General features: G+C 38.4%; 2 long non-coding RNA genes across 2 annotated transcripts; both read left to right on the top strand.

Annotated features, from left to right (window-relative positions):
- The first annotated feature begins 17,360 nt into the window (after positions 1–17,360).
- LOC135425276 (uncharacterized) lies at positions 17,361–30,144 on the top strand. The gene is made up of 3 exons (XR_010435539.1): positions 17,361–17,416; positions 24,119–24,183; positions 29,961–30,144. It is a non-coding gene; the product is annotated as an uncharacterized LOC135425276 (long non-coding RNA).
- Positions 30,145–33,310: 3,166 nt separating this feature from the next.
- Positions 33,311–43,839, top strand: LOC135420721 (uncharacterized). The gene is made up of 2 exons (XR_010433696.1): positions 33,311–33,494; positions 43,444–43,839. It is a non-coding gene; the product is annotated as an uncharacterized LOC135420721 (long non-coding RNA).
- The last annotated feature ends 28,250 nt before the right edge of the window (positions 43,840–72,089 follow it).

The following is a 72,089-nucleotide window of genomic DNA, read 5'->3' as shown; positions in this document are numbered from 1 at the left end:
TCTCCATAATGTCAAAGACTCCAGGAATCTGGAAATACCTGAGGAGAAAAGAACTAAGTAGGGATTAGTTAGGTGAAAATGTGGTCTGGAGCTGCACATTTGAGATGCATGTGGCTTGTGTATCCCATAAGCTGGATACAGCATTTACTAGGATTGAACGGGACAGAACTAAGCACAAGGGACTGAACATGCTCTATCCCCTGGGGTCCTAATGCTAATACTAAACTTTCATATAGCTCTTTGCTTTTGCACAACCTCATATCATATGCTTTACAAATGAGGTTTGGAGAAGTATCTCACTTTTATTTGGCGTTTTGATCCCAGTTTGTGATTAAGAGCTTAGAAAATGCGGCTACGGAAGAGAGAAGCTGCTAAAATGGCCCAGATTTTCTGTATATGAGCAGAAATTATGAATCTAACAGAGAATTCTCCATTTCTTCTGTGGAATGCTAGAAGATTCTTGAGAGCATGCTTACAGCTTATTTTTTTGAGGCTACTAAGTCTCACACCTCAGCTATTTTTCTCTCCATGTGCATTTATACTTGCTTCTTTGAGCGTACACATCAGGGCTCTGCTTGGGCTGATGTCTCCATGGGCTGATGGCCTCCCTGAGCCTCTCCACCATGTCCAGGGGCCTTTCCCCAGGTCATGGAAAAACAGGGATGCCAAGCGCAGGGGATACTTTCGGGGTCCTAACAGCACAGTGCCAAAAAGTTCCTTACCACAAGCTCACTTCAGGCTCCACGTAACAATTTCATAACAAATCTGAGGCAGGGCTGAAACATTTCAGGGCAGCAGTAGCCTGCCAGCAAAGGCAGAGCTAGCCAGGTCCATGGGTCTCTCCTGCAGAGAAAAACCTCATCGACCTTGGAAATACATTTTAAAACTGCAAATTAAAACTGATAAAAATACAGCTCAGGGCACTAGTTTTATAGGTGTTCCGCCCTCAGTCACACTGAAGTTATAAGAGTGTGGTGACAGTAAAACCTGTGTATGAATAACTCAAGAAGAGCTTCCTCACAGGAACATTTGGTTAAGTGTTTGCAATATATCATGGTCCCTACCATAGGGGACAGTTCAAAATATGACATTGATTTGTGTGAATTTTCACTGAACGTAGTAAAAAACCCACAAAATTACTTATCTTACAGATTTGTGTTGTGCCTTGGGGAGAGTGTAGGCAATTTTATACAAATTAAAGTGGGGCTCTCTGTGCATGATAAAAGATTGATGTTTATAATTTCAGATACTTCAAAATGTTGTACTCATGGGTTAAAAGTGTGTACATATTCAATAAAATCTGTTCATGCATAACTACAGGTTAATAGCCAGGGACCAGTCACTGCCTGAAAGGAGAAAACTCACATGAAGGCCATGGAATAATTCGTGTTTCCTGCACAAGTTTCATCCTGAGTTTTTTCCAGGATCCTATGGAACTGTGGGTGTTATCATTGCAAGGGACAGGATTTGTACCCACATACACACAGAGGAAGAAACAGTCTGTTTTCTTCATATCCTACAATCCTGCCAAGGCACCCAAGGAGCCTGGTAAATAAAAAGCTAGTGAAAGAAAGACCTGCTCCTTGCTTTGGCTCAGAGGTACCCTGCCATCCCCTTCTGTTTCCTGACAGCATGTTTCCAATAAAGATCTGCTGCCAGAATTGACTTAGGTATGTGATTCCTGGTGTCCTTCCTCAGCTAGCTCCTGCAGTGCATGTGGACTTTTAAAATTAACATAATCTGAAAATGAGACCTTTGTTAGAGATATGCTTTATGGTTCATAAAGAAGAGGTTCATGAGGACAGAAAAAGAGTAAGAACCTTAACTCCAGTTAGAGCACTAGGCCAAGAAAAGAGAGGCTTAGATTTTTATCTTTTTTTTTAGGATACTTCTGAATTTTGTCCAAAGATTTTTAAAACTGGAATCAGTGGTTTTGTAAGTCTTAAAAATTTATACAACTGGTAGTTCACAAGGACCATTTTGCCTTCAGAATGCAGGTCACTGATAATATCCAGGTAATATTAACATGGTCAATTTATTATTATAAAACTGCAATCCTTTAAGTAAACTACATCAATAAGCAAAAGGAAGCAGTTCATTACATGTGCTTATGTTGCAGCATTTGGAAAATTCTTCTCCCTTTCCAAGTAGAAAGTTAAGTGTAGACATGCATCCATTGCCATACATGTAAACTACTCACTTCTTGCTCTCAGAGATATTTTGGGACTTAGTTAAATATTTTTGTTCTTGTTTTTGCAGACTGTTTAAGTATAAACCACTACTTTTAAAATATGATTAATCATGATGCCCCATGGATACATGAACATAAGGGGAAAAGATTTTTAGTATCTACCATAAACACAATGTGTGGTCTTGGATATCTTTTTTTCTCTTTAGCACAGGGAAAATACTTATCTCTTCACAAGAATGTAATTTAGCAAAAACTAATTAATTTTGAAATGTTTATGTGATGTTAGGCTTGCTTTCAGACATTATTACTTGATAATGTTCTTGTTCTATCAAAAGTGCCTTTAAGCCATTGCATGAAAAAACAGTTTATTTTGGTTTTGTGGTGGGATATCTGGTAGTAAATAATGTAAGATAAAGTAATTCTGGAAAAACACTTTAAAAGAGATGAAAATTTATATAGAAATTATTTAATTTTATAATTTCAGAAGTACAGGGAGGGTTTTCCTTTATAAAGATCTATGGCTACAACAACAAAGACGGTAGTGCTTTTGCTAAGAATGTTACTGTGGTTATGAACAAAAGCTGTTGTGTTGTTTAAAGATAAGAGGGGAAAAGAGGCACAGAAACCAAATCTCCTAGTTGAACAACAGAAGTAGAACATACCAAAAGAAATAAATAAGACTTCCAACAAAGCCAAGAAGGCCATATGGTGCAGTAATTTTAAACAAAAGGGCAAAAAAATTTTTTCGATAGGTGTTTATAAAGGCAGAAAGAATCCATTGGCAGGACAACCATGGAAATACTGCTGGAAGGTTTTGGCTGTAGGAGAGCAGAGGGGAGATTAGCTGCTCCTGGTTTGGTCAAGTCTCTGCTCAGTATAATCAGTGGGCTAATTGCAACTGTAATTCCTGCTTTAAATGAGCCTTTCTAAGCCTTCTGACAGAAAAGTGATAATGGGATTCATGAGATAAACACAGCAGGAATCAACAAGAGAACTGGCAGTAAAAACAAAAAAAAAGAATTTTTTGTTCAGTGTCCCATAAATAACCACTATCTCTGTATATCTTTGCCCATTTTGTAGGTAGAGAATGTTTGACTATTCCACAAAGAACTTTTCTTACTTCTTGTAAGTAATATGTGACAAGGTCTGCAGATCCCAATAACAATATCAGAAGTTGCCGAACATTTTAGATGATTGACTTAATATACCTTTAAGACCATCAGATCAACCAGTTAGTCTTGGTCCTGCAATTTAGGTGTCAACTGTAACTGAATGATTCATTAATCATTAGAACAATCAGTTGGCATATTCTCAAAATATCAACACCTCTTGCATTATAAATTTTAAATTTATCAACATAAACTGCATCCTAAATTAGAATAAAATGATGCAGCTTAGCTCTCAAGACTAAGTAATTTTCTGACTTTAGAGCTATCTAAAGTAAAGCTTCCTCTTTGAAGCTAAATTTCAAAATGGAGACTTTTAAAATGATTTCCCATCAAAGCATCTGTTTACATGTCTGTCTGGAACTGTGTGAATGGTAAGGGGCTGCAGCAGAGATATCTCATTACAAAGAGATTCTCCAGGTAAGGATACTATGTCAGACCAGCTAGCTGCTTCTACCATGTGAGTCTCTGCTAAGACACATATCTTCAGCACAGTCCTGCCTGTAGACAAATGTCTCCTGTGCTCCATGTAATAATCTTCCTTTGGGTCACAACAAAACAATTAAACACATTTCTTAGAGCCATTTCATAGATGCTTTTACCAAATCACATTAGTTAGCATGCTCTAAAAATAAAGTTGAGCAGTATTCCGTTCAGTGCAATGGTTTCCTCAATGACACATTCTTTGGATGTAATGAGATTGACCAAAACAGGACTCATCTCTCTGTTGTTGCTGTTATTTCTTCCTGTTTTGGTGAGAGTTACCTTGAAATAATCTAGAAGGGTAATTTCCTCTAGATGGTTTGTTGAACACTTCTTACTCCATATACGCTAGGTTGATATAGGGTTTGTAGGCAGTTTTGCTGTGTAGTTTTTCCTTACAAAGTCTTGAGTGAAACCAAAGTCTTTCTGAAGGCAATCACCGTGATCTCTGTTCATGGTTAAGGGTGCAAGTAAAAATTTGGGAAATCTGCATTTAAATAGAACAAAATAAGCCCCTCAAACTTAATAAAGTTTATGCATTTTTGAAGTTTATAAATAAATTTAATAATGTTTTAAATTTTTCAGTGGTTTAGGTACTGCAGAGGCTATGGTATATCAGTCCCAGATATTCCATATACACCCAATCTGAACATATGAAAAAAGATCTGAAACTCTTAAGTTGACATCGTTCTATGGCTGTGGAAAGTTCAAAGTAAAACCACTGTAGATATTTGGGGAACTGTTAAAACTAAAGATTAGTTTTTCAGCACCTCTAGACACCTAGCCTTCTAGGAAATGACCTTTCCACTTGGGAGCTGTGTCAGAGAATTTATCTTCCAAACCTTTGTCTTGATTAAAGGCAGAGAGCAACATCCTGGGAACACTTTTCCCTCGGGTTATGCTATATTCAAAACTGTTGCCTGAGAGCTCAGCTGGTGGAGGCTTATCCAGGAGTATCCCAGGGAAGGAACATTTGGAGGCACCTGACATACAGATGCAGGAGGCTGAGGCCACAGAGACCTATGCAGTGGTGGAGGGGAGCTATAGCTGACAAAGGTGCTTTCCATCACTGCATGAAAAATGACAAACAGGAAAATTTCTTCAGATAAGGAGTTTGGATGTGGAACAGAAGATCCGAATGAGGTTGTTTAGACATAAAATTTGAGAACAAATTCAGAGTTCAGTAAAACATCCGAGAGCTGACGTGCCATCTGCTCTCTGTAGCTACTCTCCTCAGAGAGAGAAAGAATTTGCAGGCCAGAAGGGGAGGGATCCATGTTCCTTGAGGGTTGACTCTGAGCACTTGGTTATCCATCGCACCGGTGTGTTTTGTTTGTGTCACACTACAACCCCCTTCCCTAATCTTTGCTCTTCGTAGGGGCTGTGAGTGCACTTGGCTATCTGTAAACTTGGTGTTATTTTCAGAGATTAGGTTAATTTTATGCCAGGGTATGAGTGACTGAAAGGATGTTTTCATGGATCATGTCAAGTTAATTATGATCTAGAAACCCTCTCAAAGGTCTGCAAACTGGTGCCTTCCAGATGGTTCAAATTGTTTGTATAGCCAAACAGATGGCTGAAAAGATCTTTTAGACAGGATATCATAGAAAGAATAATATTTGGGACTCTATTTCTTGATAGTTTAACACAGTTTCAGTCAGTAAGACTGAGGATCCAAATTCAGAAGTTTTCATTTAAAAAAGGAACTCCTGGTGCAGACACAGATGTGTAGATTCACATGGACATATTAATTTAGCAGCTTTAGTCTTCACTGTTCAAAGTCATAGGTATTCTAAAGGTATTAATTCTGGTAAAGTTATTTAACATTTTGGGGGCCCTTTTTCATAGTTTTGTTCTTAAGGTATGAAAATAACTGTCAGAAAATTATTCGGTTTATAGCAGATGAAGTTATAAAGTATAGAGAATTCCATTAAAAATTGATAAACTATAGTGTAAATAAGTGTATTTTCATAAAACAGTTCTGTTCTTATGACATTAGGGATCATGAATAATTTTATTAGATTGTTTTAGGAATTTATTATTTTTAAAATTAGAAAATTACAAAAGAACAGCATCAATGCTAGTTTAAGCCAAAAGAATAAGATATTTGAAGGATTTTTTTTTTTACCTAAAATCTTAGACTTGGATAGTAACTTGTTAGACAACAGTATCAAATGCTTCATAATAGAACCAGTTTCTACCATGAAGACTGTATCCTTTTTGATACCATATTGCTCATTCAGGGGACCCATGACCATTGCAGATCCATTATGGTCTCTTCATAATTCAAACACAGAAAAGCATTTTGAAATGTAAATTTTATTAAACTTTCTGAGAAAGATAATTTATACTAGGAATCACATACAAACTATCCCTGTATCATAGAGGTGAGGCAAAAAAATTGCAAAGAAACTTAAAAAAAATTGTTTTCATTATATTTGTTATATGGTTGCTCATATTCAGTGTTTGCCCATTACTAAGATGTTTACATTTAGATTTAACTGATATATTTAAAAAGGCATTAACACTGATGGATTTTAATTGCTTAGAAATATTTGCTAAAGAAAATACATTATTTTGAATGTTCTGGTGTGCTTGCTGCAGAAAAACAGCATCTCAGCATTGCTTTAACATTTCTTCAAAACTCTAATTAGATTCGTTTCCTGCAGGCTCCTCAGCATGCCGAGCTTTCCTTGTACCAAATTAGGCACAGAGGTTTTTAGGGTGTATAAATTGGAAATCAATGGAAGCTCCTGACCTAATTATCTTTTGAGATACGGACCTGAGAGTTTTCTGGTGGGTTCATGACAGGATGTTCATTCTCAGTTCTCTCTGAGGGGATGCCAGCTTTAAAGGCAACAACTTCCCTTTACAAACTGTGTTTCAGAATGGTGATCTTTTACCCTTGTTTCACTCTTTATCAGATTTTCCTCCATTACCTTGTCTATCTTCCTGAATGTTTTCCTAACTTTTTTGCTGCACTATTGAGGTATTTCCAACCTCAAAAAGTCACAACTATAAGTAACTTTTCTACCTACCTAAGTAGGCTAGAGATGAGTTTTATGAAAAATGTGTAAAGCAAAAATATTGAATAATTTTTAAAGTATCATCTGGTTCTTCTGCATTTTTTACCTTGAAAATTGTTATTTCTGTTTAAAATATGTATTTTGGACAGGGTACCTGATTCTCCTGTTTAATGCTTGCTGTGACCCTTTTGAAAAGTCTTCTAGGCTGCATAAGTGGAGCTAAGCCAGCCTCTACTATTTGCTCCTACAGTCCAGGGTAGTTGGGAAACGAGAGATGAGTGGAGACCATTGCAGGAACACTAGGTAGGCTTCCATGATAGCTCTGGGATTGCAAAAGCACTACCCGTGTGGCAGAATGCCATGGCCCATGTTTTGGAGATCTTGGACCTTGTTAGAAGCTATTGCTAAAATCCTGGAGACAAAACAGGAGTGGTGTAATGGTAGGGCACACAGAGGAGTTGAAGGCTGAGCATGCTGCAAAGCCGTGATGCTCATATGAGGGGAAGAATGGGGGAATGCAGGTTAGAATGCGACAAATTGAAATTTTAACCTCAAATAAACCCAAGTCATGGTGTGCATGTCTCTTCGGCTCTTCTTTGTAAAACAATTCCCAAGGAACAACTGTCCACTTTGTCAGGCATTACCCATGACTTTACCTAAATTGAGTTCCCTTTATTCCTTTTTCTGTCCTTTCTGTCCACAAATTATAAAGGAAGTACTAACAATGAATTAAAAACCAAACAGAGGAGGAAAGAGTGAAAAAAATGCTGAAAGGTTACCCCATGGTACTCTTTTCCCAAATAAAAGATTTCTCTATCAAAAGTAAGTAGATTTTTGTGACGAGAAATTTAATTGTTCTCCAGTGAGGCTTTAGAGCAGTTTTACTTCATGACTACACATGGATCTTAATAGATCCCAATTCATCAGGCTATGGAACTGAAAGCAACTACATAAAAATAAAGAGACTTTTAAATATAGCAAAACCATTTTATTATATCAAATTAATAAATTCTTCAGGTTTCATTATCCTGGACAGTTTATTCGTCTTTCTGTCAGTTGACTCCTAAAGCTCTTTTGCCTTGAAAAGTTTAAGAGTGGTTGCATGCTTTCTATCTATGGCTATGCACAGTACAATCTGGCATTTGGTCCTACAAAATTAAAAACGTGATTCCTGAAATTTATTGCATCAAAAATAAATGACAGCACGTAAACTAATGACAAGTTGTTAGTGATTAGATCACCTATAGAATAAATTGTTTGGACATGGAAATGGTTTCTGTGCTGTTCCCTTAACAAGAGATGTCAAACAGAAAATGTGACATATAAATATATTTGGAGCACTGATAAAAATTATGGATTTGACAAGGCTAATTGGTAGTTTGCCTTGGGTTTTAACTTCACACACCTATTAATGAGAAATTATCTGGATAGATGTTACCATCTACAGGATGACAACAGAAGTTCAAAACTATCAAGGGGTGAGAGTCTAACTGCTTTTCTGAATCTGATTTGTTTTGTCTCAGTTGCTACAACTCTGGACATCAAGGAAAACTTCATCAAGGAAAACATCAATTACTCACTGAAAAATGTTTCAATAAGTTTGCTTTTTTTTGTCGTCATATATATTTTTTTACTTCCTTGAGTGTTTGACAGCTTGTAAACAAAGGGTTGCAATGTCACAAACCTGAAATGCCAATACCTCTTGCAAAGCTGTCACTCCTCTTTCAGATGTGGTGTTTCCATGGTGAATGACAACTGAAGAGGTCCAATGACAACAACTGAAGGGGAAAATATAATTGGATGTGATTTTAATTAAAGAATATTTGTATACAAAATGTAAGTGAATGATGGCAAAACTAGGTCCTTACATGCTAACTCAGGCTACGTTACATTACTGTATCTGTGCAGTGCAAGCCTCTCCGCACACAGACGTTATGTCTACAATAAAACATGGAAAGCAGAAATACCTGAGCTGACAGACCCGAGCTGATTTCTGATGTACTAGAAATGGTATCTCCATGCTTTTGCATATTGCAGATATACCATGGCACAAACACTTGTTTCCTAAGGCTGGAACACTAGGACCAGTTGTGAGGGCAACCACCTAATTCAATCTAAAGACACCAACAAGGTGAAATTAGCGCACAGATACAAGGGAATATTTTCCTTGAGTTTGCATTTCACTTCATGTTCTGAAGTAGACAGTGGTGATCGCTGCACACAGAAAGGCACAGGAAGCAGGAAATACTTTGGTAGATTGTTAAGTAGTTTCTGAGAGACCTTTGGCAAGGGATATTTTAATCAAGTATTGTCATTTTCCGCAATCATGGTAGTTCAGTGGCACTTGGAACTCTGTGTGTAGTTATGTACAGACCATAAACCTTTGCTTCTTCAGAAACTATACATTTATATTCCCAAGTACACCTCACCAGGTGTGTTTTGAGGAGCCTTTTTATTTTCCATTCTCTTTTCCTACCTGTACTAATGTTCCTCTTCCTGCAGAGAGCTTTCAGATGAGCTACTGCTCTGAATGCACTACTCTAATCTTCTTCCTGGACAAATGCTGACCAGGTTTTCTCAGTGACTATGAAGACCCTATGACATTGTTGCTGGGAAAGTTTACAGATGGTACAGATGGATAGAGTGGTAAATAATACTGTGCATCACCATGTAAACAGAGCACTGTCAAGTGTGTTTATGCCACTAAAACAAAATCATATAGATTGCACTTGCAGAGAGAAGTGATTGTGAAAACAGCACTGTGGTCATGGTGTACAAATGTATTCAGCGTAAGCACTGCCACTACAAGAGCTAATAGTCACCAGGATGCAGCACAAACAGTTTAAATTATAGAAGTCGTAAGACTGAAAAGAGCCTGCAAAGTGTCATCTCTGTGAAATATAGCATACCCAGAGCATGGTTATTATCAGAAACTGCCAAAAATATTTTTTTGTGGAATCCCGTTCTCTAGCAGCTGGATATTTGCAGAAGATTTTACTATTTTGACTGCAGAATAGTGAAGACCATTATGCAGTGTCATTGACTAAATGCTCAGCCTCTGTAAGGCCCATAACAGCAGCAGTTCAGGATTATACATGATGTTAAAGAGGCTATCGTTTATATCACACCTGAAATGGAGGTTAAGGCTAACACAAGATAATAGCCATCCGTAAAATGAGCTCGTGATTTTGTTTAACTTTAAAGATGAACTTCTTGCTACCTGACATATTGTCAATTTGAACAGAGAGACTAGTGACTGTTTGGTCATGACTGACTTTCAGAAGCTGTTGAAGCATCTTGTTCTACCGATTCCAAACTAAATTAATTATATAAAATTGAATAGTGCAGCAGAGATTGAAATTAATTGAAAAATATTTCTAGAGTTTTGGCCTCATATGTGATATCAATTACTTACAAACAGTCTCATTATGTGCATTAAATTTCCTACAGCATTTCGTAGAAAATACCAAGTGTAGTGTTTGCAAAACCAGTAAATTTATTGACTATTTTTGCTTGTCAATGGATGAAATCAAATGCTTAGATAAAGTCTTTTAATTTACAATGATTAAATACAAAGTATACAAGAAGAATATTCTTGGGGGAGCCAGGAGCAAAGGCCGGTGACACATGTAAAATATTTTCTCATCTAAGTGGGCTTTCAGTGTGTGTGTGTGTAGCCACAACACGACACTTCATCTGGCAGACCTCCTGCTGGCCTTAGTGAGAGCTTCCTTGAAGAAAAATGGATGTGTTTGCCTCTTGCTGTTTTGCCATGGAGGTATAATCACTAATCAATCAGAAATTACCTGGCTCATTTCAGTGATATGGTTGTATGACCTCTGCTCTATAAATCATAACCATACTGTATAAAGAAATTTGTTACCAGTTCAAGTAATTACCTTTTTTTCTGTAGGCAAATGGGTTTGAATCTGACTTTAAATCTACTATAACATTTCTAGTTCAGATCTGAAATAGAATTTTTCATGCGTTTGCACAAAGAACAATCATCCTTCTTTTAATACCGTTACAAAGTAGCTTTTTAATATTAAATTCCAGCAGAGCCATCTGAAATTATCGAAGTCAAATTTACCCAGTCTTCTTGTAACAATAATGGTGGTGTGTTTGGTTTGAATATAGTCAGTAGCATAATTTATGTGTAAATATCTTTTACATTTTACAATGCATTGAATATAGTAAACAGAAATAGTCCATAAAGACCATAAAGTGAAGAGCAAGTGATTATACTACTGTAAAATCTTGTTCCAATTAGGAAAAAGGTGATTTAATTCTCCCCTTTTCAGAAAGACCCGTATTCTTTTTCATACATAATAGCTTCAAATATTTGTAGCATTTATTAGATGATGTGTTCAGAAAACTATGTCCGACACTCATTGTCTGAGACTCTTGAAGCAAGAAGAAAACAGAGATAAAGAAATTAAGGGAGGAACAGTGTGAGCAAACCCTACACTCACTGGGAATGCTGCTGCATCCTCACTGAGTGCAGACTGGGCTGGTGCAGAGCTCATCTGACAGCTATGCTCAGTGCTAGGTGCTCCAAAGGAAAAGTGTGAAGAGAACCTACTGGGAGAATGGTCAAAAGTCAGTGTCACAGCCCACTTCACTCACCAGTCTGGGAGGGGATGGGAACTCCAGAGTAAATAAGGATCTGAGGTCTCACTGGGCAGTTCTGTGTTCAAGGTCTGTCCCCACACAGGTAAATACGGACAGGAACAATTTGTCTCTCCTTTTATATGGTCTATTCAGTGCACTGGAAGGCAGTAAAATTACACAGATGCATTAGGGGAAAAAAGTGAAAAAATAAATCACAAACCCATTTATTTCATGGGTAAAATATTCCTTTCAGAATTTTCTTAGGGTTTAGTAATCCCACTGTCTATTTCGTGTGGGCTTCATGGTTCCATGCTCTGGAGCTATGGATTATTGCTGAGAAGAAATGCATTGAGGGACCAGGGAGAGGAACACAATACCCTTCTGCAACTTGTCCTATGGGAAGGAAGGATGAAACCTAGCCAAGAAATATCCAAACTTTCCAGTTCTGGCAGTTAACATGAAAATGGAGGAACCACTGAGTGCTTACAAACTCATTAATTTCTCAACCCATTTTGTCCAGCAGAGACTTTTATTAATGATTGCTTTAAAGAACTCCATTTTTCTTCATGTATCCAAATGATTTATTATGAGCTTTTCTTTAACCGTGGAGTCTTGGATAAAAGTTGAACAGACAAATTCCGAAGCACATATGAATTTCAGAAGAAGCTAGTAGAAGAAAATATTTTCTGAATAATCAGGTGTTTAATTAGTGCTTCATAGTGAACTTTTGTACATAAAGTTACAGCAGAAAAAGCAGAGAGATAGTGTAGACAAACTAGATGAGATTTTTTTTAAATGAGTGCATTAAGAGGCCCCGTAGGAGAGACTCAGAGTTCTCAGTGGCCTTGGCAGCACCATTGGAAAAGTGAGTTTGTGAGGTTGGCTGCTTCCTGCAGTTCTTGTCCAGTTCCTAATACTAAAATATGCTTTTAATAAACAGTTCATTTTCCCTTTTTTTTGTTGTTGTTGTTGTCATTGTTGTTTGGTTGGTTGTTTTCTTCACACGCAACTTTTGTGGTTATTAGACAGCAAACACCACCAAGTTATTTAAATCCAAAGTCACTAAATGCAAAGTCATAGTCTTCCCTTGCAACAGTCCTTTTGGTTCTGGATATGGCTATTTAAGTATTAAGGCCTCAAGAAAAAAAATCACACATATGGCTGTACAAATATGGTACAGGGAGAACATAATTTTTTATGTCATTGCAGGATGTCATATTGAGGATAACTACAAACAACTTATATGAAGGGAGAGAAATACAAAGAAATTTACAATAATAGAAATTAACATATTTACAACAGAATATTTACAGCAGTATATCCCAGTTATTGTTCATCGCTGGCATAATTATGAAGACGTGGTAATGCAGACCTACATGGTAATTAGCATGTCAGATCAGTCTAGAGAAGATTCACATTTATCACAGCACATCTCACAAACTCTGCTAGAAGTGTATGAGTGCTCTGAACACCTACTTAACAAAATGATTGAGGTTAATAGTGGTCTGTGGTAGTTACAGTCTGTGCATGCTTATTGCATTTATAAAGTAAGTTTAAGGTACAAATTTAAAGTGAAAAGGAAAGAAAAACTGGCAAATTGGAAAAAAGAAAATATGACTGTACAGCTAGATTCTTGTAAAAATCCTGCTAATATCTAAGCCAAATAGTTAACAAGGTGCTTCTTATTTACCTTGGGTTCATAATCCTGCTGATTTCTGCATGCTGAACCACTGTTCTTCCATTCCATTGCAGAGGAAAGACAGAAGGTAAAAGACATTTCACTTTACTATTATAATTGACTGCCCTTTCTCATTATCACTCCCTTTCATTTTTCTGAGTCGAAACAATGGAAGAGTTATGTAATGGAGAAATTTAGCAAGTATCAGATTAAAGATCAAATTAGCAATTATTTTCTGACATTTCTGAAGCAGGGAACAGCTCCCAAGACATCTGAATTAGATCAATAGAGAACTATTAAATTGAATCAACAGATTAGTACATACTTATTAGCATGTTCTGAAGGACTAACTGAATGGTTGATTGTAGCTGGTAATGTACAGTGATTTCAGAATAAAAAATACTTTAAAAATTGCTTAATGAACCTTTGTAAAAGAAGTAATTTGCTTCATAAAAATTATAAATACTGTTAAGGCTAGTCTGCAGGTAAGTATTTGCAGTTAACTTGTCTACAGGTTTTCTGCAGACTTTGGCATCAGAGAATAATTTGTGTGCTAATTTACAATTTTATTTGCACATTTGTCACCTTATAATATTAAGGTAGCCTTGACTAATCCATAAAGAATTAAATCAATGTTATCCTGAAAAACTAATAATGTCTCAAATACATCACAAGGAAAAGTCTGACTAGCTACTCACCAGGAAAATTAGGTAGAATATGTAACAAATTAACAGATATGCAAATGGAAATGAAAAACTCAATTATTATCAACAATTTGATTTGACCTTTTGAACCTTTACAGTTGAGATTTTCCCTTGGAAAAAGGTTCCCAAGTGCAATATTTAGTCGTACTGATCAGAACCTGTGCTAAATACGTGAAATATGTCATATTTTAAAATGAAACTTAATAAAAAAAGTAATTTACTGTAGACCAATAAGTGCAGCACATGTCTGGGCACTGGAGAATCTAATGCCATTTGTGCTTTTAAATCTAATCTAATGTTTGTTTATCAAAGGCTTGTCAAAACTCAGAACATTAACATCTGCACCAAGCTCGTGTTACTCTTTCGGTTCAAGGAAGGAGGAATGGCTTAATACATCAACATTTTACTTTTAAAATGCTGAATTTCCCTGCCTCACACAAAGTACAACCTCAGTCTTTTTTTTTTTTACTGTGTCTAAAGGTAGGTTTTTAAAATATTTGTTATCATTGTAGTCAGACTCTCGCAAATTGTTAAGAAATTTTTTTAGAAAGAGACAACTGTCTTTAAGTCTAAGAAATACTAGATTGCTTCATTCTGCTCATTAATCAGAGAATCATAGAATCATTTATGCTGGGAAAGACCTCTAAGATCATTGAGTCCAGCTGTTCATCGAGCACTGCTGAGTCAATCTGCCAATACAGATAAAAGAATAACACTGGCACAACCATTTTGTACTCAGTAATTTACTGGGACTTCTTTGTGCTCAACATCTCCATAAGAATGCCTCTTAGGCACCAAAAATAGTAGACACCTGGCTCTGGAATGCAATTTTAAAATGCAAACCTATGGCTATGACATTATCAGGCCCCTAAAGGAAACATGGTTATTTTCTAATTTGCTACCTATTAGAGAAATGGAAGAGCCAGTTTTAAAACCTGGAAGCTTTTGATGTTTTTAGGTGGAGGCAGTGCTGTGCCCTCTGCCTAGCTGGGCATGTCTCTCTGCAGGAGTATGTAATGTTCCCTTATTGATGCAGCAGGGCTGGAGGAGCTCAGCCTGTCACGACTCAGCAACAATCTGTCCTTGTAAAAATGTCAGTGAGAAACCCATGCTGGGAAGGAAAGCTACAGCAACTTTACCCACCTACATATTAATACCACCACATGTGGCATGTGCTTTAGTCACCCTACAAGAAGAGGCTGTCCAGTCACCCCAGTCAATGCAGAACATCCATATGTCTCTCTAGGCAACCATTTCCATTATCCCATATATCGCTTCTGTTGGACTTTCTAAAACTATCCAGGAACATCTTAGAATTAGCTGGGATACGTAGTTCGTGAAGGCTCTACAAATGAGCGGATTAATAAATGCCTTAAATATTTGTGCTGCAAATGAATGCATGTATATTAAGAGAAATACTGTTTTCTTTAACTCAAAATAAGTAATTGTATCTAGAATATGTAATTAGTCTTATCTGTAAGCTATAGAGTTGCTAAGTGCATGGGTGTTTTCTTTGTCTCTTTGGTAAAAAAATCAAACAGGAATTAGTTGTTGTATGTAACAAAACTGTTCAAGTGTTAAAAGTAACAGACAGGACTTGAGGCTCCTGAGCTCTGAAGAGGTAAGTGACTGTGATGGATGATGATGATCAAAATAAGGTTCAGGAAGGGCCTTACTTGACATTTCAATAAGTTTTCATCCACTGAGGGAGCTGCTCAGTGACGGCCAGTGAATCATTCTCTTCTATCTTTAGTGTTCTGTGGCTTGTTTAGGCAAATTTGTGTGAATTTACAGATTTTCTTTTGATTGCATACAATTTTCCAAAAACGGTGCTGAATTAAATTAAATTTAGTTAACATTAAATTATATTTAATATTATTGTAAAAGTTTCTTATCATTGATTTCTGACTGACTTGAATCTGTGTGTACCCAACTTTATTGACAGAATATTCACTAGCATTAGGAGCAGCAAAAATGAACACAGTTCTTTGGTTATGTGTGTAGGATGAGGGGGGAAACTGTGGAAACACATGTACTATTAAAATGCCTCCCACTGGTGTTTCATCATGTGTGACATGCATGACATCTCTAAACAGCTCCCACATGCAATATTCTGTTTTAATGGGCATTCAGTGAAAGTCACATATGGTTCATCTAAGGATAATTAACAAAGGCAGCAAAATTGGGATCTTTTACTATTACTATTGTTATGTCAATGACTTAATACATTTTTTACAACCTGTACAGCAAAGGCTAATGTTTTTGGAGAGCACTTGGCTCATGACACTGAAAAGCAAGCACCCCTGTGACCAGCTCACAAATTCAAGATAGGCACTGTGCTAATTACCAGTGGTATTATACAAACACTCCTCTTGTTTTCTCGTTGATGAAAATTTATCAGATTTCTGTTTATGTCATGTCAATGGATATTATTTCTTCAGAGGAATGCTGTGATATACATATCTCGATTTTCTGAGTAAAACCTATTTGCAGTTAAGGTAAAATTGTGCTCAATGCATTTTCCACTATCGCTAGATACATAACATGAAACCTTTCAAAGGATTTTTTTTCTGATTTCATGCAATTCAAATCATCAAGCAACATATTGAAATGGAGACTGGAAAAGAGTTCACAATACTTAGGAAGGTATTTTAACAGTACAATTTAAAAAGACATGTCGGTTTTGTGTAGGTATTAGCAAGAGCATAGCAATATTCCTTCAGTTTAAATCCAACTACATATTATAAAAACTCTATGTAAAATAGCAGTCAGTGTGCTGTGTTTATACTGACAGAAATCGTAGGTGTTTTTTCTTTAGGAAATAAACCAATGCTTGACCTTTGAAGTCAAGGATTCTTTTTTTCAGTTTGAGAGTAATGGAAGTTGTAATTCTGGGTAATTCTCAAATTCTTAAACCTCATGGAAAAAAATAGCTGTAAAAATATGAGTTCTAAATAAAAGTGAGTGAATATTTGATTGATAAAATATGTCCTTGCTTTCTTTTCCTCTTTAATCATTAAATTTCAAAGTTATTCTTAGGGTAATTCATGCTTTCAGGGGAGTTAGATAAAATTCTGACAAACTCAGAAATATTCAAGAGTGAAAAATGAGGTTATACTTAAGTAGGAAACTTGGATTGTCTCATTCTTTTTCAGCCAAATTAGTCATCATATTCAAAAGTATTGTTACTCTGGGTCAAGCCTATCTACTTGCTTCAATAACAACCATGATAATTGCCTTCTGGCAATTTGTCCTATTATGCCCAGTAGTATTTTAACAAATCCCTTTCTTCTTTGTTATCTGGTTTTGTTTGTCAGTTTTTCTCACTAATGTTACTTCCCTGACTTTGTGAGAATTGTATGTTTTACATAAAAAGAACAGAAGCCAGTCCTTTATATCTAAATTTAATTTACTCACTAGAGGTAGGTAAATTACCAAAAGTGATTTATATCTAAATTTAATTCACTTGCTGAAGGTGTGCTATTTCACCTGCAGTATGGAATAGCCAGTCAAGTTCCATGTACCATCATGCAGAAAGAAACAGCTGAATACAGCAGGTAAGGCTTATGTTTTTATACTCTCTTATCAAAGTGCTCTGTGTTATCCCAGAGACCAGTGTGCCACCAGTGTCCGTCAATAACAAAAGATAAAAATATAGTTTGCAGACTTTGTCATGCATCCTTCCCTCTGAAACATACAGAGAGCAATGGGAACCTTGCCCAGTGCCTAGAGCAACATTTTGCTTTTATGCTCTGATATTTACCACAGCCAATCCTTCTGGTATTTTCTTTTCTTACACAAGAAGGTGCCAAATATTTTGTTAGGAAGAAATCCTGTGTCCTTTACACTTACAGGAAAAAGACTGACTTACAGTCATTGGCCAGCTTGTAAGTGCTGAGTCACACCAGAAGTAAGTCACGTCTCGCTTTAAGTTCTTCGAACAACCTGGGCTTTGGTGATCTTGATTTAGCTCTGAGAAATCAAGGAATTTCACTGATACAGTCTTCTAGTATCTAGGGATTCTAAAGTAGAAATTATACAGTTGAATTTAATAGTCCTTGATAGATTGTTCCCCCATTAATACGTTTTGGTTTTTATTCAGTCAATGTCTGTGTAAGGATAGTTGAAATTTCATAAGAATTTGTAACAGAAAGTTTGAACTCATTTTGCTTAGGAAGACTGCAAAAAGCCTCCTCAAAAGACTTAGATTTTTTTTTTCTTGTCTGCAGTCAGAGACAGTTGCAGACAGGGAGCTATGCTGTCTCTCTCTGCTATGCCGGAGAGAGATAACCCTCACAAATGCATACAGGGCCCCAGCAGCCAAGAGAAGGTGGGAAGGACAGGGAAGAGAAGACAAAAAGCCCTGGAGAGGGCTTTTTTTCTCCCTAGGGTCTGGTGCTTCTATAACATTGTGAAGTATTTGTAAGTTTTTCGTGTTCTGGCCTTCCACATAAACTTCTTGAATTCTTTCCACCACCTTGGCATTTCTGGGGATACCTGCATATCTTACTTTACAGTCTATAATTTACAAAGTGATCCAAATTAGAGTAGTGCATATTAGGTGCATCTCAGCTACTGAGAATGAACCGCTAGTTTTCAGATGGGCAATTATTGTCGTGTAGCTCTCACCAGTGTGGTTGTTGTATCTTTCTCACAACAAGAGAAGGTCAAAATATCCTTCTCTAAATATCCTTCCTTGCACAGTAAAGGCAAAATGTTCTCTGAATCACATTCCTTCCTCCAAGGGGGTTCATCAAAGTCTATATGTATAAGATTGCAGAAAACACAACCGCCCTAATCCTTCTAAGTAAGTCTTAAGGCTTTTGTGTCTGATCTCTGAGATGTGATTGCACCAAGCTAATGAGGGCATCCTGGGAAAAGACTTCCAGTGCGCCAGTACCATGTCTCCAATTTTACCTTAAATATACCTGTCATCTAATCTAAAAGTCATCTAACACCCAAGGTATTCCAAAAGTAAAATTGCTGTTTACTGTCTTCAATATAAATTTAATGGGATACAGTTACAGTAAAACAGACATGATAGTTGTTTGACAGTGCACAGAAAATAAGTTCAGAAATGGTCACAGTAGTTTTTGGTAGGAATCGGAGCATTGTGGTTTCCCATTCAATGCTCAGTATTTTTATTTGGAAGAATACTGTGAAATATCTGTACGTGCCATCTGAAGGTCACATCTTTCCACTGCTAATAACTGGTAGTATTTCTGGCATCTTCCTATTAAGAGACTTTATTATTGCAAAGTAGCTGGAATAAGGTTTCCGGGAAGGAGGTAGAAATATTTATATACTATCATTTCTACTCAATAAGTTGGCAATATATTGTAATATATGATCATTAATAAGAAAAATAAACAAACAACTATAAAAGCCCAAAACCAAGCTGTCATGTTTTAGCCTTGATGATTACTGAAAAAACAAGGAAACTCTCTGACCAAGAGAACAAAGGAAGGAATACATAAGTTACTTCGTGAAGACATGCAAAATCTTATGTAAACTGGATGAAGCATGAGGATTCAAGGAGACATTTAAACAGCAAAATACATGGTGCAGAAGGTTGATATAAGCAATTATGATTTTGGCTGCTTTGGCTCCTTGGCAGGTTGTGTATTGGAAAGAAATCCATTAGGACCATTCAAAGCTGGAAGTGATTATGTAGGAGAAATATGTATAAAGAAAAATATTACCCTCATTTATTTCTCAAATATGTGATATACTTTTCAACACATTTCTTGGCTATTTGCAGCGTTGGTATCTTGGTTCAGACACCTTATCTAGAAAAATTCAAGTTTTTTGTGATTTTGTCTGACTAAGCTTCTTTATTCTCCCATGTTGTGGTGGCACAATTGACACTTGCCACTGGGGCAAGGATGCAGCTTGCTTTTGCTGGAAGATGGAGAGATGCAGATTTATCTGATCCCAGCATAAACTTGCAAGCAATCTGTCTGTCATTTTCAGGAGACATTTTAACCACTTTGGGCAAAATGGAGAAAAATAGTAGTATTTGTTCTATCTTAATCTCTTTTGATTGTAAACTCTTCATATCAGGGGACTACCATTCTGTATCAGCATTTTGAGTACTCAGAAAAGCTGGGTCATCACTTCCAGAATGGCTTGGTGGTACTGTCTTGAGTTAAGCTCAGCTGGCAACTAAGACCCACAGGGCTCGTGCTTCCCTCTCTTTCTTCTCCTTCCTATCTTTATATGTTGAGAATGACACCATATGGCCTGGGATATCTCTTGGGTCAATAGAGGTCACCTGTCTCAGCTGTGTCCCCTCCCAGCTCCAGCCCACTTGCTGGTGGGGCAGTGTGAGAAGCAGAAAAAACTTTGTTACTGTGCAGGTGTTGCTCAGCCATACCTAAAACATCCCTGAACTATCAACACTGTTTCCAGCACAAAAGAACACAACCCCATACTGGCTGTGCTACGGAGAAGATTATCCCCACCAAAACCAGCACAGCTATAATTGCAGGACATAAGCTAACAATTATAGGGCTGACTTGTTTAACAGTTGTAAGGCTGACCTGTTTATTATTATCTCTAACTTATCTGTGGTGCAGTTCTCACCCTAATTTTTTTAGGAGTTTGCCAGTTCCTGGCACAGTAGAAAGGATAAGTGAGGAAAGAGTCCATTCGCATTACCAAGTTATGATACAGATGATGCTGGGTATGATTTCTCCTGAAAGAATTAATACTTTTCTGGCAATCAAAGTCAGCTAAAGGAGTTTGATAGTGTTGCACACGTGGGCTGTTTCATTTCTCAGCTAAGCTGAACCCTGGCAAGATCACACCCCAGAAGAGCAACCTGCACAGTGTCTTGTGCTTCCTTCTTGCTGAGCAGAGAAATTGAAATAGAAAAGGTTTTAGTCCTGTTTTGCATTCAAAGAAAGAGAATTGGTGGAAGGTTAGGAAAAGTGATTACTGACAAAAGCCACAAGAGCATTCAGCAGCAAGGCATCATTTTTATTCTGTTCTTAATGCTCTAATGCTTCATTTATGGATATAATCCTTATTTCCCAGGACTGTCCTCTGTCTACCCATCCAAATTCAGTCTTGCGTCCAAAGGAATTATTTTTCTCTAGAAAAAGAAATTGCCTCTATATAGCAAAAGACTTTTGAGACTTATTTTGAAATAAAAATGTAGTAAATACTAATAATACAACTTGCCACTATTTGGAACTTCCTGACATCAGCATCTTGGGGAAATTTGTTGATGAACACTACATAATACATGAAATCAAACTCATTACTGGCCAAATCATAAACGTGTTTTTAGCTTCTGTGAAGTTGCAATGTTTGTACAGAAACTGGGCTTTGCCACTTTAGAGAACAAAAGTTGACTGAGGACTCCCAGTCCTAGCTGAAGTGGTACAGAGGACGGGCTTTGGGCCCTTTCAGATGGGAAAACATGGCTGGGCTACCTGTCTATGTTCCCTGAGAGAATATTATTTTTTTAATCTCTGCCACCTAAAAGAACCTTGTATTTTCAAAAGATAAGCCATTCACTCCTTAAAATATGCATTTTAAATGATAATATTTTAAAATAATATTACTTTATTTTTTAACTTAATTTTAATAATTAATAATTAATTTTATTATGTTGATTTACTAATTAAATTTAATAATTATTTAAATGATATTCATTTTAAAGTAGCCATTCACTCCTTAAAAATACTGTGAAAGCCTCACAGATGAACTTTCTCAGAGGAATGCTCCCAACCCTTTGGAAGAGGAACCATCCATAACTTCTCAGTGCACAGAGCTCTGATTTTAGAAATCAAGGGCTGGCATTTCCAGTATTCAGCATGTGCATGTTACTGCTGTGAGTTTACGGCACTGATATCAACATCCTTATTCTGTTTCACTGATTCTTTCTCACGAAAGCCACAAGACTTCAGACTGGGATGCTGTTCTTTGGGATTCCTGCCAAAGGACTTTGGGTGAATCTGGCAAGTCTTTCAGCTACCCAAACTAGAAGAGTAAAATGTTGGTAATATTTCACTTATTCTTTTAAAATTGATGACAATTTTTCATATTGCCCTTCTGAATTTTTTAAAGATTCAGAGTGTGCTTGGAGAAATCTTGTCTTATACAAGTGTTGTATAAATGGAAGAAGTTTTTACGAGCACATGAAAAAACAGTGAAATCAGGTGAGATTTGAATGGTCTTGGGCACAGCAACACTAAGAAGAAAGTGACAAGTGGGGCTAAGGAAGAGGAGAACAAAACTTTATCAGGACAGAAAAGTGAAAACCTGAGCAGAACAATGTAGTTGACCCAACAGAGTGAGAAGAGTAAAATGGAAGGGACTGAACAAAGGAATTCAGATGAGCTCTTCCCTGTGCATGGGAATGGGCAGGCTTATTGAGAATTTTGCACACAACTTTTACTTCGTGAGAAATTAAGTAGGCTAAGGATAACTAAATTCACATTTCTAACAGTTAACATTTCTTGCACAGCTCTCCATCTGAACTGAAACTCAACTGATTCTTCCCCTAGGACATATTTCAAAACGTAGTGGACGAATTGAATTTTTTCAAGTTACGTATTTCTACCTGTCTCACAGTCTGACTATGGGAATGATCTGATTTTTCAACACTATATTTATTCTATTACTGTTTGATCTGGAAAGACAAAATGAATCAGTCATGTCATAGTGACTGTAGCTAAGCAAATCTTTTAAACACTAGTATTGTTAATATGGGTTTGTCTCTAAGCAATCTGTATTTAATTACCAAATAGATCTAAAGAACTATGGCAAACAAAATAAAACTAGAATTCTATAAATGAAGACAAATTAAAGTCTTCTCATATGAATGCCTTCTCTTTTTAAAATCTGTTCAATAAGCATTGTTTATATAGATTGAGATACGGACAAGGAAGATGCCATGAGATCACTACCTGCATCACCTGAAGCCTTCTAATCAGGCCTTGTTAATGGGATGCTTTCACCCTAGTCTACCAGGAAACAAGCCAAAAAGTAAGGTCTGACTAATTGCGGTTCTTTTTATCTAAGCACGTAAAAACAGCACAGTGTGACACGAATAGTGTGCAGCTTATTGTCAGAAGCGATGTTTTTTTCTCTGTGATGTTAGTATTCATTTAAAATAAAAATAAAAGACAATGCAAAAACAAAAAAGAAAGAGAACAACTGCCAAACAAGTGGTGAATACAGATACCTTCTCAATCACCTCAGCAACAGCAATGTTTTAACATGTTCCCAGGTCTGAAAACTGAGTATCTTTCAAGTGGGGCTTCTTACACCCAACACCTAGATGGAAATACTGAACAGTGTTTTGACCTGTCCTCCATCATTTGACAAGGATGATGTTCCACAGCAGCAGCGGCAGTAGACTGATGGCTTTCTTTAGTGTTTTCCTACACAAATGGAATGTGACATTTGTTGGTGGTTTCCTCCTTGGAAGTTTAGGCTATCCTTGAGCCAGCCAATACCCTTGTTGAAGGAAATGAGAGTTCCAGTTGCAGATAACAAAGAGGGGAAAATAAAAAGGATTGATGCCACATGACTCAGAACATTACCATTTGTGCTTCTGGTTCAACACATAAGCTACACAACTGCACCCATTGGAAAACACCTAGTAACAAACATCAGTGCTGAAAAAGTTTAATTTGTTTAGAGAGTTTGGGTTCTACCACCCTTCTACTGTTCTCTGTCATGAGATATGAGAAAAAAAATTTCATCATGAGAGCATTTAGCATTGGAAGAGATTGCCCAGAGAAGTGGTGGAATGTCCCTCACTAAAAATATAAATACTTGGATTGACAGGGCTCCAGATAACATGGTCTAAGTGTTCCAAGTGACCTCCTGAAGTAGTGGGCAGAAAGTGTGATTGGATAATGCTGATGAGGCTGGTCAAGGTCATAAAGGCCAATGATGGCCTTGGGATCCTGACAGATTCTGTGGTGTGTGACATTCCTAATAAAAATCCATATTTTCAACTGTGCATAATATATCATTAAAGATGCTGTTCTTAAACTGGTTATTGGTTTTAGCCTGAAAATTAGACAAAAGTTATGCAGACATGTATGAACACTTAAAGTTTTGGTGGTGTTTGAGACTGAGTTATGACTATGTTCTCTAAGACTATATCCCTGTGCAGTAGTGCCAGTGAATCCTTTCCATATTAAAAGGGAAGACTACCTAGATTCTGCCCTAATTCAGCCTTTACAAGTTTATGTTTGTAGTCAAGATACTTAAGGATAACACTTCCACTTCTATAGTTCATGGAGAGAAACATACATCTCTAAAGGAGATTCCAGCCCACCCAAGCTTTGGATGTTCCGAGGTAAGTGTTCCATGTGTTCTGCGTGGATTTGTTTGTGTTTTGTGTATGACCCTTAGCTGTCTTTTGTGTATGACATCTTAGCTTTCAAACAGAGTAATTCAAGCAGTTAGCAAAAAAACTCCTGTTGCCGATGTATCAATCAATATATCTGATAAATAAGTCAGGATGGAAACCAGCTGCGTCATCTAGGTATTCTTTCTGTTGCTGAGATGATTCCTGAATTAGAGGGCTACAGGCTAAACTGATTATATTATATTCTGATTATATTATATTCTGATTATATCACCAGTTGCAGCAAGGAATCGCAACTAGTGAGCAATCCCTTCTTGATGTTCCTTAGTGTTTTACCCTTTATATAACCTTAAGGGAACATCTGGTTACTTATTTACATCTTCTTGCTTCTGTAGTCATTTAACAATTTCTAAAGTGTACTGATGATATTCTGTACTGAATATTGCCCAAGGGAAATTGTGTTTAGAATAGAATCATAGAACAGTTTTGGTTGGAAGGGACCTTTAAAGGTCATCTAGTCCAACCCCTCTGCAATGAGCAGGAATATCAGCTAGATCAGGTTGCTCAAAGCCCCATCCAATCTGACCTGTTTCCAGTGTTTAGTAGAGGATCAGGGAAAGATCATAGCAAAAGCAGCCCAGAATGTGGCAGAAACAACCTTTAGGTAGAGTAAAGTTGACCATTCTTATATTAATGCAGTTGTTTTGTATAAAGTAGCTAAACTCAAACTATATTGACTCAGTGTCTATCCCAGGGTCAATCTACAGTCAAGCAAAGGGCCTCACATTTAAGGCTTGTTGGCTTAAGTGCAAGTTGCTTTAGAAGTCAAACCCTAACTTTTGTCCGCTGTATAACACGTGTGTGTGAAAGTGACTTACAACCTCATGGTCTGATTCTTGGGGTGGTCCTTTCCAGGGCCAGGACATGGACTTCAATGGCCCTTGTGGATTGCCTTCAGCTCAGAACATTCTATGATTCCACAATTCTATGATGTTAAAAAAAGGATGGGGTTCCACCGTTCCTCAGTTAGATGGAATAAGTCTTGACCCATACTAGCAGAAGTCAAGTACTAATGTCTGGGACTACTTTTTCAATGACAACCAGAAGTCTAAAAGCATCTTTGATACTTCATCTAAATCTTCAGAGTTTAAAAATTTATCTTGGGATGGTATTCCGAAACTTATTATTCACAGTCAGTGTTCAGAATTTTAGGAAGAGAAAATTACTTGAATCAGCCAATAGGTTGAAATACTATGCAATTTAAATTCTTTCTCAAGTCATTTAGCTTTCTTTTCCATGTTTTGAAAACCCTCAAGCAAGCCTCTCGTATTCATGTGGGTGTGCATTGTGTGGGCTGTAACTTCACTGATTTTTCTTTGGAGTCAGCTGTTGCCTAGAAGCAGTAGGAGAGGAAGCATTGGTGGTTAAGATTGAAGCTTCTTAGCTGGAGAAGACAGCCCACAACTTTTAACTTAGGACCAAGAAGATTCCAGTACTCAGGCAGGTAGAAACTGTTGAGATAAAATGGCTCCATAAAATCAAAGTGGTCAGCAGGTCTTATTCTCATTTTTTGGGTTCCAGAAAATAACACACAGCTTCTGGGTGCAAATTTAGAAAGCCTCAAACTTAGAAAACACTTTCTGTGCCAGAGAGACCACCATAAAGAAAGAAAAAACTTGGCTTTCAGTGCAGGGCATGTCTGATTTCTACCCAGCTCCTGTTGCAACTGGAGGTTGTCCCTGCATCCAATTCTGCACTGGCTGGTCAATGTATGATATTTATAACTAAAGGTTTGTCAATGAGGTGGTAACATGTCTCTAATCAGCTTCTGCCTAGACCACCAAATCTCACATGCTCATATGAAAGACCAGTTGCACTCTACAGCTCTCCCCAGAGGTCTTCCCTACCACAAGGAGTCCTAGGGGATCTACAAAGACATTTAGTCCAGATATGGTTACCTGAAAGCAGGAAGTAACTCATTTCAATTAGCATTAAATAGCAAAGAACAACCTGAGCATTTCCAAACAGTTCTGGAGCAAAATTTAGAATCTTTGGAAAAAAATACTTCCAGGGAACAAAACCTGACAAATATTTTAAGTGAGTTTTACTCAATCTAAATCTTATTTCTTTTCCATTTATCCTGAAATTTAAATTCAAATTTAAAAGTTAGGATGATCAACTCTGGTTTTATCATCACCTAGTCAGGTTTGGGAGACTCATAAAAACAGAATTTCTAAGGTTACCAGAGGTAAAAAAGTATGTGTGTGAGGAAATATGATCCTAAAGAGAGGCACTTTTTTTTATTTCTTTTTGCTATCCTTTTTTTTTTTTTCTGTTTCAAACCTCCTTTCAGCCCTACTTTTACTTGAAAAATATTGTTGTAAGTTAGCACACTCTGCTGGTAGACCAAGAGAATGTGAGTGACACAGAAAAAAAAGAATTCCAAAAATAAAGCACAGTATGAAATTAAAAAGCAATGTTTTATCTTCTGAGAAAAGGAAACAAATAACAAAAACATATAAACCACAGCTCTCCTACACAGTAGTTAATTCATTAGTACAGTTTGATTCATATCACTATATTAAAAAGGAGTTAGTTCATACCCTTAACTCTGTATCTAAGTAAGAACTATTTCAGAAGGAACTAATCATATGCAAGGCAATTAGAGAATAGAATGTGCAGTGATCCGGTGGGCCCAGGTCCAGCTATCATCTTTTCATGTTTGAGAAAAGAGAAAGGAGCCTGAAATATATTTTCAGATCCTGTCCTTGAATATAAGGGGCTGGGGACAAGAGGAAACTCCCTGAATCCAGCTGTGTTTCTGGGGCTCTAGTTCTACTTCTTATCTCTAGTCAGCTGTGCAAGGAAGAAGCCTTTAGAGCTGGCGACCATCGCTATTCTCTGTGCTCTTTGTTCGACTGCTGAGGAGATTTTTGCACCAACCACTGTCAAACACAATCAGGAAGAGTTGAGGTCCCTGAATTTACATCAAGGAATTATGGGTAAATGTTTGCCATACTCATGACGCTGCATGTTTTAAAAATTGATAATATTTACCCAAAGCACTATCTCTGAAATTGAAGGAGGTTTCTAACAAGTCTCCTTGTGATTCTGAGTAGCTTTGCTGTTTCACCAAGAAGCCCCTAAATCCAACTTCTTTTGAAGGTCTTATTTGCTCCTAGCTGTTATATACTTCTACCACATTTTACTCTACTTTTGGGTAAGCTAATTCAGTGACATAATCTATACTGAAAAGGGCTTTGGAAGAGACAAGAGAAGAAAAGAACAATAACTGGGAAGATAAATTATGCATGTGTTACAGATACTTGTACATACAGACATTTCTTATACATGCTATTTTTCATTTTGAAATTCATTTGCAATACTGTCTCCAGAGAAAACCAGATTATTCCATTTGCTGTGGATATAATAGAACAAAGTCTCTTATTTGTATGTCTGTCCTATGTCCTTACACACACCCTTCCACCACAAACCTTACTTCCTCCTGCTTCCCACTTTTACCATGCCCTTCGTGGCACCTCAGATTCCTCTTGTTGCTTCAGTACTGAACTGAAAAAGTGGTGATGCCTGCTTTTGCCTGTCCCAAGTGGTACCTTGCTGCCTGACCAGGCAGTGCACATAAGCCTGGTGAGCTCACACAGCTTTCATAGTGTAAGCATCACCAATTTTCACAAAACCTTTAAGAACAGGATTATCTTGGATCCTGCTGCCACAACTAGTTGAAATTGGCCAGCAGGTTCAAAAGATTCTGCAAAAAAAGGTACAGGAACTAATGGACAGACAAATTAATAAAAGAACATTCACATTAACTGAGCAGAAATAATGACGCAAATTCAAGTAAGTCAGTAGACAAGGAATGCTTTCCTTAATTTCCATCATCAAAAGAAAGCAATATGCTTTGGACTAGAATTATTCCATTATGATATAAAAGAACTTAGAGCTATCAGAAGAAATTATCAACTGATTTAAAAATACAATAACTTTAATGTTTATTTTAAGTGCATGAGCCAGTTCCCTAAGCAGCATCAACTTTCTATTGTGCTTGGTGCACAGTCAGCCATTGTTACCATTAACATTTTCCTGCTCAATCACACCGTCAGTAACCAACCACTAATAAGAAATAATGAGACAAATTTGTCTTGATTTATTTTCTATGAACCTGCAGGGAGTTCTGCCTCTTGGGAGAATTTCATTTATTCACCACCTGTATCCCAAATGTTTTTTCTTAATTTTAGAAGACCCAGAAAAACTGCCAATCTCTTTGCTCTGTTGCTCCTGTTACTTCCATCCAACTTTGCATTCCTCAGAGGCTTTCCTGTGAAAACCTCCTCTGGTATGCAACTTATTTCTTAAAGGCAAACCTAGCCCCGTAAATCCCATGGGCTGTGGGGGTCACATATGTTGTATACATCCTCTGGAGTAAAAAATCTTCAGTGTCTGCTGGAACTTGCCAAATGGTTTCAACTGCTTCCAGCAGTGGTCCAGCTAGACAAAGTGGTGACAGTGAGGAGATGCAGAGCCAGAGGCCTATGCAGAATTATAAGTGGAGAATGAGGTATTCCAACAGAAAAAAAAAAGCACAGTTACTTCAAAGGATCTTTCTACTTTAGTAACCTAGAGAGTCACTTCATTGGGTTTGTTCATTGGTTAACACCATTTTAGATTATTTTTGTTTGTATAGTTCTCTCATTTGGTCTTAAACGTATCACTTTAGGAGCCAAGGATAGAATGATAAGACAACAATATAGAGTTATATCCTGGTGAGCACCCCTTGCTTGACTGTGGCAATAATTTCTGATTTAACTTGGCTGTGTAGGCTTCACTGTCCTAATCAGGACCCTAAAACTGTATCATCATGTTTGTATTGAAGTGCCAAATTAACTGCAAAAGTGTCTGTATCATTAATGTCGCAAAGTTTCTCCACTAGATGATAAAATACTGAAACTGGAAATACTACATTTGTTGGGATATGGGTTTCTCACCTCTACTAGGAAAAACTTATTTTTGAGTGTTACAGCCTCCCGACTCTTCAACACAGCATGCCAGTAATGCTCAGAAGAAAAGAATTCAGGAAAGAATGCCATTTTCCCTGATGTATGTGATAGCTCCTGTAAGTACTAATGGCATTTACAGGCACATCCAGAGACAGCTGTATTCCATGAACTGGAAAATGAATGGTCAAGGGGGTATTTAATGAAAATACCATTCACCTTATATGCACTGTTTACAAAATGTCAATTACATTTACATTTTCTTAGGCCAGAAGACATTATCAACTAAGGCAGAAGGAAAGGAGAAACTGAAAAGAATAAATTAGCAATCAGTGCATTGGAAAAAACACAAAAATATGTTAGAATGTAACAAAGAGATGTTACTGTGAGATGCTATGATGGAGATGTTTCAGTTAAAACTAATAAGAGCAGGAAGGCATTTTCCCAGAACCCTTGGATGGAATTTTATTTTGGATCTAATCTTTTTAGTGGCAAGGAAAAAAATCACGAAGTTATTCTCTGAAATCGTGAAAGGGAAGATCTGCTTCTGCCTTGCATCTCACTTTTTTGTTCTTCAGTGAGGAGAGGGAAAATAAAAAAAAAATAGAAGCAAAGGGGAATGGACTGTAGCTACTCACACCATGCTGTACTGCAAACCAAATTTAAAAAAAAAGGTATCAGAGAGCAAATACAGCAATTTTCCAAATAGCTTTGTGACAAATTTTTGTTAACAAGTGGAATCCTTATTTTTAGGTTTTTGTTGCCAAGTACGGAACTGAACTGCTACAGCAAGTGAATTAAACTGCAGATTTGGTCCTTTTAGAAGAAAGTTGAAGGCAGCTGTTAGAGGAGCAAGAAGCTTGAATTTTTATAATTCAATTTAGTTTATATGTGAAGGGCTTCTCTTTCTGTTACAATAAGTACTAAAGCTTTCACTTCAGCTATATGTGTATTTTGAATTAATTTAAATCTCCTTGGAAATATATACTTCTTTGGTCAGTTTTGATTTCAAATATGTGCAGTTTCCATACATAAATGCAAATATCTAAATATAGTAAAATATAACATGTATATAGTAAAGTAAGCTAGCATGGGGTATTATCAAACAGATGTGATTCCTTCCTGACCAATGGCCCTGAAAATAACGTCATTATAGATTATACAATATCCAGATGATAATTTCATTGACAGCTTTGCCCCCTTGATGTCTATTCTCAAAATTGCAAATCTGATCTCATCAGATTCAGGGTTCACAAAAAGCTGTGACATTTAATTTCATACATTCTCCTCTTCCAGTTCACCACTTCTCTTCACCTGCTGACCCTCTGTACTGCAGCTTAAATTTAATTAGCCATGAAGTTTTTTCTAAGGTAAGGCTGAATCTTGCATCAAACAGGTTATACAGCTTTGAATATAAGTCCAAATTTCCTCTCTATGTATCTAGTATGTGATTAGCATATGCTGATCTTCATCAATATGCTGTAAAGGGTCCCACACTGCCTTCTAATGCTAATATTCTTACATTATAATATGGTACTGTCTGTTTGCCTCTGGCTTTTAATTTCTTTCATAAAATGGTAATGCATCATGTTTTAATATGGTGGTTGTATAATTGTCTGGATGTGACTAGCAATTTCTCAACTATGATTTTTTTTCATTGCAAAATATACATTTACTGAAACCTGAATCATTCATGAGAATCCTGTAAAAACCTAACAAACTGGACAAAACACCAGAATGCAATGTATTGATCCTTTTTCAAGTGAAAATTCCCATTTTTCACTTGAGATTGATGTTTAAACCAACAATTTGGCTTAAGTACTGTTCTATTCAATTCTGTTGAACTGAAAAGCATTCATCTCAAGAATATTTTTAAGACTTGTTTTCTTGTACCAGCTAATGGATGGTAAACCTCAAACATTGTTGAATGAGGAACCCATTTTTCATAATCCGTTATCTGTCCTTATACTTCAGGTCTTTTTTGGTGTGTTTAGTGTCATCCTTTACCACTACTGTGCAAAGCCTTGATGCTATCCTTAGTGTGTATGCCACATCTGGCTGTTGTCATCCTATGCTTGGATAACAGAACACTCCTGAATTTTTATCAACTTGATGTTCCACCACCATCATCCCACTTTATTTGACCTCAGCTGAGACCACGGAGACCTATGGTCTTCCAGATGCTTTGGTTACTTTTATCTATGGCATCACTGGAAGATGCAACTCTGACTTCTTTTCCAAGTGAATCACACGTGAACATGTGCATGTGAACCACAGATATAAAAAGCTGAGTTTTTTCCATCTGGGTTGCAAGATGGAGCAGTGATTTTTGCTCTTCACTGGTGGGTATCATGGAGATGGACCACTCTCCAGACAGACCCCAGACACCCACAGAATAACAGAATCACAGAATTGGTCAGGTTGGAAGGGACCACAGTGGGTTACTTGGTGCCAACTCCCTGCTCAAGTAGGGTCATCCTAGAGCACATGGCACAGGATTGCCTCCGGATGGTTCCTGAATATCTCCAGTGAGGAAAACTCTACAACTTCTCTGGGCAATCTGTTGCAATGCTTGGTCACCTGCACCATAAAGTTCTTGTTTCTTTTCAGGTGGGACTTTCTATGCATCAGTTTCTGCCCACTGGCTCTTGTCCTGTTTCTTGGCACCACTGGGAGAAGCCCGGCTCCATTCTCTTGGCACTCTCCCTTCAGATACTTGTATAGACATCGATAAGGTCCCCTCTCAGTCGTCTCAAGATTGAACAGGCCCAACTCTTTCAGCCTTTTCTCATAAGAGAGATGCTCCAGTCCCTTAATCATCTTTGTAGCCCTCCACTGGACCTGCTCCAGGCTCCAGGTGCAGCCTCGCTGAGACTCAGCAGAGTAGCAGGATCACCTCCCTTGTCCTGCTGGCAGTGATCTTCCTGATGCAAACTAAGATATCATTGGCCTTCTTGGCCACAAGGGCACACTGCTGGCTCATGGACAGCTTGTTTTCCACCAGGACCCCCAGGTCCTTTTCTACAGAGCTGCTTTCCAACAGGTTAGTCCTCAGACTGTACTGGTGCATGGGGTGCACTGTCTGGGAAAGTTTTGTATCAGGAAGGAGGTGAGAATAGTAGCAAGAGAACTGGTGGTAGTAGTTGCAACTCTGAGTAATAGGTTCATAGGTCTGTCAGAGAAAAATGCCCTGATTTCAATCTACCTCAGCAAACACCTAAAGATCACGGAGTGTCCTCACCATTTCCCCTTTCCCCCAAAATGCACTGTGCCTGCTATCTTATTTTGCCCACCAGAGTCTGTCTGACTCTTTCCTGGTAGCCAAACCCTCACTGTGACTGTTCTTGTTAAACATGTAGGAGTAACTCTGAAAAATATACAGGTAGGAATTGTGACATTTGTTACTAATTTAAGGTGGATTGATTCAAAAGAAAGTAATCTGCTGGAGAATCAGAGACATTTTGACTCCAAAGACCCACATTCTCCAACGTGAGGTATCTGAGCCTTCCCAAGGCTAGTACTTGCACTCTGCTGTGTGTGTATTCAATTTAACATTTTCACTGTGAACTGCTTAAAGCATGATGCCTCATTCTCTGCAATAAAAATCTGTGTGCAAAATCTGCAGAGACTTAGAAGTCTGAAATTGCTTGCTGCCTCCTCAGGACCCATGTGTGAATGCTAGTTGATTTGAAGAATAAAGGACAAAATACCATTAGGATACAGCTGACTGATTCCATAGTCAAAATCCAGCGTTTCACAATGTACTTACAGTTCTAAATCAGTGTCGTTGTCAGCAAGGAACAGCCATTTGAGCACTCAGTAGAATTTAGAGCTGCTAAAAGACTCTTCTTTGATACTGTGGTTTCACTATGCCATTTTTAGGAAGCAGTAGCATTTCTGATTGTTCTTTTTTTCCCCTGATTGGGCAGGGTTACTTCTGCTGCAGTTAGAAACCCTGGTATTTTTGTTGATTTTGGGAGCTCAGTTTTTAATGCTTAATAACACAATTCTCAAAAAAAGGCTGAGTCCAAATCTCATTCCATCTGCAAACTCATTATCTAAAATTGCAAATTAGTGAATGCGCTCGTCCGTTTCTAGAGTCATTGCGAACTTCTCAACTTTCTGTGGGACTGGTGTGAGAAAAGCCCATCCAGTTACCCAAAAGAGAACAGTATGGAGAACTGGGCCGCAGATGGAACACCAGGAGTCCCCTTTCATTGAGGAGTCTCACCAGAAGACAAGTTACCTTAGGAACATGTCATGCTATAGGCTGTTGTCTTCTCAAGCGTGAGTGTCCAATTAATAATTATTTGAGCAATTAAGCATCATCACCACTCTGGTTGTCAAGGTAATGCCTTCATCAGCAATGTAAGAGAGATTCACGTGAGCCCAAAGTTAGGCATGAAAACATTGTTGCCTTGGTGTTCCTGCTCATTCTGTAGAAATGCCTCAGCATATCCAATACTCACATAGAATCCCAAAACAACAATAAAAACAGTTGCCCTGGTTCCCTGGGGCATGGGATGAAGTCCCAGTGCAGAGTCACAGCCCTGGCAGATGTGGCTCAACATCTCCCTCCCTTTAGAAATAACAGAGTCCCACTATTGCTTACAGAGACTTTTCTGATCCTCTGAAACTTTGGAGCTTTTCTTCCTTGCAGTTGAAATATTTTGAAAAGTCACCTCCTCCTCCATAAAACATATCCTAACAACTTCAAGGGAGAGTGCTAAAGACAAAAAGCCTCAGGAAAGATGAGTGTACAAAGAAGCACACCAATTTTCTTGAAGTACAGCAAAACATGAGAGGAACAAAACATGGCTTCAGTGTGAGTGTAAGGAACTGGCATATTTAGGGTAGAATCACTGTGAACCTCAAAACACCAAGCTGGAGGAGGGGAGTGGTGTTGGAGGGAGATTAATAAAATGAAACATGATTGCTATAAGGGTTAGAAGGTGAATAATACATTAGGAAATTCAATATAAAATAAATTTCACAAGTGAAACAAGGAAAAGCAGAAGCCACTGCATACTATTGAAAATTAATCACAAAGTTCTCCGAAGTAGTTACATGAAGGGGGCAGAGAAGGTGATAAATAGCCATGGGAACTCCTTTCCCACTTAACAGGAGTGCTTCAGGTCTGGTTTTCCTAAAGCACTGTCCATCAGCGATGTTGGTGAGCTGAACTAAAAATCAATCATTAACAAAAAGGGCTGAGATGTGGATGGGCTGACAGCACAGCAAACTGCCTGGACAGCAACCAACCCCTGGAGCTGCAAAGAGAAGAGACCTGGTGAACACAGCCACAAGATCTATGAGGAACAGACAAAAAGGGCAAAAATACCCCCACAGCTGCCTGCGGAAGTTGTCCTTCTGCCACTGTTCATGGAGTCAGCTTGGCTCCTGCTCTGGGGCACTTTGCAGCAGCATAGTCAGATGAAGGCCCTTTCTGCTTTATTTGAAGCCTCTGGACCCTTATTGCCTCCCCAATCACATCAGGTCACCTCTCGCTGTGACCACCTTCCTGAAACCTCTTACAATCTGCACTTCAAAGGCACCAAGGCAACGAGGTGACTAAAATGCCTGCTAAGGCTTCCCCAGAGGGCTCCCACTGGACTGGTGCTGTACACTCTAAAACTAACAGAATCCTGCTGCCAAAGTACTGCCAGTTGGAAAAGAAAAATATCTCCAAAGATCCAAAGCAAAGGTGATGTTTTTTTTAATATGTGAGTCAAAACAGTGGAGCATTACCTGTGGTCATGATTTAATGATAATTTTTACTCATGGCATTTGACCAGACTTAAAGAGCTGCTCATAACACCTATTTGTCCTTCAAGCCCCTTTAATAAAATGGATATCTCTCTTTATAGCATGCACATTAACAAAGGATCAAGCAGCTCCTAGCCCTTCTGGTTTGAATTTCCCCTATTTTCTTATCCAAAAAATTGGAAACTATTGACTAGAATGCAAAGTATCATAGCCTTTTATATTCCTGACTTCACTTTAACAAAGTAGTCCTGTAGACAACTGTCAATCTTAGAACACATATCTGTTATATAAAAAGTACTATTTTTTGCATACAACTCATTATTTCAGATGCTGACAGTACACAGCTTGACTTACTGCTTTCTGCATTACCTGTTTTGTTGCTAGGAAACTTCTGAACAGAAGCCAACGTGCCATTCATCTAGTTCCTTCATGTGCACTCATATGGAAGACAACCTAAGCTGATCATTACTTCAAACAATGTCCTCCAGTTCTTTTTAACATGGCACTGCTAGAAACAGGGGATGTGCGTTATACAACAACATTGGTTGTGTGTATGAACAGATCTCCCAAAGTTGAAGAAGAAAGGCAGAATTCTCATGCAGTTTGGATTCTTGCACAGAGAACTCATTTATCTGGAAAGTGAAAGTGCATCTGTGTGTGGCCTCTTCACTTGGGCAGTGCTGTACATTTTATATATCCATTATTTGTACTACAGTATGAGGCTTGCCTTCAGTCAGAATCACCACTTCAGTGTGTGAGCGAGCCCTTGCTTTGAAGAGCTTATAGTCTGACACCCTGTCTCTTGACTTTTATCAGGAAATTATGGCCTTTCACTCTTTTTACAAACCTACTGAACAGAACTGGGATGGTGATCAGAGAATACACTAAATCATTGCTAACAGGGTGGCTGTTACACTCTGCAGACTAGAGATCTCTGGTTACTAACCTTCAGCTGCAATGTAGTTTCCCAGCGGCGTTGCTTCTGTGCTTTCCAGCCTGTGTCACCTCAGCTACCTAGTTGAAGAGCCAGATACCTGAGACTTATGAGGGAGTAATAATCATGAAGACTTTTGTTTCTCTGTTCCTGATTTTGGTCACTGAGAAAGGCAATAGTTTTTTGTTTTGGAAAATTCACACAAATTTATAACAATAGTCAAAATTATCTGTACCTTTTTGTACCTAAAATATTGTCCGTGATTTTGTTTCATTCCTTGGGAAAGAGACATTTTCAGTGAAGTTAATTCAATACATGTCTTGTGGTGTGAAGCAACTGGCTTTCAAAAATAGAAGAATCTTCCCCTAAGTTCACATATGCAGTCACACCCCAGAAGCCATAGGAGTGATCTGGTGACACAGTTTTATTGAGTGTTGTGCTCCAGGAAAGCGGAGGAGGAGGGATAAATAAAAACAGGCTCATACGCTCCACAATGTGTACAGGTTCTGAAGATTTTACTCTTCTGTCATTTGGATGGGTCAAATAAATTCAGTGAGGCAGGATAGTGTGATCCATTGGTGATTTGGATAAGGCTTCCTAACATAGCTACCATGCCCTCCTTTCTGGCAAAGTCTTCAGACAGGTCACGAGATGTGGTGACTACTGGCAATCTCAGCTGTGTGGAAATGCTTGTCTTGGAGCAGATTTAGAGTAAAGGAAGAGGTTTTCTGTCCTCATCAACCTTTGCTACGTCAGTTCCAGGTTTTCCATTTCATACAGTTGTCTGCCATTTCATCAGATGTCCTTAACTATCCAAGTTTTTCAGCATCTATCCTGAGGTACTCACCTATCCACAGAGACTATTTAAAAAGTTGGGGTGCACTGCACATGCCAGTAATGGATAAATTTATCCAATCTTTAGTCTTTCTCACTTTTTAATTTCACACCACCATGACCATAACATCAATGTGCATCATACATAAATTTTGAAATAGCATCTACAACAATGTTTTTTGATTGTTCATTGTCTCACTATGTATATCTAAATTTCTTCTGAAACAGATTTTGCAGGTTTTATGCCTGTGTTTAAATATTCATGTTACACTGCCCTTTGCATTTGTCAGGATTTGTATGTGTCTTCCTCTCAGGGAGTATAATACTCTTGTCTTAATACATAATAAGGTATTACCATTATAGCAACGTCTCTACAGCAATGTAAGTTTGCTTCAGGCTTTGTAAACTAGTAGCGTGTACTACAAAAACCTTCCAAACTAAGTAAGATAATGCAAAGAAAAGGAGGAATAAAACACATGCATTAAAACAATGAGCAAATGCTGAAATCCGGAATTCCAGAGCTACTACTAAGGCAAGAAGATGAGCAATAACCAGAGAATGTTGGTTCCATTTCATATCAGCTTTTCAAAACTGCATTTTATTCTGTAGAATAAAAATAGAGACAAAATTTTGATGAAAAATATATTTTGGTATTAAAAATCAAGATTTTGGGGGATATGAAAACCTGATATTAAAGACCAGCTTGTGAAACCATGCATGCATTTCATGTGTTTTACACTGACTAACCATTCCAGCCAGGTCCAGTGAAGGTAGGGCAGCACAAGTGAGGATATGCATATGAAATCACAGAAGTATTGATTGGAGAGGATCTTATCTAGTCCAAATTTTCACCTGAAACAGGACTTTTGCCAACACAGGGTAAGATCACTTCCCTCAATCTGCTGGTCACTATTCTTCTATGTAGCCCATACCAGCACACAAATACTCCCTAAAGGGTTTTATGCCCCATTATCCCTGCAGTAAATAAGCAAGGAAAACATTCCATAGTGTAGGCAGTTTCAGAGGACTTGCTTTTAATGGTTCAATAAGTACATCACAGCTTTATGTTCCTCTGTGTTTTGTTTCCTTCTTCTTTGATTTTCTCCTGAGTGGCATATTGTATTTTCAATGTTACATTTTAATAAGCTGCTTTTTACAAGCTAATAACTTCAGGTTCCTCTGTGTTAAAGAAAAATTCAAAGCCACAGAGAAGATCATAGGTGTTTGAGGTGATTCATTGATTCCAAAGAAGTTTTTTCACCTGCTTAGGTTGTTCACCTTTTAACTTTAATAAAAGGTGACTAGTGTAATGTGGTTGTCAAAAGGTTCAGTGTGGCAACACAGCTGTGTTGAGACGAAAGGTCATAGGGGACCCTAGTTGATAGTTCAAAGGGGAGCAACAGTCTTCTTTGAGCAGCAGAACTGAAAAGAGAGGAAAAGGCAGCAAGACATCCATCTGTTCTTTAGCTGTAGTTAAGGAAATTTTGTCACAGAAGTCATTGCCTTAAATAATTGTCAACATATTAATTAATTTATTCTTTCACATGTAAAACATATTATTAAATATATCACCCTTATTTGCTAATTGCTTATCAGAAGGTAAAAATTATGACTTCTGCATTGAATCCTTCAGTTTAACAAACCCTATAATTTTCCTAGTAACAGGCATAATTAGTGAAGCTTGGTTTTATCTTGTCCTACAGGAAGACCAAATTAATCACACTGGGCAATGTAACTCCTTGAGAATAATCTTTATATACTTTTTTGGAAATAAAAGCAGTGTAGATCTTTTGTGACTTTTGGGTTACCTCCGTGTGTGAGAAACCTCAGATCAGTATGGTCTGGAATATTAAATATGCTATGCACAAGAGATATCAGCAGACATTATGCTAACTGAATAAAGCACATTCAACTTCCATTACATTTCTAACAAAAAATTACTCACAGCCACTTCCAGTTGCATATTAATTAATTATAGCATATTAATTATACTTAAATATGTCAGGAAAGGAAAGCAACAATTGAGAATGTGCAGGAAAAGATGATGTTTTACAAGGCTACTTTCGAGGGTTATTTGAGACACTGGTGAGGCATATTCATTGTATGAGGTCTCTTCTAGATGGGATTGCTGTCACGTAGAAAGAAAGATAGCATGTCCCTGCTTCTGGTGTGATTCCTAAGTATGTCTAATGCCTTATTAAATATTCCTATTTGAATATAATTGTGAAAACTATTCTCACCTCAGATACTTCTGTGGCCCTCATATTTAGTGGGGCGATCTGCAGGTGAAAAGGAGATGAGCTCCAACCACTCATACAACAGGCTTCAAATTATTTAAGCATTACACCAAAAGTATCACGTGAGAGCAGCCCTCACAACATAACCTCCAGAAAGAAGGTTGTTTGCTTAATTAGGACCTACATGGATGCTACAAGCTGAAGGACGCAATTAACTTGTCTAGCTTCTCTCAACCTGCATAATTTATTTCTTTCATGTTAAAATGTCTTGTGCATCTCATCTAGTGGCAGACAAAAGTAGAATCATAGAATCATTTAGATTGGAAAAGATCTTTAAGATCATCAAATAAAACTAATGCTGCCAAGTCCACTACGAATCCATGTTCCTAAGTGCCACATCTCCACGTTCTTTGAAATAGCTCCAGGGACGGCGATTCCACTACTTCCCTGGGCAGCCTCTTATAGTGCCTGACAATGCTTTCCATGAAGACTTTTTTCCTAATATCCAATCTGAACCTCCCCTTGTGCAACTTGAGGCTATTTCCTCTTGTCCTCCTCTTGGGAGAAGAGACCGACTGCCACCTTGCACCAATTTCCTTCACAGAGAGCAATAAGGTCCCCTCCGAGTCTCCTTTTCTCCAGGCTAGATTCTCCAGGAGAATGCTGTGGGAGATGGTGTCAAAGCTTTTACTGAAGTCCAAATAGACACATCCACAGCCTTTCCCTCATCCACTTAGAGGGTCACCTTGTCATAGAAGGAGATCAAGTTGGTAAAGCAGGACCTGCTTTCCCAAACCCATGCTGGCAAGGCCTGATCCCCTGGTTGTTGCCACATAGTAGCACTCAAAATTATTTCTGTAACCTTCTCTAGCATTCACGTCAGATCTTGTCGATGGGTATCACATTTGCTAACCTCCAGTCACCTGGGACCTCCCCAGTTAGGCAGGACTGCTGATAAATAATGGAAAGTGGCTCAGTGAGCACTTCCATCAGCTTCCTCAGTACCCTTGGGTGGATCCCATCCAGCCCCATAGACTTGTGTGTGTCTACATGGTGTAGCGGGTCTCTTGGATTATGGGAGCTTTGTTCTTCTCCCCATTCCTGTCTTCAAGCCCAGGAAGAGTTCCAATCAAAACTCTCTGTTCAGCTAGGCTGGGCTTTTTCCCCATCATCTCAATTTTCAGCACATGGGGACAGCCTGCTCCTGTGCCTTTCATATTTCCTTCTTGAAGAATGTCGAACCTTCCAGGACTCTTTTGCCCCTGAGGACTGTCTCCCGAGAGACTCTGCCAATCAGTTTCCTGAAGATGCCAAAGTCTGTCAAAATCTGCTTCTGTGCCCCTCTTTCAGAGGACTAAAGGCTTACAATTCTCATTGAAATCAAGTGCTCAACACCTCACAAAATCAAGCCAGTGATGCCTCTGCTCTTACAGAACTTGTCTGGGACTTGTGCCGAGAAAGAAAAAAATTCTGTGGCAATAGTAGAGAAAAAAACTCTCATCAATACAAGTGATATTTATCATATAAATAATATTCATTGAAAAAACCAACCCACAAGTATTTTGAAGAGCAATTATGCATCATTAAACAGAATTAATGTGTTTGTATTGCTATCATGCAACATCAAGGATCCATTGTGCTGCAAGATATATGTCTGCTGTGCAATATCTTGGGCTATTGGTCCAAATTTGAAGATGGCTTGAGAAAAAGTTAACATTTTAATTATGAATAGAATTTATTCTGTTGTGTTTTTAGAGCAAGGGTAAGACATCAACTCATGATGAGACTTAAGACAAGCTAGAGCAAAAGACCAAAGCTTTAGAAGATTTGAAATGCAGCAGCACAACCTAGAGTCTGACAAAGTCCTGGTGCTGCTGAATTGAGAAGGCTGAACAAATTAGCAAAATTTAGGACAGGTTAAAAATTCAAAAGCAAAATATCAATTTTAATTTCAAAACGTAGTTTTCTTTTGAATGTTTACTTCATAGCAGAGACATACTTTGTCATTTAATATCACATATGGCAATTAATGATTATATCTATGATTTGGGTTTTTTTAACAATTTATAGAATTATGACACAGTAGCTAGTCTGAAGTGGATTTCCAAATGATACATCCTAGAGATAAAAGTAAAACCCTCCAGGAAACCAGAATGGAGTTTAAATTCACTGTGGGTGTGGGATCCTGTAGTTCACTGCACCAGATCTCAGATGGGCAGTTAAGGTTTTTGCAGAGAAGGAACACACACACATGCACATGGAGAAGACAGCTCCTTATCCTGAGGGATATATCACTATCTCATGGGCAAAATGCTGAACCAGAGGACCTCAGGAGATAAAGATGTGCGATAGAATAGTTCCACTGCCAGCTTATTCTCCTCAGAGTCTTCTGGTGGAAAAGAGTGTCTTCTGGAAAGAACCAGAGCAAAACTTCCTCCCTCACCCAAGATGATGCCTATTAGCCCTTTTGAAATGAAAACACCCTTTTTTTGGTCCCTGATGATAGGAAAACACAGCCAATGGTGGCAGAAGAATCACTTTTCAGACACCTTGGATTGCGCTGACAAAGACAGGGAGGGCTGTGAGATTCCTGAGGCAAAATGTGAGCTGTTAGGTAGGGAGGATCAATGCTTCTGTGACAACATTACTAAAATGCTCCCACATCCAAGTACAAGCTCAGAGCAAGCTTCAGAATAAAGATAAAGCACAGACTAATGCACAGTTGAGTATCAATCTCTGAAACAATAGTTAAGACCTACTAGGAAGTGGAAAAGATTGTGAATACATGGAGTGTATGCAGCTAAAATAAATTGAATCAGTTATGAGTTACACCAGGACCAAATGATCCCAACTGGCTGACTGGATTACTTTGAATTCTTCTTAGTGCAGTCAGTTTTATCTCACAAATTTTAAATTCCTGGGCTAGTCCTCTGAGATGATTTTGGATGGAGACAATCTTTACTCTGAGGCATTCTGAAGTGTTGGTGGCTCTATTTTCAGTTCTTTGTGGGTCAGACAAAACACCTCCTGTATGGGCAAGTTAAATTTCAGATAGTTGATCTTCTCAGCCTCAGGAAGGTAATTAAATTTTAGAACTTTCATAAAACTACATGTGAGTTACATCCCAGTCACTTAAAAGTTAAATTTCTCAAATGAGACAGCATTGTAACAATAACAGGAGTCTTTCTGCTGGCCACATTGTATTCCCAAAAACCCTGAGAAATCTGATTATATTCAAAATTATGCATTTTAGCCATGTATTTTAAATATCTGTAGTGGTTTAAATATGTGGTTTGTACCTCTAAGTTAATCCAATTTAAATTAAAAAAACATAGCTATAAACATCTTCTGAATCACTATAATGTTGCCAATCAGCAATGAATTCTGAACAAGCTTTGTAGTTAGTCATTTTGAAATTGCTTCATTCCTCACAGCATTACTTTAATATCCTGGGAACACCGCAGCCAGCAGAGTGCGCTCTCTTTCCATTCAAGCTGCGTGAAGATGGTTCCCAACCAAAGTTCCAGCAGTGGATATTTGCCTTTAGAAAGCAGAGTAATACTATCCAAGCAGAAGTGTGAGAGAAATGTTAATGAAATATTAAAACGAAAAATCCCCTGGTATAATTTTTCAACCATGCTATTTTATATTAAATTAAACCTTTATTCAATTCAACAATTAAAAAGTATATGAATTTATGGGAAATATGCTATTCTTAACTAGTGTGAGATACACCACACTGCAAATTTTGCAGCAGGTTAATTCAGCTCTGAAAAGTAGTGGGAGATGTTATTGGCATAAACAATAGGGTACACATGACACATTGAAAAATTAGGAGATGTGAGACATCTGCATTTGCTTTCTATGAGTACTGTGTTGGGTTTTTAAAAAATATATATTGCTATCATTTATATAAGAACAGAAATAGATTTCAATTTTGTATGTTCTGTGTCTGGAAACAGAGTGCAAACGAAAAGTTTCCAAGCTGGATGACTGTTTTGAGGTGGGTATTTAGTTATCTTGATGCTGATGGACTCAAGGTCTTCTGTTGGTAGCATAGGATTGTCCTGGCATCAGCAAGGAGCAAGAAGGACATTCCTCTAACGGTTATGGAATGAAATGAATGGGCTCTGACTGCTTTAAAATTACTTTCAGATGCACTTTTATATGTGATATGACATTGGCCTTGTCTTTACTTTCAACTCTTGAAAGTCCTTTAAAGACTAAAAGTCTCCTTGCAAAGGCAGTGGAGTATGACAGGAAGAACTTAGTAGCTTGACTTTTGTGGATTTTTTTAGTAGAGTTTTATCTTCAATGATTTCTTTTCTTATTATAATTCTCCTCATTACTATCTTCCCACCACTCCAAAATCAAGCTTTCAGCTGAGAATATGATGTGGGTGGCTGATTAAATAATCTGTTTTTATCAAGATTTTGATAATAAATCTTGAATCTTTGTCTTTCAGGTATAAGAGAGGAACCCCCAAAAGACAGAAGAACATAAAGAAGAAAATGTATATCTTAAAAGCATCAGTACAAAAATCATTCATCCACCAGCTCACTAATAGAAGTAATACTTCTATTATTATTCAGTAAGAATCAAAAATCCATCTGTAAATCTGCAGACGTTGCTCTGCATCTCTTAGCATGGATCAGAGAGGATACACATGCTATTTACAGGAATTAAGGATGAAAGGATCAGGTTTCACTTCCCTTTTATCCCTTACTTATTTTTAAATGATTGCGCATCTCAAATAGACTTGAACTGGTCTTAAATTATGTGCAAACCATCCATGCAAATAATTTGCTCATTAAGTGCAAGTGTATTTCCAAATGAGAAATAAATTTCTTCCTGAATATCAGTTATACTAAGAGTGTTGCTAAATAGTAGAAGTGTGTAAACATGGTCAAAGTGCCTACAAGCCAACAGTGTAGAGGAGGATTTGGATAGCAAACAATAACTTCGAACAGAGATTGAGTCAGTCTAACCTGGGATTAAGATACACACTTAGTAACTGGCCTTCAGCCACTTTTAGCCATTCCTGCCTTCCTGCAAGTTTACTCATTTGTGCCTGCACTTGCTCATGGCCACAGCTTGACAGGGCTGTTATAACAGAGACTTGGTGGGACAATTTACGTGAACAAATATTATCCTACAAAAGAACAGCTTGTTCAGAAATTAGAGGCAAGGCAAAAAGGAAGCAAACTTTGCCCTTTAAGTCAGTGATATCTACAAATGCTTTGATTTAGTTGGTAGCATGTTGTGCTGAAAGTTTCTCAGTAACGATTAAAGAGAAAAATAGACACTTCATAATGCTGATGAACACATAAGGACGATCATATGTATGAAGACTTTTTTGTAAGATGTTACAGAAACATCCCTCGTGTGACACGTTGACTTTAGTGGATATTTTAATTCCTCAGATACCAACTAGACATGTCCATCCAGCTCCTGAAGGGCACAGGTAATGATCTGATACAATAGGTGGAGAGAGCAGCTAGAAGGGATGGTTTCAGATACAACTCTGACAAAGAGTAGAAAATGTTTCTCTCGAAGTAGAAGGTAACTGAGATGAGAATGGCCTTTAAATGAGAAAGTTCATGATTATTAAAGTAGGAGAAATTGAAAAAAAGCCAGAATTACAGATTTCAGAAAGGCAGACACCATTAAACTCAGAGGGTTTATTGATAGCATCTTCTGTCAGTGCTAAAGGAAAAAGTTAAAAGGGAATAAGAATATTAATTATTATTAAGGATATGAGCTGATTATCCAGTTGTGGAGGAGGCATAGGACGTATAGTATAAGATCATTTTGACAAAATAATTAATAATCATAGATTTCAGTTATAAGTTATAACTTTCATAGTTATAAGACAGAAACAAAAAGAAAGGCTGAGCTATCAGGCATTAATACAGAGGTATAGTGTAACTTCTTGGAAAGGCAAGGAATAGAATGAGCTGCAATTAAAATCTGAAAAAAAAGTTTACATCCATAACTAAAGGGAAGACTAAGATAATGATTTTCACTCAGATAATCTTCAATAAAAAGAGCACTATCAAATGAAGCAGCATAATTAATATCTGGCAGAAAAGAAAGACCTCATCTTTGAGTATTTCATATGTTTGATTCATCTGTTTCCGATGACTTCATCCCATGATACCTAAAAGGGTTGGATAATAATTCTCAGCACTGTTAACAATTATTTTTAGTTATTTAAGGAGAAATGTGATATTCAGCAGCATACAAGAGGCTCGTCTTTTGTGGTGGGTGCCCACCACCTGCTCTATCACTCCCCTTCCCAGCTGGACAGAGCGGAGAGAATAAGAGGGAAAACGACTAGTAGATTAGATAAGGCAAAAAGCAAAAGTTTGCATGTGCACAAGCAAAGAGTTATGTCCGAGCTAACGTCGTATGGTATGGAATATCTCTTTGGTTAATTTGGGTCAGCTGGCATAGTTGGTCCCCTCCTAGGATCTTGCCCTTGATGGGGCAAGGGGAAGGAATTTTGAGAGACAGTGCTGGTGCTGTGCCAGCACTGCTCAGCAGTAGCCAAAACACTGGTGTATTATCAACACCTCTCTACCTACCAATGCAATTCACAGCACTGTGAGGGCTGTTATGGGGAAATGAACTCCATCTCAACCAGATCCAATACATCTTTAAAAAATGAAAAAGGAAGAACTAGAGAATCAAAAACCCAGTAGCTAAACTTCAGTTCACCTGAAAAAATGCTAATCGTGATTCAGCAAATTGTTTGCAACTCTCTGGGAAAAAAAACCCCAACAAAACCAAAACAACAAAACCAACCAAATCCCAAATAAACAAAGAAACCAGGAAACACATTACAACCAGCATTAATTAATCCACCACGAGACTAGGTAATTACAGCCTAGATTAAATTATTGGAGGGTGAGTGGAAAGCCATTCCCTGAGAACAAATGTAAGTGATTTACTGTAAGAATGGAGGGCTGCATTGAGGAAATTCCTGCAGAGGTCTCAGCTGCATTCAAGACATCTTTAATATCATCACTAGTAGTCTGGATCTGAAGACATGACCACTTTGAGAATAGTATCAGTCTTTGTGAAGATTAGAGTTCAATCATATCCTTAAAAGCTGGAGATAAAGCTCTGGCAAGTCATGGTGCAGGGACAACGAGGTACTTCATTTGGTCCAGAAAAATTAACTGGACAAGAAATAAATTTTTGTCTGTTACATAGAAAAAAAAAAAAAAAAAAAAGGAGTTTTTTTTTAAAGTAGAAAGTTGAATAAAAATTAAAAATATTAAGGAAATGCAAGTACCACCCTAAGATCAAATACATAAGCAGGGCTAACAAAGCACACAAGTCAGTCCCTCTGCTCTGCTCAGGGCTGATAAGTTCTCCATCAAGAGCTGAGTTCAGTCTGGGGCACTATACTTCAAGAAAGACATGAGCCCGCTGGACAAAATTCAAAGGAGCATAGTGAAAGAATAAAGGAAAGAAAGGAAAGATTGGGTCCATGGTGGTGGGACATTGAGCAAGAAAGGCTGAGTTTAAAAAAAAAATCCACTGCTAGCTCTAGTGAAACCCTGGAAGAGGTTTCTTGAAGATGTGGGGAAATCTTATTTCCATGCCTTCTTCTCTTATCACTCAAGGGTTTTTCTCAAACACTTGCCAAGAATTACACAGATGCAGCTGCAGCACTAGCTGACCCTTTGAGATCCCTCCCAACCCTGCCTTTCCATGTTTCTAAGTTTTCAGTCCTATATTCTATATGGGTTCTATAACCCATTCCTATAATGCACCTATTAGAAAGTAGCAAATGTTGTACTACTTTCATTACTTGTAATTACTATGCTTCCTCCCTTTTTCTCACTGTGCAAGTGCGGTCAAGTTTCCAAAAAAATCATCTGTTAAAAAATATCAAGCTACATTTCATATGAATTCTTTTCTTAAGCACTACAGACACCATGTGGTACTTCTGATAACTACATAGCCTCCGATAGCACTTTGCTGTTAAGGATACTTTATGGTGGGATTAAAATTGGTGAAGCTGTGCAGGTATATTTCATGTACATCTCTGCATGTCAGAAAGGGGAATTCTTCCAGCAACCATGTAAGACTGGAAAGAGAATCAAAGATAAGAATCATTGTGCTTGATAGGAGAGTTAAATCCATACAATTTAACGTTACTTTGACTTTCATTAGTTAACTGGCCTGTGAAAGGGCTGCAATGATGGTCTTAGCTTCAGGGAGGCTCAGTCAATCCTTTCTTTTACAAAATTCATTTTTCTCTGACATTTAAGCTCCAAAACCAGTAGAGTATCATTGTTTAAGGAAATGCACAGCATTTCCTTAAATTATGTTCTTCCTTAGCCAAAACAACTGACCTTATAGATCCTACAAAATGAAGAGACCGTAACAGTGCCAGGCATTTGATTTCTTACACAAAATCCCATGTAGGATTTCTTAGTTTTCAACATGTGAAACATTATTAGCTAGTTCAGCAATTACTTCATTTTTCCCAGCATACTAAATATGAACATTGTGGTGCTACTGCAAAAACACTTTTTTGAGTATCACACAATTCCACGCCTTTTCCATTCATTCATACGAAGTTCATATTGTGTGAAGACTGAAAAAGACTTGAAGCTGTATAATTTTAATATATCAGTTTTCAGGTTTTTATTGAACAATTAGAACTACTGGCTTAAAGTGCAGCACTATCCTTGTTTTGCAAAAAATAAAGTCACAGAGGGAGGCTATGCATTTTTACAACAAAAGAGTAACCTGTGGTTTTCATTACTGTGATTGTTTGTAACTATATGTTTATATCTTGATGCAGGACAACACTTATATCTTCATTACATGAATTAAAGTCTGCAATAGCTGCCATGATTTGTGCTAACTTACTTATATCTGGACACAAATGGGAAAATATTCTAGACTATGGTTTCTGCTGTAACAAGTTCCTTATTTAATTTCCTGTGATTTTCACTAATCCATTACCTGTGAGAGTGATGCTTTGTGCTTTACTTTTGTAAATATTCATCATATACAAAGGAAAATCATATGCTTTGTTCTCATTTATCATAATTTTATATGATGAAAAGGGGAAAAATTACAACATTTATAAGAAAAACAGAAAACCAAACATCAATAGAGACCTTTATGTGTGTATGACAGTTTTTTCTTCTTGAAGAAAAAACAGACTGGTTGCCTTTGAAGGTACATTAAGGTATCAGCAGTTACAGCTACAAAACATTGCATTTTCTTTAAAAACAACTATCTTAGAATAAATCCCAACAGCAGCTCTGATAGTTGTGCATTTTAAAGCATAGCAGTTTGGACTTCAGTTCCATTGAAGCTTGATGACACTTGGAGGAAAAGATCTTTGCCAGGAAGTACCTACCAGCTCAGTTGCTTCAAATCTGGCCTTTGGGAGTTTGCTGCCTTTTAAAGTACAGGGACAGAAGTTCTGGAGGACAAATGCCTTTGTACTTATTATTTTGTTAATCAAAATGTCTCATGTCAATTGTGTTGACCATCATTAGAGGCTGAAGAGGGCTGCTGCAATAGGCTTCAGGGGCACATCACAAGCATGCCTTCATAGCTCAAAAGGCAAGATTGCTGCAAAACTACAACACAGTCAGCAGGAGTTGTATCCAACCTCCTTTTAGCAGAACTTGCCTCCTCAAGACAAACACACACCCCTCCTTTCTTCCTCTTGAAACAGAGGTTTCAGAGATTATTCTAAAGTGTTATAGTAGTCTGTTATGAACGGAGGTCTCTGAACTTCATAGCTCAGAGATACACCTTGTGCCATGTTAGTAAAGAAAGTTTAATAAAATATATAGGTATACAAATACAGTATATTTCCTGCTATGAACACAAATATGGAACACAAACATTTTGACTAGGAATGAAAGCTATCTTGATCTCAATTAATTAAAGTAACATTCCAGTTCAGGAGCATGTATTGGCATGCTGAAGGTTCAGAAAAGTTCAGTCTTACAAAGCTAAAGAGCTGGTTTTGAATATTCTTGGAAGATTTTAACCCTTTAGAAAAACGTTGCTTTAAACTATTCCTTATACTGTTTGTTTCATCCCATACAGGATAAATGTTATACCTTGCTGTCCTTGTCCATGGATTAGAGACACTTTTACAGCAATTCAAAGATTTCTTCTCATCTAAGTCTTTCTTATTACCTGTGGGTCAGTAGGGTATGTCCGTGTCTATCAGAGAATCAACACATGAGAAGGGCTTACACCTAGTTTGTGAAGCTGACATGGAAGTATATATGTCTAAGATGAAAAATACTCCATAGAATTCCTCTTAATTTGGACAAATATTTGGATTAATAGGATATAAAACACTTATTTAGGATTTTGACTTTTCTTAATTCTTTTAAAACGAGGAAGTGTTGATGAACAGTTTGAAATACATTTCGTTTTTAATTACTGAATTTTTTTCCTCTTTTCTCAGATATTTTGCCAGTTCTTTCTTCCTTTTTTTGGCAGGAGAAAGAAAATACTTTCACAAACTGTTGTGATCATGCAAAGGCTTCTTGTTTCAGTGAAAAAAGTCACCCAGATTAATTGCTATGCAGCAGTATCCCCATTAATCAGACTTTTGGGGAGTGTGTTCCTCTTTTCCCTGTGTTTCTTTCTCCCTCCATTGCCTCTAGATGTTCTTTTGAGGAATTTCTTATCTGCAAACTAAAACATAGTCAAGCCCTCGATTTCCTTAAGGCCCTCTGCCTCTTTTATTTTTCTTTTCAAGTGAGATGAAATAGCCCCAGGATTCTGGCAAGCTAACACAATTCACTAAAACCTTCTGTCGTATTTAAGTTTCATATTCTGGATATAACTGAAAGTGTTCAAACATGGAAAGAGACACTACTGCACTTCTGTCTGGGATCAAAACACAAACGCTGATTATATTCTTAGCATTGGTATTCTTCCCAAACTTGCTGTCCTCTGCGGAAGCCTGACCCTCCAATGGGCCAAATTTCTGTCTACAGAACAAGAGAAGGAGAAAGGCAGTAGCCTGTGATGGAGGGGAAGGGCAGCAGAGTAAGCTTAACTCTGCCTGGTGTGGGTGGGAATGAGGTATACGGCAAGCACAGCCTTGACAGCCTCGGCCCTGCCACACAGCTTCAGTTTCCACCCCCATTTTTCCTTTCATGATCCCAGCTGAAGCCTAACCTGCAGGCATGATATGGTTCCCTCCATCTCTTCTCCAGCATGTTGGAAATCCTCCCTCTCCTCCATCCCTCAGATACCCTGGAGCATGCTAATTTTCTGCATTGTCACTCCTAAATCTCTTAGCGATCCCATCTCTCTTCCACCAGCCTCCAGCTCAGCTCTCTGGCACTTCATGTCCCGATCCTCATGACCAAACATCTCAGCTGCTGCCCTCCAAGCACCTCATACAAAGCAGAGCATGGGCTGTTGTGCAGGAAACAGCAGCAACTGAGAGGCCTTAAGATGCATTTATGGAAGATGCAAAGTTTGGACTTTCTGAAGCCCAGTTCTTTTGTTCTTGTCACACTCAACATCTTTTCCACATTGCTCTAAAAAAATATTATCTGAGAAGTAGGCACAGATTCTCTGTGAATATGTTGAAAAAAAAAGCTTTCATTTTATTGAGAGCAGAACATCTAAAAATACCACTCAAAAATACTTTTCTCATTTTCTCAATTAGAGCAGCTGAAAACTGGTTGTGCTGACCTATAGTATTCAAGTGATACCTGATTTATTTCTCTGAAATGCTAGATATTTAAGCCATAACAGCTCTGTTATGGAGATGCAGGGTGCTGCTCCCGTGGCGGGTGCAGGCTGAGAACACTAGATGGTCCCTGTGATCCAGTTTTACATCTCAGAGTTCTCTCAGCAAGTATAGTAATGGCATGTCCTTCCAACCAAGGAGAAAAAAAACAATGTTGGCTATCGGAAGTTACCACCCAGAACCACATCAAGAACTGCAAAAGTAACCGTGATGGTTTTCTCAGACTTTATAACTAGGGAGCGACGTGGCACTCTCAGTCTCCCAAATAGGGCAGTGCAGTCCTTAGGAAAGTTCCTCAAAAACAATTGGCCAGAAGTTTGTCTCTGAATTTGGATACACCCTGTAATACAGAGTGGTAGTTAGACTGAAAAAGACTAGATGAAAAAAAGAATATAAAAATAAAATAGAGAGGTTTTGAAAGTAATAGTATGTTGGGTTTTTTCCCACTCTCAGATTAGTAAGTTTGAGACTGTGCTGCACAAGGTAAGGGTTTAATAAAGAAAGCAGTAGTTCCCTGTCTTATTTTCAGAATTAAAACTGTGGAATTCATAAAGAATCATCTGACTCCAATTTATTGTGCAAACAATCTTTTGCCCCCATTTTAAAGTCAAATTTATTTACAGAGATCTCATTTAAGATTTAGAACACTGTTTTTCTGACATCACCAGTTTTTTACCATGTGAGAAGTTAGAAAAGATTATTACTTTTCAAAGCTATAGTCCTTCTAGTAATCAGATACATTTTCTACTCAAAGCCATGTTGATCTCATTTGCATTATGTTGCAGACACTTTAAGGGTTAATGAGGAATGAGTGTCCTAAGTCAACCCTTACTGAAATTTTCCGGATATACCAAAGTGAGTCCTGTTAAATGGGACACTATCAAAATTAAAGTAAAAATGTCGGGCAGGAGGAGCCTGGAAAGAAGTGGAAAAGCCTGCTGCCTTGCTACTGTGAAAGCAAGGAAGCCAGAAGCTGTAAATCATACAAGGATCCAGCTGATGTTACCAATAAGAAAAAAGATTGGCTGTGAAAGTAAGTTGCCCCTTAGCTTCCTTGGGAGTGAGGGGAGTCAGAAAATGTAGGGAAATATGTTTATTTCCATGTAGTGTATGCATCAAACTTCTGGGAAGATGGGGAACACTGTTATCAGTTCCTGCAGCCTGTCCCTCTCCTGTTTTCCTACCTCCCTGTCTGCCACATGCCTCCTGCTTGAAACCAGCCCCCCACACCACGGACACACTGCTGCTCCTCTGCCTGAAAGGGAGGAGGGCTGGGCACCAACCCTGAAAGCTGGCTCCAAAATTCTGGATTTCCTCCAGTGCAGGCTGTGGCCAGCATGGATGAATTTGACATGAACACCACAGACAGAAGAAAGTCTTGCCTGGAAAGAGCCGCACCATTCTGCCACGACATCCATGGCTTCAGTGGCAGTCAGCACAGTGATCCTAGCTGGAGTACCTATGTCCATACCTCAGCCAAAGGTGATGGGCACCTTGGGTGAGGTGTATCAACAACAGCTGAGATTTCCTAACAAACAACAGGAAGGTCCCTCTGAACTTGGGAGAGGAGAAATTTCTTTGGTTGGTCTTATGTCTCATATTTTGGAGAACTGGAAAATACAGGGTTTACCCTGCCACCCCTTGTATGACCCATCTTCAGAAATAGCTCATTCACAAAGTATAACCTACCTCTGTGAAATCTTCAAGTGGCAATTCTGGTCATGTTACATATGGTATTTTTTATGTAACAGTCCTAGAACTGTAACCTGTTTCTTCCTCAGTCCATGTCATTCTTCCTCTTATTATTTCCTGTCACACTACCTGAAACCTTCTTCAGCATAAGACCTCTCTGTCCCTGCCTTCCACCATCTCATTGTTCTCCCTTGCTAATAAGCCAACTGTCACACCTTTCTTCCCTGAATTGTGCCTCCATCATACCCTGCTAAGGGTAATTCTTGACCCTCTAACTGTGTTGATTTTTGTTTGGTTCTCACACCTGCCTTACACTAGTCCAGATTGCCCTGACACTGAAGATCTCTCATTTCTCATTACCATCCAGAGAGCAACTAGAAAGCACAGCACACTGCACATCCTGCTTGAGGATGCTGTGGTTATCTGCACTGCATGTTGGGTAGGAGCCTGGGAAGGCGAGAGGGAAGACACTTATAAGCTGCATATCTCTGGTACAGTACAGGAATTTCAGGTGGGGAGCAGGACAATGAACTACAGCTAAAGCTTAGGTGGTGCCTGGCATTTCAGAAGGAACAAGCGAGCCAGGCAAGGTCAAACAACAACCATTAACATTTATTATAGTTGGCAGGTGTTCACATGCATCGTCTTTATACACTAAATCTATATTTGGTACATAACTGCATCACTACCTGCAGCTACTTAGAACATACAAATACTACTGCGAAAATACACTTTCTCACACATGATGCCTAGGAAAATATAGGTGCTTTTATGTATATCTATAGATACTTTTTCTCTGCCAAGGAAACTGCTAGAGTATCATTAATAACAAAACCAGCATTTCTAGGCTAAATTTTAGGAGTTTTATTCATATACAGTAGATCATGTGTAGGCTCAAAACAAACATCTTCCAGAGATGTTCAGCTCTTTGTCTCTCATACACATACAAGAACACACCATACACACAAAAACACACACACAAACATACACCAACACCCTTTATATAAAATTTAGACAGCCACATTTTGGGGTAAAGGCTTCCCATTTAATCAGACATGACCTCAAATTTGTCTATATTTAGCTATTAAGTTCTGACCCTGTTGTTTCTTCCAATCCAGGAGACTGCTGGACCCTCATCACCAGGTTGATGTAAAACGAAAAGAAGTGAAAAGACTGTCTCAGTCATTCAAGGAGTGGCTCAAGAATCACAGGAAAGGGAACAACATTCAGAGTCTTGGAGGATTTAGTTGTAGGAAGAGAGATAGAGGTGGAATGGCAGCATGAAAGCCAGAGCAGGAGGCCTGGGTTCCATCCTGGGAAGTGCCTGCCATGAGAGGAAGGGATGACGGACAGTCCGAGCACAGAGGCAGCACTGTGCCTGGCAGAAAGATATTCAGCAGCCTTTAACCTACCTTGTAACAGAAGCAGCAGCCTGTAAACAGGGGTTCAGAGGGACCAGAAAAGAAGCGTGCTATGGACCAGGGCTTGCCACAGGCTTTGCAACCTGAGCTTAGATGTTGCCCCTAGCTGTGCTCTCCCCGGGCATTAGAGCTACTAGTCCCCAGGAAACATACACCTGCATCTCTGTATTGTAACATCCTGGTTTTAATAATGTGTTCTTTCTACCAGCTCTCATTATTTTATCTGAAGATGAATGTGGGGGTGTTGAACAGAAATATGTTGAATGCTGAAAGGCTTTTGTAATATCAAAATATTTGCGGAATATTATGTGGCATTTGACCTCTGAGGACCCAGTACCCTATACCATTCTGCTGGTCCTACCAGATGAATTGTCTCAAGATTGTGTGGTATTAAAGTGAGTGTGCATTATAAAGACAAAAAAATGAAAAAATTAGTCTAAAAATCAGCTGATGGGTCCATTTTGAAAATCAGAAAAAGTTTCATGATACTTAAAAATACATAAAAATAAAATACTATTTTCTGGTTTGTGGTAAAGAATCAACTCAAAACTTATTTGAATAATAATATTTATATTTTTTCAACAGTGTGCTAGAAAGATCAAAATACTTTATGAATGTATCCCTGGTTTTATAGTTTAAGAATATTTAGGCACAGGAAATGTTGGTGCTCTTTTCTTGAATCTAGACTTGACATGCTGTTTTTCCATTCTGACTTGCCCCAAGGCTCATACCAATAACAAAGCACAGATCTTCACACTACAGGCTGTATTTATAACTCAGACACCTGCAAACTCTGGATCATTTCAGTAGTGGCTCCTTTGGCCACTTTGCTCATTCATGTTCTTTACTTTGCAGGTAAAACTCAAATACAAGTGAAGGAGGATGCAGCTGTGGTCCTGAACCATAATTAACTTACATGATCTCTCTGACTTCCCAAAGTTTGGAAAAATTGTTATAAAATTAAATGTAAAAATTCGAAGTAGGGTTAGAAAAGTAAAAAGAAGAGTTTTAGAAAATAGCTGTTCTCTCAGAGTGCTATTGAAGCACAAAGAAAGTACAAAATACCAGGGATAATTTGGGGTTAATGAAAGCCATCAGGCTTTACAGGGAAGGAGATGGAGACCTCTGAATCTCCATCTGTTAACTTCCATTCTGGCACAGTTAGGGGAACTGATTTGCTGATATCTGATCATATCAGAGTTGATGTTTCCATTACCACTGGTTAGGCTCATTAACTAGATGCTGTGTGAGGCCTTAGCACTGTTTTACAGTCAGAGCGAGAGATGAAGACTCCTACAGAGATACTCTGGCTGACTTCCCAGGAGCAGCTCTGTAATGTAGCTGGTCTTCCCCAATACTGGCCTCTGCATTTTTCCAGCATTTTCTCTTCCATTCCCTTTCCTTCCACCACCTACTCTTCTCAGTCTGAGTTCTGCTGTTTCTATTATGTGCTCTCTCACTCTCTTGCTTTCCTCAAGCGTTTATTTAAGTATACTCTGTATTTATCCACTGCCCAGGGAATTTCATTCAGTCCTCCCTCCCCTTTCCTCATAGGAAACTAAGATGGGTAGGACCTTTTCAAGGACTGGATCCATTTGGTATGGGTGTCCTGCTCCCCAGTGGAAGAGACATCAGCTGTTTCTTAGGCGAGTGCTCCCCAAGGTAGTTTACTCCAGCTTCAAAGAGAAGTGACCTGGGATAAGGGATGGAGGAACAGCTGCAGGATTTTGAAGCAAGAAGATCACACAATTCTACCACCCATGGCAGGAATATTTTCAGAAAATTAGATGGCTCTAAATCCCAAGTTTTCTTCTGTTTGGGAAACAAATTCTACTTACGTTAGAACAGAGTTGGTTCCTGATGAAGATAGGTTGTAGGTTTTACCTTTCTGTAAAAACAAAGCAGCCGTAGCTAGAGGGCTGAGTGCTTCTGATTGCTTTTCATTGCCACAGGGATATCCAATAGAGACAGAGAGAATTTAATGTTCCAAAGCATCTTTTCTTCCCTCTACCTGCTTTAGCCCTTTTTCACAATTTCTGAGAAAAGTCTGCTGTTATTTATTTGGTAATCACTTTTTTTTCCCAGAGCCTGATGTTATTCCCAGAGCTATACCTAAAGGCCCCTGCATCTGACAGCATATTATCAATTCTCTCTCTGATGCTTGCCAAACCATTACATTGTTCTTCCTTCTTGGCACCTTCTTAAATATTTCACCAAACCTCCTGAAGAAAATAACCCCCATTCTGACAAATCTTCAGCAGTCTGGAGGGCTCTGTTGTGCTTCCACACCACACCAACAAACTCTTGGCAAAATCCTCTCATCACATATTCATGCCCCACAGTCATCCACAGTTCACTCCCACTCATATTCTGCTTTTCCAAATACGATTTCCAAGCCCCCTGAGATTCCTATGCACATTACATGCATTTCCCACCTCAACATGCAGCACATACTTTTTTTGGTGATGAGACTATGACAAGAGAACAGACAGTAGTAATTTAAAGTGCTCTTGGTGCAACACAGTATCTGCATAAAACCTTTCACAGTGATTTTTTTGTTTTTATGATTAAGGCCCAGGCTGATTTCCAAGGCATCTCTCACTTGGGTAAAGTCAACTATATCAAGCTATGTATCAAATAATCAGCAGGGTTTATCAGCACTGAGTTTTCCAAAAATATTGTCTAAAAGATTAGGCATTAAGGGAGAAATTTTAAATGGTGTTAAAAAAATATTCCTGCCATATGGTCAAACTGAAATTAGTTGAGGCTGAAGGTGTGGGAAATCACTAGAGCTTCAGTGTGATATACATTAATTTGAAGCTTTATTCCTTGAATCCTCTCTCTGTCCCTGGTAAATGCAGAGCTGTAAGAAGAATCACTAGACCAAGGTAGCTTTGTGAAAAGGGAGAAAAGCTCTGACATATGACGTGCCTTTCTATATCCCTTGCCCTGGCTCTGCTCCACAGTGTCCACGTAGCCAGTGGGCTGCACACCAAAGAAAAGAAAGGGGGAGGGAAGGGGATGGAAGGATGAACAGAGGGAGGAGCCCAACTAGGCAGTCACTGAGTGGCATAATTTTTCTTCACCCCGTTCTAAGGACAGAGAAAAAAATTCAGAAAAAGCTGCATGAAGCAGGACTCCTCTCAGTCATCCCCACTTCTCTTCACGCACAGTTCTAGCAGTGGGCCAGCCACCAGCACCACCATAACCATGGCTCTACTGGGCAATCCCAGCCCCCGGGAACAAGAGAGCCTGGAAGTAGAGGAGAAAAAGGAGTATGCGTAGCTAGGAAAATACCTCCAAATTCTGTCTGCAGAGCTCTCATGTATTTTCCTTTTTTTTTTTCCCCTTTGTGCCTTGGAGGAATGCTGCTGGCCATACAGCTTCTGCTTCTGGATTAGCTTCTCATTCGCACATTTCTGTCTGGGATGACAACTGCAGAGAGCCTCACGATTTTTATATTAATAAAAGGGGAAAAAAAGAATAATTGCATGTTGCTGTTGTGGCAAAATACTTCCACAGACACACAGCCAGCCCTCTTCCTCTGCAGGAAACGAAAATGTTTGAAGAAATGGAGCACACACAGTTGTAGTTTAATCAATGGCTGCAAAAGAGAAAATCTGGAGGAATTCCTTTCTGCCCCTGCTTCCTCAGCCATGTAGTCACTTGCAAGTGACTACAGGCTTGCAGTGGAGAGGTGTTTTCTTTGGGAAAGGTCCCAGCAGACTGATTGGATGGGTCCTTACCCTTTGAATAAATGCCAAATCCAGCAGTCTAGTAAGGAATTTTTTTGAAAAACTTTCCTCCTTCAGACCCAAACCAATAAAAACTGGAGTAGACATCATGAAGTTAGAATTGATGGGGTTCCGGTGGGAGAGCAGGTGTAACCAAGGTTTCTCTCCACTCTCCTAATTATCTGAAAGCTCTTCTTTCCTATAGAAGTCAAAACTGTCTTGCAGAGGTCTATTTCTTTTGTATTCAGCAACAATTTTCCCAGTAGAACCTGTGTAATGGAGAGCTTGCTAGAGCTCAGGGGCAGTGCATGTGGCAGCTGCTCCCTCTGCAACACTCCTGGTACTGTAGCTCACCTCAAAGCAACACTCAGCCCTCTGCTATGTGCCTCTTGCTAGGGAAGGTGAAAAGAAAACACAAGTGGTTAAGTAAGCAGCAGCTGTGGAATCTTGGAAGGAAAAGACTGACCACATATTCAAAATGTGGTAAATTGAAATAATTAGCAGCAAAATTATTTCTAATTTAATTACAGAGTCTGATTCTAGATATTTTCATAGCACAGGAAATATTCTGGACCATGAATTGACCTGTTTCTGGTGCAGTCATTATTTCAGCCTTTAAGAGTTTATTTTACTGGCCTAGTGAATTAATTTTGGTAGGACAAGAAACCACTTCATGATTCTTCAAGGTTCAATTGTTTGCTATTGAAGATGTAGTTCTTTTTCTAAAATCTTGAAATGCAGTCACCTATGAAAAAGAGAGTGGTCCATAGTCTATTCAGTAGGGACTGACACAAAGTATACATGAACCCATATAATTATAGGTAGGATATAATATATAGCTTGATATAGCTGACTTTATAAATACACATGTATTTATAGGACTATGCAGACACCTAGACATGCTCTCATAAAAGTTGTGTTTCTCAGTTGTTTGTTCTTAGCACTTTAGACAAAAGTCATTTTGACTGACAGCACATAACTGTTGAAATATGTACCACAATAACAGCAGTAATTGTCATACAAAATATACAAGTTCAAGAACGGTATGTAAGCCATACATTCTTATAATCAGAGTCAAGGGACAGTATGCTCTATCATTCCTTGTCTTAAAGGAAAAATCTGTTCTTATCTTAGTTTCATGGCATTGGACTAAGTAGCCACTTCTTAGAAGAATGCAGGAGAAGGGGGAGGAAACAGAACTATTATTCTCTTTTACAGCTTTTCTGGATTCCCACTAATTTTAGTTTCTTTCTACCAGAGACTGTGGAGGAGAATACATTGCTCTTAAAGTCGGTTTCAATTAGATTCAACTGCTTTATTTCCATTTCCTTTGCTTTCTGTCTATTTTTATTGTTCACATCAATCCTTACATAAAGTTCTCATAAAACCTTCGATCTTTAAATTATATTTAAATTATTTGGATATATATCCTCTATATAGAGATAGAGAAAAATGAAAGACAGCCATACTGAGCCAACTTTTTTAAAAAAATCTTGATAAAAGGAGTGAGTCTGCCCTCCTTATTATTTGTGACTAATTAGCTACTTTTTAAATCATGAAAGAAAACTGGTCTCACTGCAGAGGTTGTGCATCAGGGGATTTGGTATAAATCCTTGTCTTGAACTTAGTGAGTTCACATAAAGTACATACCATGTTGACTGCTGAGGAAATAAAAATAAATTCTTAAGACTTCTGGTAAACCAGCTACAAGAGACTGTTATGATACAGGTGCTGCATAAATATCAATCATCCTATCTTGTTGCGTGAATGAAGTGTATATAAAGGTGAGTCAAGTTTGTAAAACAGGCCCCTTACCCAAAGATGGACAAAGAAAGGTTTGGACAAGAGGGAGCTCCCCACTGTAATTGCCATGGCTCACACTGCGGTCCAGTGAGATCCGAGCAGACTGACCAGAGTCTATTTGGAATTCCCACTCTATAATTTAGAAGAGCTGTATTTGGCATGCTGGGGCTGAGGCCTGAACTCCTCTGGTTGGTCTTAAATAGCTGTTGTTACTGTCAGCCACGTCACGTCTCTTACCTTGCATTTTTCAATTTCAGATAATTCCCTGTCATCTTCATCCCACAGATCATTGCCTTGCTTCAGCAAAGCGCTTAGGAAATATTTTCCATGTAGGTCTGTTTACATTAGGCAAAAGTTACATCTCTAAATTAGATGTTAGTTTGGTTTTGCAGTTCGCTTTGCTTTATCGGCACTGCAGTTACGTCTTCTATACTAAACAGTCCATAGTCTACACTAGGCTAGCACACAAGGCTGCCAGTTCTGTAGCTGCTTTAGGGAGCACTGATATGCACTATGAATGTATACAAAACAGGAGATTAACAGTCCTCTCAGGCTAAAATTAAAGTGTTTTTAAAGCTGTGCAATTTGAAGCTATTGCATACAAACTCTGTTCTTTTGTGAAAGGTTAAACTTACAGTACAGCATACTCAGTTATTCTGGTAGCATTTCACTTTCTACTCTTCTGCCAATAGCTGAATTTAATTACTGTTGCATTTATGGAAATACTTACTAAACTGGAGAAGCTACATACGAATTTCATCAGTTTCATATAAAATAAAGCAAATGCAGAGACATTGGTCTATAGAGAGAATACCAAGAAGTTTAAAACATAGAGATTTGCAGAACTGTCTCTAAATTTCATTTCTTTCCCTCTCTGGTTCAATTGAATTTTAGCATGCCTGAAAAATGCAAGATTGTGGCTGAGGAAAATAAACTCTTCTAGAGTGAAGTCAGTGGTCCCTCCCATGTTGTAAGAGGTGAAGTCACTCCAGGAGAAAAAGGTGCTGAAATTTTCAAAAGCAATAAGGGGGGAACTGTACCCTGACTCTCACAGTGTCTGTGACAGCAGTTTTGTGCAAAGAGCACTAAGAGTAGGAATCTTTTCGTTCATCTTTAATCCAAATACCAGCTGCATCATCTCATTTCCCCTCCATTCAGAAGGTGGAATCACTTGTGCAGAGCTCCACAGTCACAGTCCTATCACCTAAGAGAGAGGCTCCTTGTAACTTTTTCCTGTTAAAGTCGTATTTTTGTACATTCCTTTTTGTTCTCTGCTAATCTGGCACAGCTCCACAGTGTGAAAGTATAAGCATTAGTAGTACCATATTTTGGTGGGACATCCGTCCTGCCATTTTATACTACAGTGAGTTACAGTCATTTATAGAAGATCAATGCACGGTGAAATGTATTGTAATACAGAACACCCTGGCCTGAGATCTACAGGGAAATCAAGACAGAGGATATATTAATGTTTAAGCCATATTAATATGGCCTAAAAACATAATGCTTGCAGGTCTTCCCATATTGGTGTCCACAGTTTGTCCTATAGCTGAGTGTCTGCCTTTTCATTAGTCTCCCGGTTTGTCTTGTGCTTGAAACATATAGTGATGCAGTTACCTCCAGGGAAGGGGACATGGCAAATAGAAGCAATTTAATTTAATTTCATTTGCTGTGCTAGTGCTCTAAAGAATACTTACTTGATGAAGAAAATCCTAATGAAAACACATTTCTCTGTGGATTTAGGGTAGGACAGATAATACTTCCTTGACATTTAAAATGTCAGTGGAACTAAGACCGATAACACAATTAAAATATGATTTTCATTGTAGGCTTGAGTTATGTTTATTATATACCAATTATTCTAGGTAGTAAGTCAGTAGAAACACGGAAGAGCTAATTTCTTAACATTGATTTTAGCTGGATTTAAATCAGCCTTCCAAGATAGGAGTGCAATTCATGTTAGAGTGCAACTCAGTCACTCTACAGGAAGTCTGGTAAATTTTAATCTCCCTGAAGCAGTACAATTTTTTCTTTTTTGTAATGGCACTGTCACTTCTTTCTGTGACAACTTACTTCAAGCGCATGACTGAAGTAGCAGAAGAAAATGACCGAGTGCTAATAGCAATATATGTGAAAGTGCTTTACAGCAGCAAAAGGTTAACAAAAGATTCAAGACAGGTTTTTGGCACCTTTAGGAAAAGTAGTGACTAGAAATTAATCTATTATAAATCTGGGAACCATTACACACAAAAAAAAAAGAAGAAAGAAGAAAACCCAACAAATAAAAGAACTCCACATCGAAGTAACAGAGAAAAGGAAAGAAAAGGTTCATAGAATCATAGAATCAACTGGGTTGGAAAAGACCTCCAAGATCATCAAGTCCAACCCTTGATCCAACACCACTGTGGTTATTAGACCATGGTACTAAGTGCCACATCCATCTTAAGTCTCCTCTTAAAAACCTCCAGGGACGGTGAATCCATCATCTCCCTGGGCAGCCCATTCCAGCCCATTCTGATTACTCTCTCTGTACAAAATTTCTTCCTAATATCCAACCTAAACCTCCCCTGGCACAGCTTAAGATCCTACCCTCTTGTCCTATTGCTGGTTGCCTGGGAAAAGAAACCGATGCCCACCTGGCTACAACCTCTTTTCAGGTACTTGTAGAGAGTGATGAGGTCTGAGCCTCCCCTTCTCCAGGCCGAACAACCTCAGCTCCCTCAGCCTCTCCTCACAGGACTTGTGTTCAAGTCCCTTCATCAGCCTCATTGCTCTTCTCTGGACCTGCTCCAGCACCTCAATATCCTTCCTGAACTGAGGGGCCCAGAACTGGACACAGTACTCCAGGTGTGGCCTCACCAGCGCTGAATACAGGGGAAGAATCACTTCCCTGGTCCTGCTAGACACACTGTTCCTGATACAGGCCAGGATGCCATTGGTCTTCTTGGCCACCTGGGCACACTGCTGGCTTGTGTTCAGCTTCCTGTCGATCCAAACTCCCAGGTCCCTTTCTGCCACTCTGTCCCCACCCTGTAGTGCTGCAGGGGGTTGTTGTGGCCAAAGTGCAGGACCCAGCACTTGGCCTTGTTGAACCTCATCCTGTTGGAATCAGACCATCTCTCCAGCTTGTCCAGGTCCCTCTGAAGAGCCCTCCTGCCCTCCAGCACATCAACACTCCCTCCCAGCTTGGTGTCATCTGCAAATTTGCTAATGGTTGACTCAATCCCCTCATCCAGGTTGTTGTAGTGAGATGGAACAGAAAAATGTACAGGATTGGACTGTAAGTGGTGATACTATAATGGGAACATAATAATGAAATATTTTGACTGAATGAATTAGGCATTAAAATACTGTCTCCTGTGCAATTTAATTGATTATTTAGAACATTTCAGATGGCAAGCTGGCAAGCAAGTTCTCTTTCTACAGCTCTTTTATAGGAATAAAAATTATTCCCACCTTATAATAGTGAACAAATTCTTCCATTGTCAGAAAGGCTGCAGGTAACTGTATATATGTTAATTTCAATCAAACTGAATTTTAATGTGTGAAGCTTTTACAAACTGTCATTACAAAAAATAATGTAGCTTCTCAGATTATTATTGTCACTTGAAACACAGTCTACTAATAACTGTCATTAGCATTTTTTGTTACCCCATTTCTCTGTAAGGTTCATTAACCAAAAATCAACTGCTTTCATTTAGTTAAATCATTAAATAGCATAATAGCAGTGGTTTTTTGACTAAAGATGCAGAGGACAATGTTTTGGGCACACACAAAAAAGGACATAACTCCAATCACATAACACTTCATGCAAGCATAAAGGGAAGCTGAACATCAGAGAGTGGACTTGATATTTAATCCCATAAATACTGGTGGCACATAAAAAAATAAAGTTAAATGATATGTTAGTAAGTTTAAGCTTCAAATTTTCAGGCTTATAATCATCAAACCGATTAAGTTCAACATTCTCCAGTTCGATAAAACTATTTTGGAGCTCTCTCTTTTATAAACAGACTGGAAGCAGAGGCATAACAGAAATGTCCTGTGTCTTGCAGCTTGATAGGAAGTACCATGGGACAGGTCACATTTGGAGTTAAGGCAGATTTAATGTGGCTGTAAAGCTGTCAGACTTAGCTCACTTCACATGTGTGCTAAGCATGAATCATTCATAAGAACTGTCACAGGAATTCATCCACCCCAGTTTCTAAAAGCTAGAAAATGCTTCCCTTTAGTGGACAGATATCTAAGACACATTCTCTGAAAAGGTTCCTTTTCAAGTGCTAAATTCATATGTACGTATCTGACTTCAAAAAATCTCAAGTTAGGTGAGTTGAACTCTACCCTATGTGTTATGGTGGCTCCATCTCGTGCTGACAAAAGTATTGAAAAAATAAGTATGTAGCCCAAATTTTAGATTTTGAGTGAATGGCATACTTATGGATCTGACATTCTTTTCCACTAGCTTTCAATCATTTCATTAAATCCCATACTAAGGATAAGCCATTGTTTATCCTGGCTTGCTAACATGCCTTTTTCATCTTCTCTCCTGTTAAGGAGACATGAGCCAATAAGACCTTTCTCCAGTAGAGATGCTCAGCATCAGAAAACTGGAGCACATTCCCTTGAACTTTGTGTAATCAAGAAAAAATCGCCGGGTTTAAGTATGGAGACTTGAATGACATGTCCCATTTCTGTGGAGACCACTAAAAACAATGCTCAAAATGTATTTACAACTTTGCTTTAAAAATGAGAGAGGGGGAAGAAAAAGAGCATGAGTTTCAGGAGGAAACTGAGACAGCTGATGGACTGCTTTCAGGCTGGCAGTACAGAAGCATAACAAAAAACAGAAGCTCAGGATCCTGGGGAAGGAGAAATGAGCAAGAAAATAGAAAAGAAGCTGATTACAAAACATCCTGAGAACAAAGAAGGCCTTAAATTTATTATCAAGAACATGTTTTATCATTTATCTATAGGTAACATTGGAATTCATATTGTAAGTGTATGAAAAATATTTTCAACTTAGAGTTTGTTTTCCCAGAAATGCCAGGGGATGTTACAGATATCACAGTTCTTACCATTATGGTTCCCAAAATAACTGATGAATAGCACACTGTCGTGTAAAAAGTCTCTCAAAAGAAATAGAGCTATGATTGTGTCATTATTTTGACAGAAATTTCCTAATGCAGGAAAGATGTATCGTTCCTTCACGAGACAGAATCACGTTGCTGTCAATCTCACCTCACAAGGTAGTAAAGGATGCTGAAGTCCTGCAGTGGAAAAGAAAAGCCTACCATTCTTGGGTGACAAAAACCCCATTTGTATTCACAACAGAATTAATGAAGGCCATGAGGTTGCCTAGTGCCATCTGGACCCACCCAGTGACTCCAGAAGATAACAGCATGGCAGGAAAGGGCTTCATGTCACCTGACTGGAGTGTACCATTATTCAACTGCTCTTTATTCCTATAAAAAAAAGGAGAAAGACAGTATAGGTGAGTTCACTCCCTTCTCCCTGGGCTAATTTTTAAATTTAAACTGGTGAATGAAAAGTTATGTTGCTTAATTGATATGAAAATGTTGGCCTTTTTTTTAATCTTAGAGTGACCATTAAGGGGGTATGAAGGAACAAGAATGAGCCAAAATAATATTAACATTGAGCAAGCTGCAGAATAAAACTTAAAGCTTTGCAAAATGTTCACAGGATTCAATTACACAACCATCAGTCTCCTAAGGTGGTCTTGCCCAAGATATGAATGTTTCTAAAAACTCTCACGACTATCAGCTGGGATGGACAGAATTCAAGGTATCATTGATACTTCTTTCTTTTTTTTTTCAGTGTTTCTACTTCTCCACGTTTCAGATGAGGCTAGAACTTTGTAATTCCTTGGATTTGAAAGTATCCATCTATGAAGCAAGGTGTATAGAAGAGTTAATATCTTTTATTAGGATATCCAGAGTAAATACAGGCTGGGAAATGTAATTTCATCAGTTAGACAATTTGAGGAAAGAAGGATAGCTGCTACCTATGGAGAAAGAGGATGTTGGCAGGAGATGAAATAAGTCTTTTACCTACATATATGGAGCACAAAGGGAGGAAAAGAACAGATAATCATATATCTATGAGGAATTAAATACATATGAAGGACAAGAAAATTTATAATGTACTACAAAGTCAATATCTCTACCAAATCCCTGAATATGACAGACAGCAGCCTTATACTGCTTATACTTGGACTGTAGTTCCAGGTCTTTTCTTTAAAAGAGATTTTGTAAATCTTCCCATCAGCCCCTCCCAATGATGAGAATTGACAGATCAAAAATAGGGCACCTATATTTTCAAAATACTTTCACTGACTGATGGGTGTTCCTGTTCTTGGTTTTCTGACTGAATTTGTGCTATTTAGTGTACAGCAATTGCTTGGTGTCCAGGATAACATCCTGTAAGGACATTTAGGGCACTAGACGAAGTACATAAATCCCTAAGGAACTGTATGTGTTTCAGTCATGGATTTGCCCATGAAAGACATTTCATGTGTGCCACGTTTACATTGTTACTGGCACAGAGGCACAAATCTCCACTCCTTTGCAGCACTCAAGTATGGTATATGCACAGCCTTGTTTCCACTGCTCTTAACTGCAGTCTGACAAAGGAAGGCAGCAATTCTGCACAGCAGGATGTTCACAATCAGATTCAAAACTCATGAATGCCGTTGGATCAGCAACATCCAACAGTATCCATATTTCTGTTTTAAGTGGATTATTGAGGCAGTTTTGTCAGCCAGCAACAGAGATTTCCCAGCCATGTGCCAAACGTAATGTTCTTTAAATGTGCTCTACAAGGCCAGCACACCCTTCTGCCCATGGGAATGAGAGAAGGTGTGACCTACATAGATCTATGTCATAAGCCTGAGTGTCTTGGAGTCCATGCAAAGAGCTACAGAGCAAAGATCCCTTCTATCGCCACAGATCTCTAACAGTACATCTGTTGCAGTAGGTACCTTCAGAAAACAGGTCCTAAACAAAATTTCTTTCTTCACAATTCTGTTTTAAAAATCAACTGTTGTTTGGAAATATTTTACTATTTACTTTTACTCTGCAAGAGAAAATAGTTTGCTAAAAAGGCAAGAAAAAGCTAGAACCATCTCAGCTAATGTGGCAACCTGTTACTGTACCTCTCTTTCTCTTCACATCTCTGCAATTTTTGCTTAAGAAGCCCCCCTATCTGTATTCCTTCTCTGATGTTCTGGTATGAACGCTGTAAGATTTTATTTTTATTTTTTACCAGCTATCACATTCACTTTACAGTTTTGACAATGTGTAGATAATTTCAAAGCCACTGCACATATAGTCCTGTCATAGTTCATACTTTGATGCAGACTGATAATGTGCTGATATTATGCTGCAGTGCAATGACAAAATACCAGCCCCACATGACTGTCTAGATCTTCTTTCATTATTACAGCAGGATGCCTAGTTTGGATTCAAATTCCTTTGTTGTTATCTACCTTTAGAGAAACAAACTCTATCCTGGGACTTCCAAATCAGAAAATGTGCTGAGTATATGTAGGAAAACACAGTATATGTAGGAAGGGATCATCAGGTTCAATGAGCCCAGTTGCCAAAACATAAATAACAGTGTAATAGATGTCTATTTCAGGAACATCTGCAGAACAATCATCCCACAAAACCCTAAGGAAAAGGTTATGTGAGCATGTAATATTGAATTTTCAGGGGTTTTTGACTGCAATAGGTCTGCTGAAAATATCTTTCAGTATGTCAAAAGCAATATAGCTGTCAAGTGTATTTGTGATAGTCTTAAAAATAAATGAATATAATTCCTAAACTTTTATTCACATATATAAAATACACTCCTTATTTACCTTGTGAGGCTTTCAAATGGCAGCTTCATATGCATTTTAATTCTGTTATGCCAACTGTGATACTGGAAGACGACTCTAGTGTTTTGAGACTTCTGTATTGCAACTTTGTTGGGTTCATCAGTTTTTTCTCCTGTTATGTCTCATGGAGTTTCACAAAAGCTGCAGATCTCCATAAGGCTCACTGTAATAACATGTTGCAGGTAATTGTTGGTTTCTTGGAGTGCATTTGCCTCTACTTCAAGCCATAATTAAAGGAATCACATAAACCTTGGAACGGTCTTTGGAAATCTGTAAATAGGAGTTTAATTTACAAATGTCAGGGTGGAATAGGAAATGAGTGAGCCAAAATCAGCACACTACCATGCCCATTTGCAATACTCTGAACAAGGCACCCCTTTTGTTTTGGCAACCAAGACTTATCAGAGGCATCTTGTATATATATTGGGTAGTGAGAACAACAGCAGGTCCTCTTCAGAAAGAGCAGAGTGCATTTATTATCAAGACAGGAAGATATTGCTTGAAACTACATGAAAGGCTACCTTCAAAGGGAGAATATTGCCACAGGGAAAACAAATTTTTAGATACAAGGCCTCTTGTTATACCTGTTCATCAATGTTGCAATGTTGCTCACAGACTGGGTGCTGAAGTCCACACCTAAAAACGGGATCTGGGGATGTGTTCTGTTTTTAATGAGCAGACACCTTCAGGGCTGTGAAAGGATTATGTGAAAGGATAAGGTTTCTGTTGTGCTTTTTGTTTCTATGCCTCCTTTATATTAAGTGTCTGATTTTCAGACAGAAAAGTATCAAAACTTTGTTAACAGATTCTTGACTAAATCCGGTTAAAATTTATCAGGTGTACTTTTTCTTTATCTAGGTGTTCCTGTAGCTCTGTCAGCAATGCTTACTCCAGGATATAGGCCTGACATGATCAGTAAGGTCAGCGGCAGCAAAGATTCTTCAGAGAGTCCAGTTGCCTACATTAATTACACTGAAATAAGTTTCTGTCCCACTAGCCACTCAGTTACCAACATGATCTCAGAAGTGAGCTTCACAGTTTTCTTTAACAGTAACAAAACCACTTTTATCTCTTTTTCCACAATTCTTAAGACATGGTCTCTGAACATTTCCCGCTTACTAAGTTATATTCAATTCAGAGAAAATATTGGCAGCAATCACTTTTACAGGATGATCTCTACAGATAAGGGAAGCTTCAGTATGAGATGAGGTGTCATGACATGGTAGGCCTAGAAAACTGAACAGTGCAAATAACCTGGACTGTATTCATTTAGATTTTTTTTTTCAAGTTTCAGCGTCATGAAATTTTTATGAACTCTTAGTAAATAAAGGCATAATCTTCTTGATGAAGAATGAAGTGCAAAGAACTTACCAACAAATTTACAAATTTACAAATAATGTCTCTCTTTTTCATCTTTCATTTCTTTCTCACTGCTTACTAGCCCATTTCTTCTTTCCTGCCACTGTCTCTCATTTACATTGCTGGAGGACATTTTACCATTTTTTTAGGATCTATCTCATTTCATTTTCTGTTTCCCCTCCCAGACCACTCCTCTCAGTACTTTGATGTCATCTTTGAGGTTCAAATCAGAAGCCCTGTGACATCATGGTTTCCCCAGATCTCCTTCTTGTGGTTCTAAACAAAGTCCTTTAACTTAAAGATTCTTCAGAAATCTCTCAGGGTTGTTTTTTTTTCTGCAGTCCATTCAGGATATGGAAGACTAAGTGCTCATTTTTGTCCATTCCACTTCCCTTCACCTTTTTAGGCAAAATGGATAAATGTTGCTTTTTGCATAACTTCTATATAATTAATTTTCCTTTTTTTATCTGTACAGTCTCTTACTATTATCCAGGATGAAATATCCTCTGTTGTGCATCAAACATCTTCTCATACTCTAAGAATGTCTCCTAAAACCTTTCTGTAAAAATATTTTTGCTTAGAAATTTAGGGGTTTCTTTGTAATAGAAACATGCACAGAAAAGAAAATTTCTATTTTCATTTTACCTCAACTTCTTGATTTTCTTTTCTCTTATATCCTTATTTCCTGTATCCTGTGGCAGGAGGGAAAATTAATGGCTGATCACTGGCTGGTTCCCAGGTCTGCAATTTCCTTCAGCAAAGGGATGATTTAACAGAGAAAAACAGGAATTTGGGGTGCTGAATTCTGATGTCTAAGTCTTTGTTTTGATCCTGGGCAGAAACTTGAGTGTGTGTTTCCCACATCACAGCTATATGTCCAGAATAATGTTAGAGTGTAGATCGATTCTTGCAGCATCTTCCCTTTCTCCTTCCCACTTTTGCTCTGCACACTTTGAAGGGAATGAAACCTCCCAATTCTCCGGGACTGCAAAAGCAGTTCCCACACCCAGTGTGCCTCTTTCTTGACATGAAAATCTCACCTCTGTGAAAAAAAGTGGGTAACCAAGGGTAGTTAATATCTGAAATGGTGACAGGACTGCTGGTTATATTTGCAAATGGCCATTGTTTGTTGTGGTTTCCATGTCTATCCCTCAGGAACTGGATAACTGCTCAAATGCAGGAAAATATGTAATCATTTGCTTACTTGATCATCAATATCCGATTACAAAGGTCAGGATGATACCATAAACGTAATTCACGTGAGGCTGTTTGCAAGATATTTTTTATTTCCTCAGATATATTCCATTTCCTTTGGGAAAGGCCAAAGAATGAAGAATGGTGGATTAACTGAGCATTATGCTAATAAGCTTCCTGGAGCTATCATTTCCATTAATTACATGTTTGCTCTGCCTCCTTTGGGAATACTAACAGAAAAACATGAATTTCACGGGGAATTTCACCTCTGTGAGTAACAGCATGGATGTTATCTGAGAAGAAAAACTGGAAAAGAAAGTTGGAATAAATAAAACCTCTATAGTTGCAGAGCAGCAAAATGGGAAAGGCTTATGGCTTTCTCCTAATATGCAGAAGCTCTGAGATCCCCACACTCACCTTAGGCTGCAGTTCTCTTATATCAATGACTGGAAAACCTAGCATTTTCATCCATTATTTTCAAGTGCTGCTAATGATCGCTGTTCTTGGAGATTTTACCAAACAACTGAAAACAAGTAGTCCTAATTATTCTTTGGAAAACTACTTGATCAGAATAAAGATCATTAATATCTATTTACCTGTGATTGTCTTGGGAGGGTTACATCCTTCACAGCAGTTCCCAACTGCTGTGCTGACCTTGGCACTTTGTCTGACACAGGTAAACAATCATGTACAGCAGTGAGAAAAAACACAAATCCAGCACTCCCCAGCATTTGTGCACTAGTTCACAGCAAGTCTCATTTCTCTCCTGCTTGCTTTGGTGCTTCTGTATTACTATACTCTAGGAGTCTGTATGGAATTAATTCTTTCTATTCCTAATTCCTCAATGATTTCTGCAGGCTGTTATCAGGCCATGAAAAATTTGTCTTGCCTTCCACCTTCATGAAGCCTCTGTGCTGCACCATTCATGGTCCCCACTTTCAGTCACACAAAGGCTTTTTCTTGCATCCCTGCTTTGCTGCGAATCTGACTACAGCTCATTTATCTGAAAAAGACTGAGCGCCCAAAATGCTCTCCCTCTTCTTAGATTAACCTCATCTCTGCCTGAGGGGTTAATGCTTCATGCCCTGTATATGATTTTCCCATACTCCTTGAAGAGACACAGGGTGAAAAGTGCAAGGAGCTATGGAAAATGGTCACCTGTGCTCAGGCAACCCCCACAGTTCACCTACCTTGTACTCATATGTGTTGCTGCAGGCAGAGGGCAAGGCACAGGTTGCTGGCTTGGCTGTTTGGCCGTAGCCTCCTCTCCTTCTTCACTCTCTAGGGCTCCTGCGAGGTGAAATGGCAGGAATGGGACATCTGCATATGACATCCTATTTTCTAGTATATATTTTTATGATGCTATAGGGTATAGGAAAATGAATTATTCCTTAAGACTCATAAAACTATACTATGGACTAACAGATAAATTTCAGTTGCAGAGCTTGTCCTGTATTTATTTGTTCCTTTTTAAAATTCTGCAGTCATTTCAGGCAGCATATGCATTAATGGTATAGCACTGTCAGAGAGGTAATATTTATATTTCCGTACGTTCAACACTTCAGTTTGTGCAAACCTCATCCAGGTGTTAAAAAAACAAACCTCACAATACTGTTGTGCTCAGGTAGATACTATTCTGACCACAGACACTTGCAGAATGAGGGACTGAATGTCTGGCCAAGTCCACAGGGCACTCCAGTGGCAGAACAACCATTACTGACACTAGTCAATGTACTGGTCATTCCAGTTCTGCACTAGTTTTCATCTTTTAGACCCCAGAGCACGGAAAACAGTGCCCAAACACCACCTCTCTTTTTACAAAGTGGAGCACCACAGGCTTGCAAACCTAGCCCTCCCATCAGTGGAACGCAGTACAAACAGCATATATGAAAATATAAAGTGATAGATCTCTTCATCATGGTCTTTTCAGGTACCAGTAAGCATCAATTAATTCAGTAACTGTTGCCCCATTTGTGGTGATGAAATGGGATCAATGGATGTGTCTGTATGATGTTACTTTAAAATTGGTGGAGAAAAGTTGGTTCTCATATTTTTTTGACTGCAGCTGCTTCTGACTTCACAGCAGATTAGATTTCCTGCTACAGACAGTTAAAGGTGGAATGAAAAAAAGTTTGGACTTAAGCAGAATAACAAAGCAGCCTTTTGCATCACCAGATATGCTAAGAAGAAGGAGGTCCTATGAGGGGGTTGCAGCTGGTTAGGAAAGGAGGACCCTGGCTC

Source organism: Pseudopipra pipra, chromosome 1 (assembly GCF_036250125.1).
Source record: "Pseudopipra pipra isolate bDixPip1 chromosome 1, bDixPip1.hap1, whole genome shotgun sequence".
Classification (NCBI taxonomy): domain Eukaryota; kingdom Metazoa; phylum Chordata; class Aves; order Passeriformes; family Pipridae; genus Pseudopipra; species Pseudopipra pipra.
The sequence above is the reverse complement of the archived record's forward strand: the minus strand, read 5'-3'. Positions and strand labels throughout refer to the sequence as shown.